We start from the raw sequence: 72,089 nt of genomic DNA, 5'->3' as shown, positions 1-72,089 counted from the left end.
AGAAGCTCGTGGACAACGCCCAGGTTATCATAAGACGATGCGACATCAACATGCTCAGGTCCGAGATTTTTCAGCCGAACATCCAGGGCTCGCTCGTGAAAGTCTTTTGCCTGCTTTAGGTCACCCAGCTCCTGGTGGACAGCGGCCAGGTTATTATAAGACGCAGCGACATCAACATGCTCAGGTCCGAGCTTTTTCAGCCGAACATTCAGGGCTCGCTCGTGAAAGTCTTTTGCCTGCTTTAGGTCACCCAAATACTCGTGGACAACGCCCAGGTTATTATAAGACGTTGCGACATCAACATGCTCAGGTCCGAGCTTTTTCAGCCGAACATTCAGCGCTCGCTCGAGACAGTCTTTTGCCTGCTTTAGGTCACCCAGCTGCTCTTGGACTAGGCCCAGGTTATTATAAGACGTTGCGACATAAACATGCTCAGGTCCGAGCTTTTTCAGCCAAACATCGAGGGCTCGCTCGTGAAAGTCTTTTGCCTTCTTTAGGTCACCCAGCTCCTGGTGGTTAGTGGCCAGGTTATAATAAGACGTTGCGACATCAACATGCTCAGGTCCGAGCTTTTTCAGCCGAACATCCAGGGCTCGCTCCTGAAAGTCTATTGCCTGCTTTAGGTCACCCAGCTGCTTGTGGACAACGCCCAGGTTATTATAAGACGATGCGACATGATAATGCTCAGGTCCGAGCCTTTTAAGGCAAACATCCAGTGCTTGCTCGTGACAATCTCTTGCCTGCTTTAGGTCACCCAGCTGCGCGTGGACACCCCCCAGGTTATTATACGACGCAGCGACATCAACATGCTCAGGTCCGACCATTTTCAGCCGAACATCCAGGGCTCGCTCGAGACAATCTTTTGCCTGCTTTAGGTCACCCAGCTCCTGGTGGACAACGCCCAGGTTATCATACGACTCAGCGACATCAACATGCTCAGGTCCGAGCTTTTTAAGGCAAACATCCAGCGCTTGCTCGTGACAATCTTTTGCCTGCTTTAGGTCGCCCAGCTGCTTGTGAACAAGGCCCAGGTTATTACAAGACGTTGCGACATGAACATGCTCAGGTCCGAGCTTTTTCAGCCGAACATCCAGGGCTCGCTCGTGAAAGTCTTTTGCCTGCTTTAGGTCACCCAGCTCCTTGTGGACAAGGCCCAGGTTATCATAACACCTTGCGACATGAACATGCTCAGGTCCGAGCTTTCTCAGCCAAACATCCAGCGCTCGCTCGAAATGGTCTTTTGCCTGCTTTAGGTCACCCAGCTGCTTGTGGACAACGCCCAGGTTATTATAAGACGATGCGACATGATAATGCTCAGGTCCGAGCCTTTTAAGGCAAACATCCAGTGCTTGCTCGTGACAATCTCTTGCCTGCTTTAGGTCACCCAGCTGCGCGTGGACACCCCCCAGGTTATTATACGACGCAGCGACATCAACATGCTCAGGTCCGACCATTTTCAGCCGAACATCCAGGGCTCGCTCGAGACAATCTTTTGCCTGCTTTAGGTCACCCAGCTCCTGGTGGACAACGCCCAGGTTATCATACGACTCAGCGACATCAACATGCTCAGGTCCGAGCTTTTTAAGGCAAACATCCAGCGCTTGCTCGTGACAATCTTTTGCCTGCTTTAGGTCGCCCAGCTGCTTGTGAACAAGGCCCAGGTTATTACAAGACGTTGCGACATCAACATGCTCAGGTCCGAGCTTTTTCAGCCGAACATCCAGGGCTCGCTCGAGACAATCTTTTGCCTGCTTTAGGTCACCCAGCTCCTTGTGGACAAGGCCCAGGTTATCATAACACCTTGCGACATGAACATGCTCAGGTCCGAGCTTTCTCAGCCAAACATCCAGCGCTCGCTCGAAATGGTCTTTTGCCTGCTTTAGGTCACCCAGCTGCTTGTGGACAAGGCCCAGGTTATTATAAGACGCTGCGACATGAACATGCTCAGGTCCGAGCTTTTTCAGCCGAACATCCAGGGCTCGCTCGTGAAAGTCTTTTGCCTGCTTTAGGTCACCCAGCTGCCCGTGGACACCGCCCAGGTTATCAGAAGACGTTGCGACATGAACATTCTCAGGTCCGAGCTTTTTCAGCCAAACATCCAGGGCTCGCTCGTGAAAGTCTTTTGCCTGCTTTAGGTCACCCAGCTGCAGGTGGACAATGCCCAGGTCATTATAAATACATGCTTTTTGTAATTCATTACTTGGGTTTCTTAACTCGGCGATTGCTAGGACTACTGTAAAGTAGCTTCTTGCAGCTGGATATTGAGAGTGGTCGCGGCACATATTTCCGAGAGTTGTAAAGACGTTAGAATAGTCCTGCAAAGTCGATCCACCAATTTGAGCGACTTGCGATATTCCTTCTTTAGAAAAGAAGGGGTTGGCGTCTGTAATCATTTTTGCCAAATGAGGGACAATTTTCGTGCCAATGACTTGAGAATCTTGATCCTCAAATCTGGAGAGGGATAAAGCAGCTCCCAGTATGGATTTGATTTTCTCATCCTTTGTACATTTCTTTGTTACTGAATTAGCAACGTAATGGACGACTCCATGCACTCGAATGTACACACCGCTCTCCTCTTCGTCAAACAATAACAATGGGCATCGCTTTATCTTTACGCCAATTGCATCTTTATCTTCATATTCCTTTTCCATTTCCATAATGTACTCGACAACAATATCTTTTAATATTGGTTGTGGCGCACAGAGAGAGAGAAAAGTGAACAAGTGCTTTATAACTCTGTCGGAACTAATTTCCTTTTCCAAGGCGAGTGTTATTGCTGTGGTCATTGTTTTTGGGTAACTTGGGTTTGTCTCGGCTAGAATGTTCTCAGTTGTGCGTCGCTGTCCTTTTTCAAGTTTTTTTAGATAGTCGGTCCAGCCGAAGTTTGGAGCTATTTTACCTTCCCGAACTTGTCTTACATAGACGGCGGCGCCGGCCAAAGCAAGTGGCAGGTAGTCCAGATACCGTGCAATTTCTTTTTCCATCTTATCATCAGTGACACCAGAAAGGAGCCTTAACAAAGAGCTGGCATCGTCAGGATGCATCCCTTCACTTACTGATATTTGCTGAATGGAAGAACTTGTCAAAGGAATAGACGCGGTGTCTTGCGTTGTTATCAATAACTGGCCCCTCATCCATTGCTGGCTTGCTAAATCTGTCAAATAAGTATATACCTGGGACAGATTAGTGACATTGTCAACTACCAGTAACCACGAAGTGTAAAGCCCAATTTTTGCGCTTATCAGGGTCTTGAGACTTGCAATTTTCTTGTCTGTGTTCAGATCTTTGGAATTATAAGTGTCTGTAACTGAGTAATCCGGACATTTACAGTTTCGAGCGAAAGAGACATACGATTCCAAAAGTGTCTCTGAATTTTCTGCATTAAGCGTCATAACAAATGAAATCCCAGAGGGAGTCTCTTTGCTTTCGTCGAAAAATTGCTTGGCTACTAGTCGAGCCAGCTGAGATTTTCCACTTCCAGGGTTTCCTGATAAGTACAAGGTGCTTAAGCTCTGATTGTTGGAGCTTTTGAGTGCTTTGAGATGTTGTATGATTTTACCAACATCAGATTCGCGAGGGGAGACGTCATGTGCAGGTTCAGGGGGGAGAATGCAAAATGGGGGGACTTTGGTTTGCAGCTGTTCTTCAAGCGTCTGCCGCTGATTCTCTGTTTTTTCAAGTTCCTTCTCTTTTTCTTCAAGTTTTGTCTCTTTTTCAACAAGTTCCTTTTTTTGTTCTTGAATTTTTGTCTCTTTATTTTGAACCTCCTGTTGAAGGTCGTTAACTTTCTTCAGAACATTTCTCAACTCTTCCGTTGGGAAACTTGTCTGTTTTTGGACTTCAAGGATTTGTAGAGTGGGAAGACCGAGCGACAGAAATGCAGTAGTCACCTTTGAAATCGCAATTTGAAAATCTTTGCTGGAAAGGTGGCCTCGTGGCATGTGCGCAAATTCTTTATTACGAAATTTTCTGAGATTATCCACATTTGACTGAACAGCTCGATGGAGACTGTAGATGGAATTGGACCAAAGAATGGCATAAAACAGCATACTACAATCCCATTCCGCTCTGTCACCATTGACCATAGTTTTCAAGAGATGGGCGTTTCCACTTCTCTTTGGTGGGGATTCACGGCTCTTAAAGTCCATTCCATTTTTCGGCTGGTCCTTCCATTCTCCCAGAGTTGCCTTGTAGCGATTATCCCATTCTTGTTTGAAGATTGTTCGAAGGCCTTCAGCTAGTACATCGGTGACAATGTAACAGATCCTGTAGTAATTTAATTGCTCCTCAGTATATTCCATTGGGGCGGCCATATTCAATCAGACCCTTTCAAAAGCAATCTCTCCATTAGTTAAGTCAGTTAATTGTAACAGTTTGTTTATCTTTTCTACTGAAGGACTAAGAACTTTTAAACTTGTCGAAACATTTACTACGATTATAAGTTGAGTGAGACACGGACAAAGTTTGGGGACGGGGATTTGACAGTAAAGTTGTGTGGGGCAAATTTCTTCGTTTGGTAACCAAATCTCAAGAGCTGTACGTCGCCAACTGTCAAACTTGGAAGAGAGTCTCAATGGGGTTAACTGTCAACCGTCAAATGGCCAAAATATTAACCGTCAACCGTCAAAAATTCAATATTTTTATCGTCAACCGTCAAATAAGCAAGCCAATGTTAGCCGTTAAATGTCTTAGACATCCTTTATTAAGAACTAAATGATTGCCTTAACTGAGCTAAATTTATGTTGTTTATAGATAAAAGTTTTGATATATCACAAAAATACATTTATGTAAGTCTTTTAACTCCTGGTCAGCGACCGAACTGACTTCCCGAGTCGTAAAACGTTAGTCATTTATAAAAAATATGTGTTACAAATTAACAGTTCTTTTCAAACACTTCATTATGAAAAATTACGGCCAATTATGCGCGTTTAGTTCGTTTTATAAACGACATTCCAAAAAATTAACCGTCAACCGTTAAAATGGTTTATTTTTAACCGTCAGCCGTTAACGTGAAGCCCCCCTCCCCCGCCCCACTGAGACTCTCTTGGAAGGTCGGCAAAAGAAGTCAAACGACCTTTCAAAAACAACAAAAAAAAGTCAAACGACATTTCAAAAACAACAAAAACAAAGACAAGATTTTAACCTCAAAACTTGCTTGCCAAACTTTCGTCACTTCTCACTCAACTGAAAATGGTAGTATGCATTTGTTAACTGGTAAGTTTGTGCTCACCCTTTATACTCTATCACCTCCAACGGAGTATAAAAGGGGGGAGGGGAGGCAAGGGGGACTGTAAAAAATTCACCGCCACGGCTTTATTGGGGGATAAAGTAAATTGTAATGTGATACGATATGGTCATTTTCACAATCCCACACAGATCAAAGGTTTCCTCCGACCCATCGTGAAAAGAAGAACGCTTTGGAAACACACAATTTTAAAGAGAATTTAAGAAGCCCTTCTGGCTCTGCATCTCGTACAACAACAACAAAGGTCGAGGCCGCGCGAAACAACATGCCCCTTAGCGACCTGATGCTGGCTCGGCCAATCCCAGCGTTCATTTAGACGCAGTATTAGCTTAGTAATTAGTGGAAACTCATTACGACTGATTCATTTAATGCATCAGCATTCTTCAATTGACGTTAATCCAATACGATTCACATTTCCTAGAATGTTCAAATTCAAATTTGAAAAAAATCCAAACAAAAGTTTAAAATATTCTAAGGTAGGAAAAAGCTTTTAAGAGAAATTGAAGTCGTCACATAAAACACAATGGTTCATCGTTCGTTTCTTCCGTTTCCGCATCAGTGATTATAGCGACACCGTTATCATTAATATCTAATTTGCGAAATTGTCTTGAAAAACAGTAAATAGTAACCGATACTGGCGAGAAACCTTTCTCTCACAAAAAGATAACGTCACATATTAAGGTCATGTTTAGACGCCAAATATATACCTAGACTTTCACTCAACAAAACGAGCACTGTGATTGGTTGATTCTTGGTCAAAGTGCCTCTGACTAAACACAAATGTTTCCCGACCGAGATACAAATGCACAGTTGTTGCTCGCGCGCCGAATACAACAGCATGTTTTTGTCATATGATTTTATAAGGGAAAGTCTAAATATGTAACAAAGCACTTCATGTATCGTCTCTTGGAAAACTAGTTAGTTTTTTTTCCCCTCGAGTCTTGATGTTTCCCGAGATGAAGTCGAGGGAAACATCAGGACTCTCGGGGAAACAAAGCTACCTGTTTCCCTCGGGACAATACATTAAGTGTTTAATGTAGACCTGTTTATACTGGCGCCGATATTAAGTAGTGTCCCAAAGCAGTTCTCTCAACGATTCCAGGAAAACTGCTTTCTAAATCCTTAAAAGAATTGCTTTTGCCTCGGCACAAAAGCCTTTCCATCAGAGTCCAAATCAGTCGTTCGAGAGTCCGTAAAAAATAGTGAAAAAGATGCCTGGGGAGAATTTTCAGTACAGCATAAGAACTATTGAAGAAGCTGTTCTTAACCGTGTAGATATCAGTTGATCCTTTCATTCCGAAAATCTCATTAGCAGGGACAATTTGTCATTGAATCAACTAATAGTCCCCTAAATGACCGTAAGGTGTCTGCCTGATAGCGTATTGATATTGTAGGGAAGAATTCTGTCTTTGTCACTCATGGGAGTTAAATGGTTAAAAAGCCCTTCACTCTAATTGACAAGCACGGAAACAAAAAAAAATTTACCTTAAATATCCACTAGAAGTGAAACCGCGAAATCCAACAAGGTGATCAGCATATAACACAGCTGAAATAAAAAGCCAGCGAGGTTGAACGCTTGAAAAGAAATTCCTAGAAAGAAATGACCCAGGGTTTTAAATTTCGAGTCACGATTTCTTACTTTAAAAATGTTATGAGTTGTAAACATTGCACACGAGTAACAGATTCTAGCGAATTGCCAGCGGTCGGGAATTGCAAGGGGTCGGGCATTAAGCATTGAGTATCGAGTCGTTCATCTGGTTTTAAACTTTTAACTGTCTCATTGACACTTGTATAAAGCACTGAACGCTGCATAACTTTAACAGTGCAAGATAGCTTTATATTTTTACCAATCAAACCACCTGAATGACCATTTGACTCAATGATGTCACAGTATTGATATCGGAGAAAAACGTCAATTTCTTACTCGGTATCGTATGGATTCGGAAAATCCGTATCGCCCCATCCTTAGCGCCGTGCATTGAAGCAAAACGACGAAGACACAAAGCAAGCTCTTGTAGTGATATTGTGGCACGACTGACAAATTAAGCAACATTTTAAAAATTATCTACAAGTAACAATTAACGCAACAGTTGAGAGGCCAAGAAAATATTTTCTTGGTGGAAGTAATTTCGAAGACCAACCTTCTTATAAAAATAGCTAGTATGCAGAGATAGGGAACATTCTTGCTTGGGTTGGTATTTAAGGACGTGATAATTTAAGAATATCTAAGATTGCTTATGGAGGAAAGACACAGAACGCAGTAAATAAATCAGCAAAATTAATCAACTTAGGGATCATTAAACCATAAAATTCGTAGATGTGTTGGCCATATGGTTCTTCCGCGTTGCGCTTTCGTTTTCAAAGAGAGGCGCAGTCGGCTGTTCAGGCTTGCGACTATCAACACACAAATTCCTTCCGACAATTCTTAAAACTTTAACTCAAACGCTGAAGTTTTCTCACGCGTCATTCGTGTCCCTGAACTTAAGGAAGGAGTGTTTCATTGCCACAAGTCTCACATGAAGACTTCATTCTTTTAAAGCATAGAAAACCTGCCGGGCTACTGAGTTTTTAAACCGTCACTTAAAAAACCACGATTCTTTTTCGGGAGCAGAGCACTTTTATCTCGTGATTAAGTAGCGTAACGTCAATTGTAACAAATAACAGATTGCACCGGTAGTAAGTACTAGTCGAGTCCCTTCGTGCGTGCAAACATCAGCTAAGGACCAATCAAAACACCCTCTACTCTAGTTGTTAAACATAGAAACAATTGACTAACCTCTCCACCAAAAGAAAAACTACAAAATCCAACCAGATGATCAGCACATACGATGGATGAAATGAAAAACCATCGAGGTTGAACACTAGACAAGAAATTCCTACAAAGAAATGACACCAGGTTTATATTTCGGGTCAAGATTTCCTATTTCTACAGTGTTATGAAGTGATAATGAGTTTTTCCGCTTTTTTTGAAAAATTAGCGGAAAAATATGCTCTCGTCGGTATGAACTATCGATACTAACGTCGAAAAACGGAATCTTCCATTGTAACCGACAGTCAGTTGAGAACAGTGAGCATAATAAGTCCAACGAAAAACAGTATGAACTTAACTTTTGTCCAATACTTTTTTTTCCCAAAAAGTTAGTATGGTCAGCTGGTAAAGAACAATATGCTTAAGAGTTTTAAGAAAGCAACAAATCTGTTGGCTTTATCATTTGCAGTACGGATCGAACAGACGAGCAGGAAGACAACCACATTATTATTAGTAAGTTGTCAAAATTGTTCGAACGATCCCTTCGATGAGTCTCTTAACACTTTATGAGAATTCATGAAACATACCGAGGCCAAGAAGTTTCAAAAACTTATGAGGCAAGCTCCTAATTTTTACTGAACAGAAGAAAATTGGTTCAGTTCTGAAATCATCGACGGAAACGCGAAGGAGAACCAAATATTTCGAAAGCAGCGAGACGTGTTCATCTCGTGAGGTCCTCTACGATGCTTCTATTTCCACAACGTCAAGTAATTAGGAGAAGATGGTTCATACAATAGATCGCTTTAACTCACATGATTACCAGCTATACAAATTTATTGAAACACAAAAGAGAAATTTGCAGCAATGTACGAGCGTAGGTGGATAGGGATGAAATAGGGACACAGCGAATGTGATGCTAAGTACAAAAAAGGAGCTGGAGCGAGACAAAAAAAGTTAAAAATCCCACTAATTCTTGTTTCAAACAAATCCAGATTAGCTTCTCATGAAATGGGTTTGCCAGTTTACGAGAGTAAGCTGTAACATTTCAGGTTTCTTTGTCATCACTAGAATGTTCGCGTTTGAATCGAAAAAAAAAAAAAAAGATTTGAACTAAACGTCATTTGCACAAGTTCACGGATAATCTTTATTTGTACTCGCATTCATACTTACTCTTAGCAAAAAAGTTATAAAATTGAAAGAAATTATTAGAAATAAAATTGGAGTACGAGCAGCCTGGAATAACGATGGGGGCTAGCGGAGCCAGGCAGCTAGTTAACATCAGCATTAAATAAAAATTAAAATACAGGTCAGCAAGAAGATTGAAGCACAAATGCACACAAACACACACACAAGAAGAAAGAAAAGAGAAACGGAGTTTATAAGACATGAAGGAAGTCTAAAATAGTTAGAGTTATTTATGAATACTAAATACTAATATATAAGAAGAGCACAATGTCTATGGCAAATAGTAACAGCTATATAATTATAAACCACAAAATAAAGAAGCATTTAAAAAGGTTACAGAAATTAACAGGAGACTAGATTACAGTAAATCGGAAAACAATACACTGCTAATAAGTACATATTAAGTAGCTAATAGTCTTTAACTAGATCGCATTTTACTGACTCCTTGAAGTTTGAGATTGATAAGGTTTTCAATTTTTTTCTGATCGAGTTCCATACTTTGGAGCTCTTAAACCTTAAATTAAATATTCCATAATTTTTACTTACTTTAGGTATAGCCGGTAGGCCAAATTCGAGGCACCTCTAGTGTTGTAGTTATGTTTTTTATTTACTTGAGTCAAAAATGTATCAAACACAGATGGTAGGCATCTATTGTAAAATTTATACATAAAGGCTGCAGTATTAACGAAGACAAGGTCAGGCAGTTTAACAATATTTAAGCGCTTAAATATTGGACTAGAATTAATGCTCATGGAAATTAGAAAAAGTTATCACTCTCATTGCTCTCTTTAGTAAGATAAACAAAGGCTGGGTAGTCGAAGAATATTAGTGTTACCCCACGAGATTAAACTATGGATTAAAAAGGGATGTATTAATTAAAGCATAACATAGTTTAATCAAAATGTCTAAATTCACATAATAACGAAGTTTAGAAAGAATCCCAATATTTCGCTTGATCTTAAAGCAATATAGCTTAGTTGACTTTTCCATGATAAATGAGAATCAATTACAATACCTATATATTTTATTGAAGACTCTTGGTTTAGGTTCATTCCATTTAAAGACGGAGGTTGACATGAAAGGGTAACTTTGTTTGTGGAGGGTGAAAGATGATAAAATTTGACTTGTCAATATTAAGTGAAAGTTTGTTAGCACTTAACTAAGTATGAATACTTACTAGTTCATTATTTACTTTGGATTCAAGGATCTTAAGATTTTTATGTTTATAAAATAGATTGGCATCATCTGCAAATACATGAAAATCTAGAATTTCAGAGCAGTTACTAAAATCATTGATAGCGATAAGAAATAATAAGGGGCGCAGAACTGAACCTTGAGGAACACCACAAGAGACATATTGCAGTTCAGACTTAGTTTGCCCCAAGGAAACATTTTGATATCTGTTGGCAAGATGAGAGATGAACCAGTCTTTGGTTACTCCACGAATGCCATATAGTAGTCTAGTTTTTCAATCAAGATATTATGATTTACAGTATCAAAACCTTTACTGAAATCCAAGAATATACCACAAGAAAATTCCTGGCAGTCAATTGCATGCCAAGTCAATGATACTTATGTAATAGCATGATCAGTTGAGTGATTTGCTCAGAGGCCAAACTGCTCGCAATAAATTAATTTATTCTTGTCCAAGAAATCTAATATTCTCTTGTGCATTTGCTTTTCTAGCAGTTTATTGAATATTGAGAGAGTAGAAATGGGATGATAATTATTTAAACTTGCTTGCTCACCCTTTTTGAAAACAGGGGTAACTTTAGCTATACTAAATAGATCTGAGACAATTCCAGTGGAAAAGGAGACATTAAATATAATTTCTAGAGGTGTAGATATAACTTGTTTGGTAATTTTTAAAATGGCAACTGGTATGCTGTAAGGTCCTGTAAACTTATTGACATTTAGCCTAGTAATTTCATTTTCAATTTTAACTGTTGGTGTGGGAAACAGAAAGAAACTGTCATTGGGTGGAACTGCAAGATACTGAAGAGGCGATTTGTTTACCGTAGGAATCTTCTTTGTCAGACCACGTCCAATATTAGCAAAAAGACTGTTAAAAGCATCTCTCAATTAGACTTTGAAGCATTAATTTCAACATCTTCAACAAGTAATTTAGTGGGAGTAGAGCCAGATCTGGATTTAAGATTAATAAGTTGTCATATCCCCTTCCAGACTTTCTTAGAATCAGTCATACTAGTATACAAATAGTAATTATAATAATATTTTTTAGATACTTTTCATAGGTGATTAATTTTATTTCTCAGTATAGAGTTTGACTTTAGTGTGATAATAAGCAAACTTATAAATGGTTGAAATGTATTTTTTAAAAAGTTTGTTTTTTATATTGATTGAGACCCTTTAAAAGCGTCTAAAGCAGGGGTTATCCATGGCTTAGATTTCATTCTCAATTCACGTTTAGAGAGTTGTATAAGAGGGATATGAACATGAACTATATCAGAGATGCTGGTGTAGAAAGAATTAAATATATTATTAGGATCAGGATTACCACTGGCCACGTAATTTGGCCACTCAGTTGAGTGGCCTTTTATTTTTAATACCAAATCGAATTACAGTGAAACCGGAAATAAAAACCTAATCCCAGGAAAGGTGAGGGTAAACACCCATCGAATGAGGACTCAACGCACCTATGAGAATGCTCGAAAACAATGGGCGGGTTAATAGGGTGGGGAATGTTTGCCCTGCACCGAAGCTTAACTAAAAGAGGCCCGAGATCAAATGTTCGGATGTTTAAGTATCTGCTATTATAAGTCCCGAATGTAACCCATCCGGGATAATGATAAGTCGCGGCGCAGGCTGCATAAATTAATTTATTCACTTTGGTAATAAATGTCATTTAAAGTAAAGAGGAAAGAAAGAAATGAAAAAATCACGAGTATAAAAACCAGCAAACAAAACTTAAAGAACAAATCGAAAAGCAAAAAGGCCAATCCACAAGATAATTCCCGCAAGATGTTTCAGCTGCACAGTAACCTGGACACGCTATAAAATCATAAACTAACCTATCTTAAAGCATCTTTCTCTATGACCTTGATTTCATAAACTTGTTCATGATCAATAACGTACCATGCCTCTCTACCAGTTAGCTTTGTTTTCCCTCGAGTCCTGATGTTTCCCGAAAAGAAGTCGAGGGAAAAATCAGGACTCTTGGGGAAACAAAATTAACTGTTTCCCTCGGGACCATACATTAAGTGTATAATCAGTAGGCCTGTTTATACAGGCGCTGATATTAAGTAGTGTTCCAAAGCAGTTCTCTCGACAGTTCCAGGAAAACTGCTTCCTAAATCCTTAAAAGAATTGCTTTTGCTTCAGCACAAAAGCCTTTCCATCAGAGTTGAAATCAGTCGTTCCAGATTCCTGAAAACTTTAGTGGAAAAGAGGCCTGGGGCGAATTTTCAATGAGCATATGAACTCTAGGAGCCGAGGTATAAGGTTCGTTGATGAAAAGTTCGGTGCTCTTAACCATGTAGAGATCACTTAATCCTTTCATTCCCAAGATCTCATTAGCAATTCTCTTTACTCTCTCCTGCACAATTCTTTCGATGTCAGTTGGGAGAATTTGATATTGGATCAAATAATAGTCCTCTAAATGACTATAACGTGTCTGCTTGATAGTGTATTGGTATGGTAGGGAGAAATTCTGTCTTGATCACTCATGGGAGTTGAATAATTAAGAAGCCCTTTACTCTAACTGACAAGGACAGAAACAGAAAAATTTTACCTTAAATATCCACGAAAAGTGAGACCGCAAAATACAACCAGGTGATCAGCATATACCACAGGTGAAATAAAAAACCAGCGAGGTTGTACGCTTGACAAGAAAATCCTAGAAAGAAATGACCCAGGGTTATAGATTTCGGGTCAAGATTTCTTACTTTTACAATGTTATGAGGAATAAACAACAGTGCATACGAGTGACGGACTGTAGGAAATTGCCAGCGACCAACCGCTGACAAGGGGTCGGGCATTGAGCATGAAGCATTGAGTCCTTAATCTGGTTTTAAACTTTTAATTGTCTTATTGACACTTCTCTAAAGCACTGAACACTGCGTAGTTTAACAGTGCAAGATAGCCCTATATTTTTACCAATGAAATTGCTGGAACTACCATTTGACTCAATGACGTCACAATATCCATATCGAAGAAAAACGTCCAATATCTTACACGGTAATGTATCGATTCGGAAAATCCGTATCGGTCTATCCTAAGTGCCGTGTATTGAGGCGAAACAACTAAGACGCAAAGCAAGCCATTGAAGTGATATGGTAGCTCGAACGATAAATTAAACATTTTACAAACTATTTGCAACTTACAAATAACGCAACACAAGTTGAGAGGTCAAAAAAATATTTTCTGGGTGGAGGTAATTTCCGAAGACCAACTGACCTGTAAAAATAACTAGTATGCTATCTTAAAGAACATTATATATTTCATTTTATTAAAAACAGGATCATTGGATAATGCAATTCAGGACTTTTTATTGGCTTAGCCATTATGGTATATCAGCCAATATACCATAATCTACAAATATGGTAAGCGTACGCGTCGGGTTAAAATTAAAAGGGAGCTAAAAAATTTAAGATTTGGTACGATTTGTCTAATATATCTTGGGGGCCTTTTTAATAAAACAATTATTCCACTCGCGCTTGTTGGATATGAGATGATTATAGCCAACTCGGCGCTACGCGCCTCGTTGGCTATCTATCATCTCATATCCAACGCGCTATCGTGGAATAATTGTTAAGTATCTCATTTATCACTTTCATGGGTTTATTACGAATCAACTTAACGGCCTGCTCCCAGTTGGCTTGTTAGCTCAATTGGTAGAGCGCTGCACTAGTATCGCAGAGGTCAGTGGTTCGAATCCCGTACAGGCCTGATTTTTTTCAGGTCTGACTTTCGCTATTGCTTAAATAGCGCTATCTACTGCGAGGATCGTACATCATATGTAGTTAAAGAACATTCTTGCTTAGGTTCGATGATATTGTCATGAAAGCGCTAAAGAATTTATTTAGGGAAATGTAAATAATTATTTTATTCTCTTAGGATCAATGTAGTGGGTGATATTTGTATCTGTTACGTAACTTGTATTCTTCACTTGTGTAATGTGGTGTGTAATTAACCTTTATTGCATATATCAAATTGTTTTCTTCATTCTTTTCTGGCATCTTGCGTCCACATGTATTTAAGGATTCGGGTGGTTACGGTGTGTGTGTTTTTTGGTTTTCTTGAGAGGGAGAAGGTCACCGGCGGCGAAGGTTGGAAAAGTTACAGAGACTCGTTCGGATCGGGGCACGTTGCAAATCACTGAGAGTCATTCAGAAAAAAATTCGTCCTTTCACACGACAAAGAATTCATTTCCCGGGGGCTTACGTGTGCCGAGAAGCTGGCCGAAAAAAAAAAAAACACACAGAAGAAGGAAAAGGAGAAGGTTATCTTCTGTCAAAGGGAAAGCCAGTGAAGACAATGGGAATAAAGGAAAAATCTGGGCGAGGACCGAGTTACGTTAAATTGGAGACTACTACGTTTAGCTGCGTTAAACGTTAGTTAAGTTTGGTTTGTTAAACGCGAGTCTGGGTTGTTAAACGCGAAGATTGGTTTGTGAATCGTGAGTTTGGTTTATGTGTCGTTTGGTGGTTAAACGTGGTTGTTAAGAACAGGTCAAGCACAGGACACGAAGGTCAACGGAACTGAACTAAAAAAAAAAACCTACCTTTTTCTATCTTAATAGTAATTACTCTTGTAAATAGTTTTAGTGTACTGTAGTTTAAATGATCATATTTTCTGTAAATTTAATTAGGATAAATAATTCAGTTCATTATGTTGTCGTGGTTGTTGGTTGCTCTATTGTTTTAATTAGGATAATAGATATTTGTAAGCCTACGTTTAGTTGTTTTATGGCGTGTCTTCTCGGGTTCGTTTGTGCTTGGTGTTTTGTCTGTGTTGGAGGGCGCCCACCTTTGTGGCGCCGATTCGTCACACATATTTAGGGCCGAGATGAATTCATATTTTTGATACTCGCCAAATCTAGCCGTGCACATGCGCAATAAGACGAATACTCCCGAAGTCTCGAACACAATAAAGTTTTTCACGCTACCTAGAGGGTCCCCTATACTTTTTACGTGTAGGGGGATTGGATAATTTTTGTCTCGTGAATCGTGATTTTATTTTTTATCTACTCGTTAATCGAACGAATTTTTTACTAACGTGGCCCGCGAATTAAGAGCTTAATAAACGCGATTCGCGAACCATTTTGTTTCGCGTGATGAATTTACGGCTATTTAATTGTTGTGGAATTGTACGTATTGTTCTCGAACGGCTGTTGTAAGGTGTTGGCAGGAGATGGACTTCATGTGGATTGATAAAGTCAGAAAACAGACCACTGAGGGACCGGTCATTATTTATTGAGGGGGGCGGGGAGGGCTACTATATTTGGGGAGATGGTGACAATTTTTTTGAGCTTACTACGATTAAGTTGAGTGAGACACGGACAAAGTTTGGGGACGGGGATTTGACAGTAAAGTTGTGTGGGGCAAATTTCTTCGTTTGGTAACCAAATCTCAAGAGCTGTGCGTCGCCAACTGTCAAACTTGGAAGAGAGTCTCAATGGGGTTAACTGTCAACCGTCAAATGGCCAAAATATTAACCGTCAACCGTCAAAATTCAGTATTTTTATCGTCAACCGTCAAATAAGCAAGCCAATGTTAGGCGTTAAATGTCTTAGATATCCTTTATTAAGAACTAAATGATTGCCTTAATTGAGCTAACTTTATGTTGTTTATAGATAAAAGTTTTGATATATCACAAAAATACATTTATGTAAGTCTTTTAACTCCTGGTCAGCGACCGAACTGACTTCCGGTGTCGTAAAACGTTAGTCATTTAAAAAAATAGGTGTTACAAATTAACAGTTCTATACAACCACTTCATTATGAAAAATTACGGCCAATTATGCGCGTTTAGTTCGTTTTATAAACGACATTCCAAAAAAATTAACCGTCAGCCGTTAAAATGGTTTATTTTTAACCGTCAGCCGTTAACGTGAAGCCCCCCCTCCCCCGCCCCCATTGAGGAAGGTCGGCAAAAGAAGTCAAACGACATTTCAAAAACAACAAAAAAAAGTCAAACGACATTTCAAAAACAACATAAAACAAAGACAAGATTTTAACCTCAAAACTTGCTTGCCAAACTTTCGTCGCTTCTCACTCAACTGAAAATGGTAGTATGCATTTGTTAACTGGTAAGTTTGTGCTCACCCTTTATACTCTATCACCTCCGACGGAGTATAAAACGGGGAAGGGGAGGGAAGGGGGACTGTAGAAAATTCACCGCCAGGGCTTTATTGGGGGATAAAGTAAATTGTAATGTGATACGATATGGTCACTTTCACAATCCCAAACAGATCAAAGGTTTTCTCCGACCCATCGTGAAAAGAAGAACGCTTTGCAAACACACGATTTTAAAGAGAGTTTAAGAAGCCCTTCTGGCTCTGCATCTCGCACAACAACAACAAAGATCGAGGCCGCGCGAAACAACATGCCCCTTAGCGACTTGATGCTGGCTCGGCCAATCCCAGCGTTCATTCAGACACAGTATTAGCTTAGTAATTACTGGAAACTCATTACGACTGATTCATTTAATGCATCAGCATTCTTCAATTGACGTCAATCCAATACGATTCATATTTCCTAGAATGTTCAAATTCAAATTTGAAAAAAATCCAAACAAAAGTTTAAAATATTCTAAGGTAAGAAATAGCTTTTAAGAGAAATTGAAGTCGTCACATAAAACACAATGGTTCATCGTTCTTTTCTTCCGTTTCCGCATCAGTGATTATAGCGACGCCGTTATTATCAATATCTAATTTGCGAAATTGTCTCGAAAAACAGCAAATAATAACCGATACTGGCGAGAAACCTTTCTCTCACAAAAAGATAACGTCACATATTAAGGTCATGTTTAGACGCCAAATATATACCTAGACTTTCACTCAACAAGACGAGCACTGTGATTGGTTGATTCTTGGTCAAAGTGCCTCTGACCAAACACAAATGTTTCCTGACCGAGATACAAATGCACAGTTGTTGCTCGCGCGCCGAATACAACAGCATGTTTTTGTCACATGATTTTATAAGGGAAAGTCTAAATATGTAACAAAGCACTTAATGTACCGTCTCTTGGAAAACTAGTTAGTTTTGTTTTCCCTCGAGTCTTGATGTTTCCCTCGACTTCATCTCGGGAAACATCAGGACTCTCGGGGAAACAAAGCTACCTGTTTCCCTCTGGACCATACATTAAGTGTATAATGTAGGCCTGTTTATACTGGCGCCGATATTAAGTAGTGTCCCAAAGCAGTTCTCTCAACGATTCCAGGAAAACTGCTTTCTAAATCCTTAAAAGAATTGCTTTTGCTTCAGCACAAAAGCCTTTCCATCAGAGTCCAAATCAGTCGCTCGAGAGTCGTGAAAAGTTTGGTGAAAAAGAGGCTTGGGGAGAATTTTCAGTACAGCATAAGAACTATTGAAGAAGCTGTTCTTAACCGTGTAGATATCAGTTAATCCTTTCATTTCGAAGATCTTATTAGCAGGGAGAATTTGTCACTGAATCAACTAATAGTCCCCTAAATGACCGTAAGGTGTCTGCCTGATAGCGTATTGATATTGTAGGGAAGAATTCTGTCTTTGTCACTCATGGGAGTTAAATGGTTAAAAAGCCCTTCACTCTAATTGACAAGCACAGAAACAGAAAAATTTTACCTTAAATATCCACTAGAAGTGAAACCGCGAAATCCAACCAGGTGATCAGCATACAACACAGCTGAAATAAAAAGCCAGCGAGGTTGAACGCTTGAGAAGAAATTCCTTGAAAGAAATGACCCAGGGTTTTAAATTTCGAGTCACGATTTCTTACTTTAAAAATGTTATGAGTTGTAAACATTGCACACGAGTAACAGATTGTAGGGAATTGCCAGCGGTCGGGAATTGCAAGGGGTCGGGCCTTAAGCATTGAGTATCGAGTTGTTTATCCGGTTTTAAACTTTTAACTGTCTCATTGACACTTGTATAAAGCACTGAACGCTGCATAACTTTAACAGTGGAAGATAGCTCTATATTTTTACCAATCAAACCACCGGAATGACCATGTGACTCAATGATGTCACAGTATTGATATCGGAGAAAAACGTCAATTTCTTACTCGGTATCGTATCCATCGGAAAATCCGTATCGGCCCATCCTTAGCGCCGTGTATTGAAGCAAAACAACGAAGACACAAAGCAAGCTGATGGAGTGATATTGTGGCACGACTGATAAATTAACAACATTTTAAAAATGATCTGCAAGTAACAATGAACGCAACAGTTGAGAGGCCAAGAAAATATTTTCTAGGTGGAAGTGACTTCGAAGACCAACCTTCTTATAAAAATAGCTAGTATGCAGAAATAGGGAACATTCTTGCTTGTGTTGGTATTTAAGGACCTGATAATTCAAGAATATTTAAGATTGCTTATGGAGGAAAGACACAGAGAACGCAACAAAGAAATCCGCAAAATTAATTAACTTAGGGATGATTAAACCATAAAATTCGTAGATGTGTTGGCCATATGGTTCTTCCGCGTTGCGCTTTCGTTTTCAAAGAGAGGCGCAGTCGGCTGTTAAGGCTTGCGACTATCAACACACAAATTCCTTCCGACAATTCTTAAAACTTTAACTCAAACGCTGAAGTTTTCTCACGCGTCATTCGTGTCCCTGAACTTAAGGAAAGAGTGTTTCATTGCCACAAGTCTCACATGAAGACTTCCATCTTTTAAAGCATAGAAAACCTGCCGGGCTACTGAGTTTTTAAACCGTCACTTAACAAACCACGATTCTTTTTATGGGGCAGTGCACTTTTATCTCGTGAGTAAGTAGCGTAACGTCAATTGTAACAAATGACCGATTGCACCGGTAGTAAGTACTAGTCGAGTCCTTTCGTGCGTGGAAACATCAGCTTAGGACCAATCAAAACACCCTCTACTCCACCTGTTAAACAAAGAAACAATTGACTAACCTCTCCACCAAAAGAAAAACTAGAAAATCCAACCAGATGATCAGCACAGACGATGGTTGAAATGAAAAACCATCGAGGTTGAACACTAGACAAGAAATTCTTGAAAGAAATGACACTGGGTTTATATTTCTGGTCAAGATTTCCTATTTCTACAGTGTTATGAAGTGATAATGAGTTTTTCCGCTTTTTTTGAAAAATTAGCGGAAAAATATGCTCTCGTCGGTATGAACTATCGATACTAACGTGGTAAAATTTATGAAAACGTAACACATTTAGCTAAATTTTCAAAACTAAAAGTTCTCACACTGAACAAAGTAAAGATGCGAAAATTTTTGGAGACTAGTGCAAGCTGTTATTTTTCGTCTGAGTTGAAAAACGGAATCTTCCTTTGTAACTGACAGTCAGTTGTGAACAGTGAGCATAATAAGTCCAACGCGAAACAGTATGAACTTAGCTTTTGTCCAATACTTTTTTTGCGAAAAAGTCAGTATGGTCAGCTGGTAAAGAACAATATGTTTAAGAGTTTTAAGAAAGCAACAAATCTGTTGGCTTTATCATTTGCAGTTCGGATCGAACAGACGAGCAGGAAGACTACCACATTATTATTGGTAAGTTGTCAAAATTGTTCGAGCGTTCCCTTCGATGCATTTCTTAACACTTTATGAGAATTCATGAATAATACCGAGGCCAAGAAGTTTCAAAAACTGATAAGGCAAGCTCCTAGTTTTTACTGAACAGAAGAAAAGTGGTTCAGTTCTGAAATCATCGACGGAAACGCGAATGATTTCAGATGCTTCTATTTCCACAACGTCAAGTAATTAGGAGAAGATGGTTCATACAATAGATCGCTTTAACTCACATGATTACCAGCAATACAAATTTATTGAAACACAAAAGAGGAATTTGCAGCAATGTACAAGCGTAGGAAGATAGGGATGAAATAGGGACCCAGCGCGTGTGATGCTAAGTACAAAAAAAGGAGCTGGAGCGAGACAAAAAAGGTTTAAAATCCTACTAATTCTTGTTTCAAACAAATCCAGATTAGCTTCTCATGAAATGGGTTTGCCAGTTTACGAGAGTAGGCTGTAGCATTTCAGGTTTCTTTGTCATCACTAGAATGTTCGAGTTTGAATCGAAAAAGAAAAAAAAGATTTGAACTAAACGTCATTTGCACAAGTTCACGGATAATCTTTATTTGTACTCGCATTCATACTTACTCTAAGCAAAAAAGTTATAAGATTGAAAGCATTTGTTAGAAATAAAATTGGAGTACTAGCATCCTGGAATAACGATGGGGGCTAGCGGAGCCAGGCAGCTAGTTAACATCAGTATTAAATAACAATTAAAACACAGGTCAGCAAGAAGATTGAAGCACAAATGCACACACACACACACAAGAAAAAAGAAAAAAGAAACGGATTTTATAACATATGAAGGAAGTCTAAAATAGTTAGAGTTATTTATGAATACTAAACACTAATATATAAGAAGAGCACAATGTCTATGGCAAATAGTAACAGCTATATAATTATTTATTACAATCCATTTTGAAATCACTGGTGGTCCCTGTAATCTGATTGGCTCTAATTGGTGCGATTTATTCCCAAATCACACCATTTTTTGCTCTAAATCGCATCATTTTACGCTTGACTGAGTTTTGGACACATGACGTCAGTCTTTCTGTTTTGCACACAAAATAAGGTGTAAAAGCATTTCAGGTTCCGCTTTTTATTTAAAAACCGGCTTAGTACTGCATCACTAAATTACTTGAATTGACCAAGTCCTGTATTTGGGGCGATTTCAAAATGGATGTAATAAAGTGGTAATTGAACCTCGTGTCGTGCAATTTTGGTCTGAAATCATACTTGTGATTTCAAATTGAACTTGCGCTGCGCGCTCGTTTAATTTTGAAATCACGCGTATGATTTCAGCCCAAATTGCACTCCACTCAGTGCAATTACCTTTATAAACCACAAAATAAAGAAATACTTAAAAAGGTTACAGAAATTAACAGGAGACTAGATTACAGTAAATCGGAAAACAATACACTACTAATAAGTACATAAGTTGCTAATAAGTACATATTAAGTAGCTAATAGTCTTTAACTAGATCGCATTTTACTGACTCCTTGAAGTTTGAGATTGATAATGTTTTCAAATTTTTACTTATCGAGTTCCATACTTTGGGGCTCTTAAACCTTAAATTAAATATTCCATAATTTTTACTTACTTTAGGTATAGCCGGTAGGACAAATTCGAGGCACTTCTAGTTTTGTAGTTATGTTTTTTATTTACTTGAGTGAAAAATGTATCAAGCACAGATGGTAGGCGTCTATTGTAAAGCTTATACATAAAGGCTGCAGTATTAACGAAGACAAGGTCAGGCAGTTTAACAATATTTAAGCGCTTAAATATTGGACTAGAATTAATGCTCATGGAAATTACAGAAAGTTATCACTCTCATTGCTCTCTTTTGTAAGATAAACAAAGTGGACAGAAGACATGTTATTTGGCATGTTTATCGATTATCCTATGATTTCCAGAACATTCTTGACTAGTCCTTTGGGAAAGTTCTAGTGGTTTCGACATGAGTAGGTGACATCTATTTATAGAAACTCGAGTTGTTTACCGTAAATTCTGGAAAATTCTATGATGTAATGTTACTAAAAATAGTCGTGTTGTAAATCTGTAGAATCTTCTAGAAAGATTGTAAGGAACTATATAAGAAGGCGCAGTAGGTTGTTGCGCTTAGAGGAAAAAGAAGAAAAAGAAGAGAAAAAGATAAAGGAGTTAGTGAAAACAATTCATTTCAAGGTTTATCACAAAACCACAAAGGCTGGGTAGTCGAAGAATATTAGTGTTACCCCACGAGATTAAACCATGGATTAAAAAGGGATATATTAATTAAAGCATAATATAGTTTAATCAAAATGTCTAAATTCACATAATAACGAAGTTTAGAAAGAATCCCAATATTTCGCTTGATCTTAAAGCAATATAGCTTAGTTGACTTTTCCATGATAAATGAGAATCAATTACAATACCTAGGTATTTTATTGAAGACTCTTGGGTTAAGTTCATTCCATTTAAAGACGGAGGTTGACATGAAAGGGTAACTTTGTTTGTGGAGGGTGAAAGATGATAAAATTTGACTTGTCAATATTAAGTGAAAGTTTGTTAGCACTTAACCAAGTATGAATATTTACTAGTTCATCATTTACTTTGGATTCAAGGATCTTAAGATAGTTATGTTTATAAAATAGATTGGCATCATCTGCAAATACAAGAAAATCTAGAATTTCAGAGCAGTTACTAAAATCATTGATATGGATAAGAAATAGTGAGGGGCGCAGAACTGAACCTTGAGGAACACCACAAGAGACAGATTGCAGTTCAGACTTGGTTTGCCCCAAGGAAACATATTGATATCTGTTGGCATTAGATGAGAGATGAACCAGTCTTTGGTTACTCCACAAATGCCATATAGTAGTCTAGTTTTTCAATCAAGATATTATGATTTACAGTATCAAAACCTTTACTGAAATCCAAGAATATACCACAAGAAAATTCCTGGCAGTCAATTGCATTGCATGACAAGTCAGTGATACTTATATAATAGCATGATCACTGTTGAGTGATTTGCACAGAAGCCAAACTGCTCGCAATAAATTAATTTATTCTTGTCCAAGAAATCTAATATTCTCTTGTGCATTTGCTTTTCTAGCAGTTTATTGAATATTGAGAGAGTAGAAATGGGATGATAATTATTTAAACTTGCTTGCTCACCCTTTTTTGAAAACAGGGGTAACTTTAGCTATTTTGAATAGATCTGAGACAATTCCAGTGGAAAAGGAGACATTAAATATAATTTCTAGAGGTGTAGATATAACTTGTTTGGTAATTTTTAAAATGGCAACTGGTATGCTGTAAGGTCCTGTAAACTTATTGACATTTAGCCTAGTAATTTCATTTTCAATTTTAACTGTTGGTGTGGGAAACAGAAAGAAACTGTCATTGGGTGGAACTGCAAGATACTGAAGAGGCGATTTGTTTACAGTAGGAATCTTCTTTGTCAGACTACGTCCAATATTAGCAAAAAGACTGTTAAAAGCATCTCTCAATTAGACTTTGAAGCATTAATTTCAACATCTTCAACAAGTAATTTAGTGGGAGTAGAGCCAGATCTGGATTTAAGATTAATAAGTTGTCATATCCCCTTCCAGACTTTCTTAGAATCAGTCATACTAGTATACAAATAGTAATTATAATAATATTTTTTAGATACTTTTCATAGGTGATTAATTTTATTTCTCAGTATAGAGTTTGAATTTAGTGTGATAATAAGCAGACTTATAAATAGTTGAAATGTATTTTTTAAAAAGTTTGTTTTTTATATTGATTGAGACCCTTTAAAAGCGTCTAAAGCAGGTGTTATCCATGGCTTAGATTTCATTCTCAATTCACGTTTAGAGAGTTGTATAAGAGGGATATGAACATGAACTATATCAGAGATGCTGGTGTAGAAAGAATTAAATATATTATTAGGATCGGGATTAGCAGTGGCATGCAGCACACCTTCTCAATCAACTGAATGGATGTCTTGAATTAAAGCAGATTTATCAAAATTAGAATAATCTCTTTTGTAGATCTTAACCTTGTTAGGCAAAGAGGTTAATTTTTTGATAATAAGGAAACTAGGTAAATGATCAGTAAGATGATAAACAATATTCCCACTTAAGGGGAGGTGTTCCCAAGAATTAAAGAAAATGTTGTCAATTAAAGTTTGGAGTGGTCAGTGATTCGAGTAGGTTGCAAAATATGTGGTTGATATTTAAAGGGCCCAAGTATTTAAGAAATTATCTGTATCGGGGGGAGAATCTAATTTAAGCAGGTCAAGATTAAAGTCTCCTAAGATGATGCAGAATTTATTTGCCCTATCAATCTTTTTAATAGCTAGTAGAGTTAAGAAAATCCATAAAGTTTTGCATGTTACCATGCGGATGCCAGTAAATCACACTACATTAACATGTTATGTTGAGATCCATTTTGCATTTCTACCCAAAGTGTCTAAAAATAATTAGTTGAAAATATAAGATGAGGTCTGGTTGTGAATAATTGATCCTCCTTAAAATAAAAGCCAACTCCTCCAGCATTTGAAAGACTGGGTAAATGAAAGCAAAATGAATATCCTGGTATTTAAATATTGGATAAAAAACTTTGGTCAACTTTAAGCTTAATCTCTGTGAGACCCACAATTGAAAAAGGCAAATATAAATCAGAAAGCATAATTATGCTGTAAATTATCGAGTTATAGAGTAATTTCATAAGATGGCAATTGAAATTTCTAAAAACGCTTAAAGAGAAGAAAAAGTTTGTAAGAGCAATTTAACTCGTCACATAATATAACACAACAACAAACATATGAAACATATGTGTGAACTGCGGTTATGAGACGTATATGAGAACGATCCTTCGTAGTAAAGCACTATTTGAGCAATAGTGAAATTCAGACCTGAAAAAAATTTCAGGCCTGTACGGGACTCGAACCACTGACCTCTGCGATACTAGTGCAGCGCTCTACCAATTGAGCTAACAAGCCAACTGGGAGCAGGCCATCAAATTAATTCGATATAAACCCGTAGATGATAAATCAAACAACAACAAACATATGAAACATATGTGTGAACTGCGGTTATGAGACGTATATGAGAACGATCCTTCGCAGTAAAGCACTATTTGAGCAATAGTGATTTGTAGAATTTGAACGCTGAAAGAGTTACTCGGTTCCAGACCTATTCGGGAAAGCACTATTCAAAATGGCCGACATGTAAACAAAAGTAAGATGCATAGTATTACCATCGGTTTGGGCGCTTTTGGGAAACTTGGTTCAACAAAATGGGCAGTCCGCAGTCTGCAGTCTGCAGTCCGCAGTCTGTGTTTTACTCTGACCGAAGTTTGAGCCAAGGAAAAGTAAAACTGATTTGTTGCGTTAACCGTCTTCAAATCTAAGGGAAGTCGGATCCTGTTCGAGTTAACTACAGTGGGGTTCTACCGTGTTGAGGATGCAACAGTTTTTCGACTGAATCGAAAAATGGAATCTTCTATATATTTGCAACGCAGTCAGTTGCAACGAGAGAACAGTTAGCATATTATTTTGATTAAGAGCAAAACAGCTCGAATTCTACTTTTCCCCAGTCTATTTAAAAAAAAAAAAATCAGCTTTTGCCCTTTAAATTGACAAAGAACGAAATATGGGATTTTTTGAAAGGATAAATCTGTCAGTTTTAATATTCGAAGTTTGAACAGACAAACATAAAGGACCACTGTTTTAAACAATGGAAAGTATTTTGCCAAAATCGTCCTGGCGTTCTTGCGGATTTTTTTGAGACATTATAAGAATTGATGGAACTTACCGCCTTAGAAGTTTAGGGCCCTGATGAGTCGAGCTTCCAAATTCTCGATAAACAGAAGAAAAGTTGTCAAATTCCACAATCTTCGGCAGAAACGCGAAGGCGAACCTAAAGTTATCCAAATCAACGACACATGATCATCTCGTGATGTCCATTACAATGCCTCTATTTTTAAACTTTAAGCAATTATCAGATAATCGATCGCTTTCACTCACGTGATTGCCAATTATTCCAAATTTATTGGAACAAAAGAGAAATTTATATCAGAAAGAGTTCATATCCCACGTGGGATTTAGTGGTAGAACATTTCAGTTCTACAAGTATCGTAGTATGCGAACCTAAAGTTATCCAAATCAACGACACATGATCATCTCGTGATGTCCATTACAATGCCTCTATTTTTAAAACTTTAAGCAATTATCAAATAATCGATCGCTTTCACTCACGTGATTGCCAATTATTCCAAATTTATTGGAACAAAAGAGAAATTTATATCAGAAAGAGTTCAAATCCCACGTGGGATTTAGTGGTAGAACATTTCAGTTCTACAAGTATCGTAGTACGTGAGTATGTTTAGCGTTGCAGTCGAGTCTTCCGTTGCAGTTATGTCCTCACAACTAATAACCAATAGAATGTGGTTTTACTTCTCCCATCAAAAGGCGTTGTAAACGTGTCTCTTGCTTGTCACTTCCCAACTAGGGGAGGGATGCAATGCAAAATTGTAAGAAGATTTCCGCACTCGAAGGTTAAGAATTTCACGGGATATCCTTGTTTCATGAGCTATTCTCGGTGTCTAAAGGCTGATAGTTTCTAAAGAAACTGTTTGGGGCTGCGTCGGTGGGGTTAACGAAATAATTTGAATATATCAACAAAGTTGAAATGGTAAATTGGCCACCGTTACGATTATAAAAGCTGCGTCAGGCCTTCGTCGGAGCGAATGATCGTTGATGTCGTTTGGGACACTTCGGATTGTTGTAAGATTAAGATTTTGGTGGCGTTTTTAAGTGCGAATTATTGGCGAAATTTTCTTCGATACGTTGGAAAGCTTAGGAAGACGAGAAATTGACGTTGCCTCGTGGCTTCGATTCCCTTATTAGGGCCTGTTTACATGAGTGAGGGTGCTCCTACATAGTAGGGTTACCCTAGCTAGTAGGGTGACCCTTCTCTATTGTAATTATACTGCGTGTTTACATGTGAGGTAGGATGACCCTAGGGGTAGGGTTACCCTACCTGAAAGGTAGGATGACCCTACTGTGTAGGGACGAGTTTTGCCGCCATTAGCCCATGTAAACGCAAAACCTAGGGCTATCCCTTGGGGTAGAGCTATGTCCAGTCATACCGCTGACACACAGCGCAGGCATCTCAGCGAAACAAAATAGCGGACAGTGGAACAGCATCCACAACTAGTGTTAGCTACAAACCAGGTGAATATTTTCGCCGTTACCAGCTTACAAAACTCGTTCCTGTGAACAGGCTACTTCCTGGGGGTATGCAATTGCTGCAACATTTCCACAAAGGTAAAAGCTACTGAAAGAAAACAACCACTTTGTGATAATTATAAAGTCCATTTATTCAAACCCTCTAGACATTTATAAACTGGAAACTAAAATTTAAATACTTATAAAGTAAAACTGTACATGCAAGTCTTGTACCCCTTTTACAGTAACTGTAACAGTATAACCCAAGTGTCTATATTGATTTTTGGTTTAACTACAATAGTTTTATTCTACTCTGGAAGAGACAACTCTTATTCGCTGTGGGCGCCTAGCCTCAACACATTTCATATTTATTTTTTGAACAACTTGGCTGGCACTAACTTTGTCGTGGGTAAATTTCGAACACACTTTGCCTAAAGAGAGAATCAAGAATTAAATGTTAATCGTTGTTTCATTTGTATTTACCAAACAATATTTAATAATGTATATGGTCTACAATACTCTAAGTAGTCACAACACTTTTATAACCTGGGTGTCTTAGTGTCCATGTAAAAGCAGGTATTCAGGTATGGGCTTTAGAATGTAAGCAATTTAAGACAATTCAAATTCAAAAATTGTCCAGGCACATAGCATTACTTTTCTTTTTCTGCAGACACAAGCATTCCACATATTTATTCTTTATTTTCTATTAATGTACACTGTAATACATGAGCTAGTTAAATTCACCCCTATTAATACATAAAAATTAAATTACCGAGGAATTACATCTTATGCCCTTTATTACCCTCAAAATTATGGCAACTTTGTAGAAATAGTTAATGGTTAGAAAAGTATAATTAAACCTACCAATGATTGCATGGACAATCAACGGGTTAAGTGGTTGGTGGCTGTCACCAGTCTTGCTTTTTTTCTGGTTGCCCATGGCACAAGAGGATGCCAGTTTTTCTTTGCTGAAGAAAATGTCGACAACAGCATTGACATAGCCGGACCAATTTTTTACTGCTGAACAGTAGGCACGTTGTTGAGTATACCAAAACACCCCAGATCCTTCGATAAGTTCTACCATCTGTTATCAAAAACAAAAATACAGTGACAAACATAAGCTTTTCTTGTTCTTTTTATTCTTTCTTCTGTTTGTACGCTGGCTTTCATGCAAAAAAGTTTTCAGACTTCATAGCCTTTACTTTGTTATTTAAATGATTAACTTATAGCAGTTAAAGGACTTTGTGTCATATAAGTCAGGGGTAATCCTTCTCATAATTTCAAATTGGCTGCACATCATCACACTCAGCTAATTTAAAATTACTTGCTTTGATTACTCCCTGGATTATACTTTACAGAGTCCTACTATGCCATAAATCATTAATGGTGAAATTATTAGAACTCCAAGGGTCAAAATATAACACATCACCTTGTATTCTAAGGCTAAGGAAGGATCAAGAACACCTGGGGAAGGCCTGTTGCTCATTATCTCCTCTGTGGTCTTTGCTTTCACTGTAAATCAAATGATTGAGAATTTTAGCGTTTATGTACAAGTAGGTTAAAAGGGAACTATGTAAAATATCTGCCACTGAATAGCCACAGTTGTACCAAGTGGAAAGCCAATGATTTCAAAATGTTAAAGAGGTAGACAATTATAAAAAACAATCTTCCACTCATGATACACATGTAAAAAACTAATGCCTTCAGCAACTGAAAGAATTGGCTGTTGTGGCGAGTGAACTTGTTTGTGAGCTGATTGCTTGGACTAAAATAACTGGACACATGTAATCAAGTACTTGATAGAACTCTGATGGTCACAGCTTGTTTTGAAATGCCTGCTAGCAAGGCTTGCAATTAATATCAGGATTGAGGGATTACACTAGAAATGTAAACAAAATTAACCACTTCACAGTGGGGCTCTTCAGACTAGGGCCAATGTAAACAAATAATAAAACAAATTGTAGATGAAGATAAAACACTTGGACTGTTTTAGTAATAACAATTATTGATTACAAAGAGAATACTCAAGATTACGTACATGCTATATTAAGCCTCCTGTGCAGTTTCTGAATTCTCTCCCTTAAAGCTTTATTTTCCAGTTGTTGTTCTTTACAGCAATTTCCATGGGCAACAGCAGGGTTGTCTTCTGTGCAATATTCGGTACCTTCCTCTTCACTGCTGCTGTCTACCACAGAGCTTTGAAAATGTAAACCCCGCCTGGGATCACAGTCACTCCTTTTTTCGTTGCTGGACCTTCTGGGAGTCTCCTCTGGAGGTTGAGTTGATTCTTTAGATGTAGAAGCAATAGACAAGGTTGGAGAATTTGTTGAGGTAGAGCATAGTTAGTAGAGGGGACTGGTTTGGAAAGCCGGCTAACTTCAAAGGGCCGGCCTATTGTTTCGCTTTTGAGGTTGAACCGTACCATCACGTGACCAGTACCGTGCACACATCAAGATAAACATGGCTGACATGATCGATTTATTTTTGTTTGGAGACGATTTCGACGCTGTCTTAGAAATTTTAGATGAAGAAGAAATCGATTAACACTTTGAAGAAGCTGCCGATGAAGTAAGAGTTTAAATCTGCTCAAAATTAAATGTTTTAGCGTAAGCAAGGAAAAGATCACCCGTCACTCGATCAATTCTGATTTGTGCTCAAGCTTGAAACCGTCTTTTTATTGCGAACTAAGTGCGAAATACTTATCTTAATCAGCAATTTTATTATTATTGACCACTTTGTTGATTGTGCTTGGATTGTATCCTTATTTTTATAAATGAAAGCTAACTCTTAACTAAACGCTATCAACGCGAACTTTTTGTTTGCACCGATGACAGGTTCAACTCGAAAGCATTGTATGTCAACATTGTCCCCTCTACTAACTATGGGTAGAGCAAGGACTGTTGAGTTGGGGTGTTCCTATCTTTTGTTTAGATGGAGGCAAGCTTGAGCAGGTTTTCTGTCCACCAGTTGGGGTTAGAGCTGAATTATCAAAGTGCTCATCTTGTTCTTTACCTGGAGGGAAGACTCTGGCTTGTGTAGTTGAATTCCTGCCACGAATTGGTAAAGGTGTGAATCCAGCGGCAGGAGTAGGGTTCACCTCACCAAGAATGGTCACCTCTTTTTCCATTTGGTGACTGCTACTTGCCCATCGTGCAGCAGCTTGTGACTTTCTTGTCTGCAGTAACAGTAGCTGCCTTTGTTTTTCTTCTTCTTTCTTCTTCTTTTTTGCTTCCTTTTCTTTGGATTTCTGCTCATTTTCCTTGTCATCATTTCGTTTGTTGGACTTCTCACACTGCTGCAACTCTGTGTTGCTATCATCTGGATGCTTGCGCTTCTTTCCTGCACTTTTTTCTGGTTGCTTTCCCTTTTTCTTTGCCTTTTCTAGACGTATTCTTTCCTTCATAAGCTCTTCCTTTTCACCTAAAATGAAAGATGAAGGTAATTGTTGTAATATCATGTGCTAAACCATTTTGACACTTATCTTTTTTAAAAATTCAGGACGGCTCTCATTTAAAATAACTAATTCAAACAAGGCAAGTCAGAGAAGGGGGTAGTTGGGTATTTTTGGGTGGATATTTACCATCCAGTACTCCAAATTTGGTCCTGTTTTGAAAAGAATTTTCCCCACAGTCCAAGGTGATACCCCATACTAGAGTTTGTACAATAAAACACACAGAATGTACCCCACTTGAAAGCTAGAGATGACAGACAGTTGTTTCACTGAGCAAGATTTCGATATTACCCCATACATCAATTATGGAGTGTTGCAAAGAAACATTTAGATTTAGTCTTAAAGAAATGGATGCAAAATTAATGCATGGGGTTATATGGAAATCTTTCCTTTCACTTTGATTGGGTTAAATGAAAGCAATCAGAAAGTTGACAAAAAAAGAAGCAACAATTAATATGAACAGCATGGTAAACTAACGATACTGAAAATCATGGTTTAAAACTTTCCAAGCAGGTTGTCCCCCAACCTGTATGTCCCATAACTAAAAACAGGTTCTAGATTTTGTACAAAATAATCCGTTCTTTTTGTGAAATATAAACTAAGGTGACTGTTACAGGTATCATCTTAAGGGAAATAATCAGGGAAAGTATAGCAATGTTCAATAAGAACTGTTGGAGGCACCCTCCTATTGATTAATGAATATATAAATTTGTAAGGAAATATTCCTATTATTATAAAAAGTGAAAATCGCTTACCTCCTATCTGAAGCACTTTAGCATCATAATATTGGTCGTTTGGAAGCCAAAGTGCACTAACAACATCCCCCACTTGTATCTCCTCTTCACTGTCTTCTGGAAAGATGTGACGGACTTCATCTTCATGAAGGACCCTCAGGTTACCGTCATCTTCATAGGTCACAAGGTACCAACACTCTGTTAAAAGAAAAAAACAAAAAAAAAAAAAAACACAGATCTATTTGAAAATAGCTTCTTGACTTGTCTTGGGTTGTAGCAATTTCAGCATTTACATGTGCTAATCGTGCAGTGACCTGCACGATTAGCACATGTAAGATTCAATAATGATCTGCACGATTAGCACATGTAAGATTCAATAATGATCTCGATCCGAACGAAGTCGGATCGAGATCATTGTGAAATCACTTTTTGAGTGGAGTATGTCCTAAGTTTGGAAAGGAGCTCTGCACTGACGAAAAAATAGGAACTTGGAGAAGACAGTGAGAGTATACAAGCTTAGGATCGAAGTTCTCAAAGGAATGACACCATAAGCTTTTGAAACTTAAGGCATTCACACGTAAGAAATTTCTTACCTTCTCTAAGACGAGCTGGGATATTTCTCTTGCGTGAGGTACGGTCAGCCATTGAAACTTTAAACGCACTCGAATCGGATGGAATCTTTCGCTGTAAGCTAAACGCGACGAAAATCTTGCTAAAACATTGATGAATCGCGATGGCAGGAAGAATTGAGTGACAAATTCGAAAAGCACGCGCTTTCTTTTTGTCACATTGTGATTGGTTCAAAGTGACCATGTGATCAGAAGTAAACGCGTGCGCACTGATCTTTCTATTCGGAGGCACGTACGATCGCAGTCACTTGAAATCAAGGAAAATGGCGGAGAAGAAGAAGAGAGGACGCTACAAAGAGTACATGCGGCATTCAAACCCGTTTAAATTTCCAGCAGCAAGAAGACAAAACGTATCCAAGCGATATCTCCGCAGTATTCGTCGGTCGCAAAACGTTTCTCTGCACGATCACGATTTTGAGTGCGAAGATGATGTCTCGATCGACTGCGATGTGACAATGACAACAAACGCCAGTTTGTCTTGTAGTAACAGCGATGAACAATTCTACCACATGGAGGACGAAGTTCTTAGCACAGATTGTGGAGTGTTTACAGCCGAGATTTTACAATGCGACAGTACAAGTGACGACGAGCCATTACAGTTCACCGAACGCGAAAGGATGTATGCACGTTTCATCAAGGAGGATGATTCTTCTTCAGACATTTTTAGTGATGTTGAGAACAGTGGGGGATCAGACTCTGAAAGTCTTTCAGAGGAGTGTGAAAAAGAGGATGATGTTTTATATTCTGGTTCGCCAATAACAACCACTTCAAGCATTGTTTTGATATTGTCGTTTGTGATGAAATATAAACTCACCAAAGAAGCATTTCGTGACTTGCTTGCAGTGATTGAAGCTCATTGCCCCAGACCCAACAACTGCAAGAAGGAAGTTAAGAAACTTTTCGAGTTTGTGAGTCAAGCAAAAGGGAATATTGTCAAACACTTCTTTTGTTCTTACTGCGAGGCGTATTTTGGCAAAGGTACTCAGGATAATCGAGGAAATACTGGAATAAGGGGAACTTGTCACATTTGTGGTAAGAATCTTGCTACCACTCATGGATTCTTCATTGAAGCTCCGATTGTTAAGCAGCTGCAAACATTTTTCGGAGGTGAGTTTAATTAAAGTTAGCTTAATATCTATTCTTTTCCATTCAGAGATGGTAAAGATTGACATCTGGGCCAAGCAGCATGCAAGAATATTCATACAGTGAGCTTCTTTGAGGCTTCTGTACATACAGTATGTCCTAATAAGGGTTCATTTGGATTACAAATTTAGTAAAGTGTCTTTCTCGTGATTGCGGAGGGACAGACCCTCTAATGATAAAGGACACTTAAAAGCTAACAATTAATATTTGTTTTCCCAGCCTTTTTTTAAGCAAATCTTAGCCGGATGGCAGCAATGTTAGCAGAACCTACAATGTGGATTTGTCACAAATAAACAACAAAAGAAATGAGCTGTAATTTTTAAGTCCTGCTGTTACAAACTGGAATGATAACATGTACCCTTATCTTTGCAAGATTAAGAGTTAACATTTTGTGCAACAATCATGCAATTAAGGAATAATATTGATGTTTTATTTTTCTTCCTTTTTTTTTTTTTTTTTTTTTTTGCAGACCCTGAATTTGTAAGTGGCTTAAAATATCGATTTCAAAGAGTGAAGAGGGATGACAGTAACATGGAAGATGTATATGATGGCGCACTCTACCAAAAGGAGTTTAAGTCAAGTGGCTTCCTCTCAGAACCGTACAACATCTCTGTCAAGCTTAACACTGATGGTGTGGCAATATTTCATTCATCGCAGTTTGGAGTTTGGCCACTGTTTCTTCTTGTCAATGAACTCCCTCCAGCAATGAGGTAAGTGTAACAAAAAGGGTCATGTCACTCAGACATAAACAGCACTTTCAATAAGACCCGGCACCTGCCAGAGCTCAGGCGGGTATTCTGTTGTGAGTAATCTGGAGATTGAAGTGACTATCACTTTGAGTTTTGCAAGCTAGTGCATTGTAAAGTGAAATGAAAAATCCTCACTATTAATGTCCTTAACATGTAAACTAAGTATGAATTAATATCTTACATTGTTTTGTAAGGTAGAACTTTGTACTTTCACACTGCAACAACACACAGATCAGAATACAGATGCTAAGTGTAGTCTTCTCTCATTTGCATTTGTCTCACAAGTGTATATACACTGTACTTTGTTTATCTAGGATAAATAACAAGTTCAGGGTGTTTGGTGGCCTGTGGTTTGGAGAAGAAAAACCATTTTTTTCTAACTTCCTCAAACCATTTGTTAACGCTTTGCAAGAAACAGAAATTAATGGTAAGTTGCACTTTTAGTCAAACAAACCAGCATTTTACATTTTGTGTGGTTCTTATTCTTCTGGCCAGCACTAATGATGAATGATTGTTATTTATATTACTAATCAACTGTTTTAACCAACAGGAATTGAAGTGGTACTTCCAAATGGATAGAGGGCAAAATCTAAGGTCAAGGCTCTCTCAAGCCATTTTGATCTTCCTGCCCGTGCTGGTGTATTAGAACAGGTGACATATGTTGGTCATGACAGCTGCTGTTACTGTGATGAGCATGGTGAAACTGTCAAGACTGGTCCCAGGGGCCATGTGATGTCATTTCCATTCAGAAACACAGCATCAGGACATGCTAAATCACGAACTGCAGAATTAGTCACATCCCACTCATTTGAGGCACTTGAAAAAAATTCAGTGGTAGGTTGCTTAACATTGCCATCTAATGATACACTGCATTTTACAAACTCACAGAGTCATCAAGTAAAACAATATTCAAATGATTTTGAAAGGTTTAGCCAATTTTTTCAAAATACATGAATTGTGACAAAGCTCCTTTAACAACTTTCAGCCTTTTGTAATTCTGCATCAACCACAATCTTGTTCAGGTGTAAAATGGAACTTTTTAAATTAATTTTAATATAAAGTCAATGTCTTTTTTTTTTTCACATTGGGATAAATGGGCTGGCTAGACAGCCCTGCTAATATTTAACTATACAATCTTAATATAAGAAATTATGTCAACACTTACAATGTCTAGTTTTACATGTAGTTTGATTCAGAATTTTTTTGTGCATACTTCTTAGGTCTCTGGCTTTAAGGCCCCCAGTCCCTTGTTACAGCTTCCAAGTTTTGACATTGTTAATGGAATTGGTATAGATTCCATGCATTGTGTGTTCCTTGGGGTGGTAAAACAACTAGTTGGTTTGTGGTTCAACTCAAAACACAGCACAGAAATGTGGTATTGTGGAAATAGTGTTCAGAAAGTTGACATGCGTCTTTTGGAGATAAGGCCCCCCAGTGTCATTACCAGAGTTCCCAGGAGTATAGAACATCATGTAAAATTCTGGAAAGGTAAGTCTCACTATCTTTAAGAAATGTTGTCTAATTGATAGTGGTACACTGGATGATTTCCTATAATATAAGTATCCAGTTTTTCAGTCCAAGTCCAAAACTGAAAAAAATTGCATAGTACAGTGGAAGGTTGATTTAACAAAGTCACTAAGGAATGGGTGGATTGCTTTTTTTAATCAAGGGTTTGTTACATTGAAAACCTTCATATAATAAACTTGAGGAGAAAATGACCAAATGCAAGTTATATTTAACAATTAATCCATGAGTACACGTTGGATATGAGATGATAGCCATCTCATATCCAAGTATGAGTGGAACAATAGTTTTATTAAAACTCCCCAATAAAATTATATTAGACAAATTTCAAATTTTTTATCTCCCTTTTAATTTTAAGCTGCTGCAAATGCTTACCATATTTGTAGATTGTGATATATTGGCTCATGTAACACAATGGCTAACCCAGTAAAAAGTCTTGAATTGCATTATCCAATGATCCAGTTTTTAATAATAAGGTATACTTCATGATTGATTTGTAAAGGTACACATGTATATCTTGCCAACTTTTTTGTCACCTAATTAGTGCAGCTTATTGCTATGTTTTGAGTTGCAAAGATTAAAGGATTTTTATTGCTGTTGGTCTGTTCCACATTCATCTTCTGTTGTGTGTTGACAGTAGATTTTGTGTTTGGGTTTGCGTATGACATTCATTATACATGTTCCATATATATCACTACCTAACTGTGGCTTGGCTCAAGAATATTGTTCGTTATATTGACGACTTTGTAAAACAGAGGTTTGTTAAATCAATGTTCCACTGACTGTAGTGTATATTTTATTTGTTAGAGTTTTTAGTTAAATTGAAGTACTGGTACCTGTATTTGATCTTTTGCAGCAACCGAGTACCGAAATTGGCTGTATTTTTATTCACTACCCTGTATGAAAGGTATCTTGGATGACGAATACTATCAGCATTATGCTTTATTGGTTGGTGGAATTGTTTTACTCTCAGGAAGATCTATATCCCCAGAACAACTTGAATTGGCTGGTAATCTCTTGATCCATTTTGTGGAGATGTTTCATGCATATTATGGTTAGTAAACCAGTGAAGGTTTGATTGTTGTTTACTTACAACAGCACCTAATTATAAGCTAAGGTGAAAATCCTCTGAATATGAGAAATAAAAGTTTATTAACTTTAATGTACATTAATTATTTGATATACATTACAAATCTGTTCATTTTGTGCAGTGGCCTCCGTTATTACATGCTACCTGTTTACTTTCTAGTTAATTGATTGCCATTTTCAACAACAAACTTTCCCAACCCAAAAAGCACAAGAGGCACAGTGGGCTCATGATAGTGCGCTCAACTCTGGATTGAGTGGTCTGGTTCAATTCCAGGCCGGAGGCATCGTGTTGTGTTCTTATGCATGACACTTCACTCTCACAGTGCCTCACTTCACCCAGATGTACAAATAGGTACTGACAAATTTAATGCCGGGGGTAACCCTGCAATGGACTAGAATCCCATCCAGGGGGGAGTAGAAATACTCCTAGTCGCTTCATTCATGCCAAAGAAACTGGAGTTAAGTGCTGGCCTGATGGGCCTCGTGGCTCTTAAACAGACTTTTTTTTTTACCCATAAAGCATAGAGTTAAGTCATGTGAAGTCTTGCTCATTGAAAACCAGCCTAAGACTAACCTTAAAATACAAATTTTGTTCCCATAGGTTCACGTTACGTTCTTATGAATCAGCACATGTTGCTGCACTTGAAGGAATCTGTCCTTAATCATGGTCCCCTGTGGTCTAGTTCTCTTTTCGTATTTGAGGACTGGAATGGAGACATTGGCCACTATTTCCATGGGACTCAGAACATAGCTGGTCAGGTTAGTGGACTTTTGTGGAAAATGATTTCATGTTGATATAGCAACAAGGTCAAATAGGATAGCTTGTTTGACAAGCATTCAAAAGGAAGGGAGAGAGAAAACAAGAAGCGTGAAGCTTAAGATTTTAAGAACAGAACTGACCTGTTTTGGTCTTTATGATTTCATCAACTGAAATATTAATATCTAAAAATGTTGCTCATGCTGTTTGATACATAATTTTGAATGTATTGTTAGATTACGACAGCTGTCACAAGTCAACAGCAACTCCCAGAGCTCATCAAGGAGATGCCTCCAGGAAGTGCAAAAGATTTAGTAATGCGCCTTCGAGGACAGCTTAATAGGTAGAGTTGCCATAGTGACTATAGTTGTATCTGTGCTCATGTGATCCACTTCAAATCTTTTTGCAATTGGTTATCTCATCATTGGCTTTTCCCTGATTATACCATTATTGTAGGTGAGAGGAAGAAAAAATATTTATTTTAAAATTTAGGGGGGCTTTCAACTCTTAAAATGATACTCATTTGACTGTGATGCTTTTGTTTTGAATGTAAGCAACATTTACATTTGTCACCCTCATTTTACCAGTATAATTATGTAGGAGAACTTAGTATCTCAAATTCTTATTGTTATTATGTTCTTTTAAAGGAGCAACAAAACTCACCTGAAAGATGATTTCTATGCTCTCGGTGCAGTAAAGAGTGGCAGCTTTATGACTGAGCCTTTTCAAGATGATCTTCAATCATCCCTAGGCCTGGATTCTTTATCATCTGTGAAGTTCTTTACAAGACTCCAAGCTGGAAGCGCTGTACTTCATTCAAAACAGTACAAGAGGGTTTCCAGAAGAAATACATTCACAGTTGCCTACAGATTGGATGAACATCCCTCTCTTGAATATGGTCAAATAGAGGTTTTCTTTAAAGCACCAGTTGGTTCGAGGATTTCCAGTGGCGCTGTGGTTAAGCCACTGTCAAGAAGCAGCCAATGTCTCTGCAAGCAACATGAAGTGCTTGGGAGACCAGTGAGTCACATCATTTCCTTGCGCCACCCACACAGGCATTTGTTTGTTATCGTTCCAGTTGAAAACATTATTGATGTCTGTGTTTATATGGCATTTTCAGACAGTGAGGTGCATTATGCAGCTCATTTTCCAAATCACTTGGAACGAGATTAATGTACAGTAAACTATTAATTAATGTAACTGCGGTTTTGAAAAGAAAAGAAGGATATTGAAATCTGTGAAGTACTTTTAACAGTATTATTTCTGTGTGGTGAAGTCTATTTATACATCCTTAGAAATTAAAAATTTTATACAAAGTAGCTGGAAGCTTTTATATAAAACAGGCGAGAACAATGCAGCGTCTGTTTAGGTAGCCCGCCTAGAATAGCTTTGCTAACTGCGGGCTACAAAAGCCTTTATTTCTTGCATTTTAAAAAAAGAATAAAATCAATGTTGTTGTCAAAGAAAAACCATGACAGTGATTGTAGCATGGCAACCTGATTCTGTAGTTTCTGTTCAATCAAGCAAACATATCAAACATTTGATAAAGTGTTTCTTCTGCTATCCAAACACCTCCAATTTTGTCAAAAGCACCCATTGTATTATGTGTTCAGAAATCGTGCTAAAGTACTGACTGACTTGTCTGTTTTTGCCCTTAAATTTGATGCTTCTTTTATACAATTGTATGGAAATGCAAGCAGTGATATTGCATACATTGCTTGCCAGCACCTAAATATTCCTAGACTTCTTCTAGATGTGAAATTATGTGGAATCTCCATAACATTTGATGTAATCCTACATCACACATTTGCTATGGAATAAGTATGGGCAACTTATTCCCATAGTTTTACCATGCAGTAAAATGATCCCATATCATTTCCATAGAGCAGGTAAAGCCAGTGTGCATGCTTTAATTACCAGCTGCTATATGGAATTCCTATGGGCACTTGATTCCCATAGTTATCCCACACAATGTGATGGTCCCATATCATTCCCATAGAGAAGGAAAGTGAAGCAGATGAGCCATTGCTATGGAATATGTATGGGCACCTTGTTCCCATAGTATTACCATACAAATCTTTTCTCAGGCTTTCAATCCCATATGCTTCCCATAGCTTGAATTTTCACAAAACTGGGCACCATATCAATCCCATATGGTGGTCTAACCATTCCATATCTTACCCATATATGGGCCACGTAAGGGCCATAATTTGCCATATCAGACCCATACTTTTACTTTGGTAAGGGCGGCAGCCGGACAGTGTTTTCAAGTTTGGAGTGCGTTGGTGATCGAAGTTGCGCTTTTCTGTCGGAACTAGTTCGTTAAGGTAAGGTTTCAGCACTTCATGCTAGTATTTTTGTTAAATTTAAATATTACAACCATTCTTCAAAGATCGCGTTCAAGTTTCGGGCTTAAAATACTGTCGATTTCGTGTGGCTGCATGTTAAAGTGTCCGAGTAACTACTAATCAGGATTCATTGAATCCTGTGTCGAGGGCTGATTTTTTTATTATTATTTTGCTTGGGACATGGAAAACTAGGTGATACATAATTAAAAAACGAGACAGGTCTCGGTGTTTCAATGACCGAAAATTTGTGATTTTCTTCCAGCCTCGTAATTATTATTGCGTTATACATGTAGCAATCTCATATTGTCTACATGGATGGTTATTATGGATACAATTGAAGACACGTATTCATTGTAATTGTATGGGACTACGCAAAAATTCAACCTCTGGTATGGTTGATGTCAAACATCACATATCCTGGAAAGTTAACTCACAAACTGGTGACACGTATGATGAAGATCTGGTATCTTTTATAAAGGATAGGGTGCTCTCTCCCATGCTCTCCAGCAAGAAACAGTTGGGTTACAATGCATTAAATCATTCTCTTTGCTCGCCCAGAAGAGGACAGATTTGCAGCAAAATTACTCTTCACTTATTAATATGTGCTTTTCCATTTAAATCAGTGGCTGAGGTATGCCACTTGCTTTCTTTTGATCTATTTAGAATAAAGCCCTTTGAACTAAATCATAAGGAATATGACAATATATATATGTTTCCACACTTTGCATACTTTTTCAACTATGTGTTTCAAATATGGAAATGAAATAAATACTAATTCGTGCACAATGGAATACTTAATTCAGTACAGGCTATTGCCTATTATTAGCAATTATTGCTCCTACATGTGTTAGCAAGAACTTGGTCTTGGTTGCTTTCATTGTGAGCCTTTGGTGATCCATATGTTAGTGGAGACACTTGCTGCAACTATCTTTGCAAAGAAAATACTAATCTTTTCACCCTTACTTAATTTCATACATACAGGCATGGATGAGAACCAGCAGCAAAGCAAAGTAAACAGAAGTGCCAATGAGGTGGTAAGCTCCATTGTAAACATTTTCTTGGCAAATTGTGCACTAGTTATAAAAAGGTAAATGTTGTGATTATTTCTTTTCCTTTGTGGAAGCATAATTATCCTTTGGTTTTGTCAATGATATGAATGAAAATGCATTTTGTGTAAAGAAAGATAAAATGTAGCTCCTAGAGTGTAAGTTATGATGAGATGATGTGTCACCATCAATTTGGCCTCCTAATTAAAAGTAAAATAATTAAACTAAGGATGAAACTGAACCACAGCATACCTATACAAAACCCTCATTTTACTTGTATCAATATTATTATTTTTCTGGTGTTCACCCAATAGATTCAATCCACTGACAGACAAAGATGGCACCTGTACATTTTACCATTACTCTTAGGCTAAGGCACAATGCATGTAGAAAGCAATATTTCACAAAACAACAACATATGCAAGGTTTAAATTTTTCAGACCTTTACTACTTGTTTTTATGAGTGGTTCCAGGATTTTCTTTCCTTCTTAGAGGTCTGGTTGAGGGTAGCAGTCGCCATATTTTTCAGTATGATGGTTTCGCAGTAACTGTTGTATGAAGTGATGTACCCTTCTCCAATATTAATTTTGCAAACTTGTCACTGACAAAGAGCTAGTTCATGATTAGACACTTGATTATTTCATTGATTGCCATGCTCTACATTTATCGTTGAAGTATCACCATATTTATCTGTGTATAAGTCGACTCTTTATGACGAAAAATTAGCCCAAAAAATCACTCTCGCGTTTTACATGGATCATAGATAAAGACCTGACCCAAGCAATCTAAGAAATTAGCATAACAATTGCCCAAAGTCCATTAGGAAAACCAGGTTCACAAAACCAGTTCTAATTGTGTTCAAGTTTTGTCAGTTTTCAGTGCATTCTAGTCAAAATTGTATCGTCAAAACCTTCATAGAGTGCCAAACTATTTGGAACCTTTTAACTTTTTTCGAACTTTGTTAAAATCCAAAGAAAAAAGTAAAGCCTGCATTTCTGCTCTTTGTTTTCTTTATCCTACTGATATTGAGCTAACATAGGCTGAGACCATTTTGGCGTGCTTCAAGTTAGTTGAAGAAGAGGAAAAATTCACCACTCTTATCTATTTTCTCAGTTTGTATTTTGACTTAGATGTTAAAATTGTCTCGGAATAACGTTATTGATGATCAAATAATTTCCCTTAATGTCATGATTGTGTTTTTTCTTTCGAGTTGAGACATTTTGTGCGCGCGCGCAATCGCAGCAGTTTCCGCGCCTTTTTTTCTTTACATGATTAGGCGCACAAAATGATTCCTAATACTCTTCATTTATCACACAGTTACCAGGCATGCATGAATTTGTTGTGATGAAAATGATTGCCTTGACTTGTTTTTCAATTTTTTTGTGAGTTGAGACATTTTGCGCGCGCTCAAAAATCAATCCAAAGAAAACAAATCGATTGGCCACCACCATTTCGATGGTGTAAATTTTCGAAGTAGATCTAACTTACCTTCAAATGATGGCTAAGAACAAATTATTTTACTGTAATTTTTTTTTCAGTTGTTGCTGGGATTTGACTTGATTTGTTATCATTTACAGGTAAAAAAACTATTCCCGAGGTGTCTTAAGCCAGCCTTCGTAAAATTTCCAAAAAAATTAAATATTGTAATGGTCCTTGAGTGAGCAACAAGCCAAAAACAAAACAGCAGTATCAACAACTAATATGTAACTTTTCTAATTTCTACAGCATTCGGTGGTTTCACACAAAATCATTGGGTGGGGCATTTAAAGCAATTTTGGCCTGAAGAGCACCAGGGAATTTAAATGAGCCAATCTTCAAAAATGTAAATGCTTAGGAATTTCCCGGGGAGGAGAGGGGGAATTTTGAAGTTAAGAATTGATCGACGCATAGTTCCTAAAAGTGTGTTATACTCTTCATATATCACACTGTTACTACACATGCATTATGAATGGTTTGAGATAAAAATGATTGCCTTTTGATTCCACTGATTTTGATTTTCCGTTTTTAAGATGAAATAAGAAGCTTTTTGAAGGAAACTGAAAGGGATATTTCAGGTAAATCAGTCCTTTGATGTGACTTGAACCCATTCTAGTCCAGTATTTTAAGTAGAGCGAAACTTGGCAAGTGGGAAAAATTCCTATCAAGGGTAATTGTGTTCCAAAAGATAAAGGAAGGGACGGTTCATTATTTTGCGCCTAAGAGGGGATTAGAAGATTTTGGTTGTGTCACGATAAAATTCCTCCCCCTCGTTCTTTTTTACTCTTATGATCCTTATTGGCAGTTGATTGGAAGTCAATTTTCTATAGCCCCCCTCTTTAAACTCTGTTGACGAAGATGGATCACTTCTCTGGTTCACCTGAAAACCATGTGATCCCCCAAAATCCTTCATTAAAGTACTTGTGATTTCAAATCGACCCACACTGCGTCTGATTTCGCATCAAATTGAACCCCACTCTCTTTCATTATTTATTCACTATTTATTCTCCTACCTACGTATGATTTTTCAGAGTCAAATGAAATTCCAATGGACGGATCTGTTTGGAAACGCGGTGAACGTAAGTTGTGCAGACTCTACCTAGCTTTAATTTGTTAGTCTTGATTTTCTACAATCGGCGATTTGTTTATAAAACTTACCTCACCGATGAGGTGAAAAGCTAAAACCAGTCATGAATTGTTTACTTCCGTTTTTCCTGCGCCTCAGGAAGTTTGCTCGTATGTTTTGAAAATTATCTTCGGCTCCTTAATCTGATGGCTGTTGTGACTGCTGTGGTTCAATCGATCAATCGATGAATCTTGTCATTAATCAATCAATATCAGTTAGTCAGCTTGTCAGTCAGCCAATCAATCATTCATTCAGTGAGTCAGCGGTCAGTCATTCAGTAAATCAATATAATTAACAAACACATTACTAAGACTTTTATCTCCATTTCAATTATTTGTTTCTGTGTTCCTATTTCAGCCAGCATTTGCCCTGACTGCAAGTCGCTAGGTCCTGGATGCTATTGTAGCTACAGGCATGACTATCGCCTTGCTTGGGGTTGTGGTACCAGCGGACGATGCAAGGATGACAACTGTATTTCCAAGTGAAATATATAAGGTAAAGAGAACTTTCACTTAAACTGAAGTTTGAACAAAGTGACATGTATCCCATGAACTCCCAAGATCTAATCAGTAATTCTCCTTACTTTCTGCCATACAATTCTTATGATGTTAGTTTGATCTAATTAGTTATTCTCCTTACTGTCTGCCATACAATTCTTATGATGTTAGTTTGGAGAATTTGTTGTTGGATCAACTCATGATCCTTAATTGATTTTTTCCTTTATTCTCATTACTTGTCTGCTTGATATAGTTCTGATGTTGTAAGGAGAAATTCTGTCTTGGTCACTGATGGGAGTGTATGGGATACAAGGCTAAATATATAGAACACCACAAACCCCAAACGGCAGGTTTCCAAACATCACACAGTATATTTCACCGTAGAACCGTTAGCCAATCAGCTGTTGTTCTCAAATTAGTCGCGCCGCAGGAACGAGTACTAAAGTTGGATTTAAAAACGTTTTTATTGGAAGAGGGGTATGTTTGAGGGATAAGTTCTTTCACCTCATATTCTGATATGAAGTTCATATATTTTGAACTGCGGTTATAGATACGTATGATGCACGTATTGGTAGAGCGCTGCACTAGTATCGCAGAGGTCAGTGGTTCGAATCCCGTACAGGCCTGATTTTTTTCAGGTCTGATTTTCGCTATTGCATAAATGGCGCTCTCTACTGCGAGGATCGTGCATCATACGTACTTCATATTCTCTTCGCTATCTATAATTGTTACCGTTGTTTGCTCTGCAATGCTCATTTCCTTTGTTTTCTCCATCAGGCGCAATTTACCTGGACAGTTTCAGCCTGATTTTTGGTTGGTTTTTAGAGGGAATCGCAGTTAGCTCCAACGTAGTTGTAATCGAATTTTGTTTTCATTCCTTGTTTTTCGTTGGATTGTTTGATGACTGTAGATTTAGAGCTTCTCAACGAAGGGGATCATTAAAAGTGTTATTTTAATTGAGATGATTGTGGCTTTTTTTTTTTTTTCAATTTTTTTTTATCGCGAGCACGTTGAAAGTTTGTGTAAGGAACACTTTTTACTGTACGCAGATAATAACCTGCCAAACTGTATCTTCGGCACTTAATCAGACAAGCAGTAAGGAAAATATCCAGCAAAGTCATAAGAATTGAGGGGGGGAGGTCACACTAACGTGTCATTTGGGGTATGAATGATATAAAAAAATAAGACGACAAGCAATAACTTTCGGATTCTCTTCGATAAGAGAAGCTCAAGCGAATCCTAAGAACTCCTCCTATTAGCGACGCCTCGTCTTTTATCCATACCATTGCCGGGGGGGGGGGAGGGGGGGAGAACTTTAGTTGACAAGCTGTATGATAATTTATCCATGCCATTGGGGAGAACTTTAGTTGACAAGCTGTTTGATAATTTATCCATACCATTGGGGAGAACTTTAGTTGACAAGCTGTTTGATAATTTATCCATACCATTGGGGAGAACTTTAGTTGACAAGCTGTATGATAATTTATCCATACCATTGGGGAGAACTTTAGTTGACAAGCTGTGTGATAATTGATTTGGTTAACCCAAAAAGTGTTAAGCTTCAGTCACCTTTTCTTGTGGTCCAGGCTTCCTTTAATCTTCAGAGCTCTATGAAAGCTCGGGTTTTCGAAACCCTAAAGTGCAGGGTGCCTCTGGAATTTGAAATGCCTGTCTATGAGGATTAGTTCTGAAAAACTTCGAAAAAGAGAACGCCATTTCGTTTCCAGGCAATACTATTTTTCGTGATGTTCTTCCGACACCTGTTTATCCTCCTCCAATAACGATATTAGAATTTGCTTTACAATTTTTCTCCTTCAGGGGATTATTTTATTATTTCATTACTATTTCACCGTAAATTGATTCATTCCGTTGATATTTGGTGAAATTAAGACATGGCTTGTCGAGGTCACTTTTCTCTTTATACTCTGTTGGCGAAGACGGATCACCCCTCTGTTCCCCCTGAAAACCATGTGATCTCCCCAAAACTCTTCATTCACATACTTGTGATCTCAAATGGACTTGCGCTGCGCGTTCGTTGATTTTGATAAAACGTGTCTGATTTCAGATCTAATAATATACATGAAACAATTTCTCAGTTCTGATTGGTTAAGATTAATGCAGTTTTCAGTTAATTCAGTGCAGAAGAGAGTTAGTTCAGTGCAAAGAAAGAAACAAACCAGACATTCTGATTGGTCAATGTCTAGGTCAATATCAAGGTCAATGTCGCAGGGTTTGAATACATTCTTTTTGCACGTGATGCGGGCGCTTTTCTTCTGCGTAGTTATGAGAAGCTACCTCGTATTTTTTCATGTACATTATTTATAGATAATCACATGATTTTCTCGTGCAATTTGGAATAAATAAGCACTTGCAATTTTGTTAGTCTTTGAAAAAATTTACTCGTGCTTATTTATTCCAAATTGCACTCGAAATCGTGATTACATGTACAAATTGCACCCCTCTCTCAGTGTATGCAGCAGTTGAACGCAACCATTCAAAATGACACTAACTATGTTGAAGCGATGAAAATCTCCATGTAAATCAATTTTTGCATTTTGATCAATTTTACTCAATTATCAATTAATGATATTTATGAGATCTTTGAAAAGGCTACCAAAACTGAAATGAATTGGCACAAAATAGTTATTAATAGCGGCCATTTATTCGTCTTCGTCAGAGTGAAGTCATAAAATAATTGTCCATTAGTTGTAGTTTGTTAAACGAGAACAAAAAAAAACATGTTCTAAAAACTGGACTTGACCATACACAGCTCCAGAGAGAGAACACAATTATAACTTTCGGGGTTGTTAACTGAGCGCGCGTTGGAATGAGAATAATTATGCAACTCTTACTTTCCCGGTCAACCATATGTTTGCAGTAGTGTTATTTTGAAAGTTTAATTTATCTGTGAACTTGATTTCATAAGCTTGTTCATGATCTAAAAGTTTTATCCGAGCTTGTCCTATCTTTCCCAAATAATTTCCGAATTTCGTGTCGCAGTTGTCTGTTTATAAAAATGGCCGCTTGGAGAGTTCTCCAAGAACTCTACAAGAATCTTGAACTAGTATTAGAGGTTTTATCATACTGAGATTAGACGAGAAAAATGCTCTGTTTACAGAAGGTCGAAGGGAAATCCTATGATCCTTCTCTACAACCAGAATACATTTTGCCAAAACCGACTGTCAGTCATCTCGGACGCAGCAAAGAACACTCGGATGTTGTTATGGACAGTGCCATATGTCCTTTAATGATTAGTCGTGTTCATACTGAAATTCATTTCAACGAAGGAAGGTTCAGAATTGATTGTGAAGGACTGAACGGGCTGTTATATATAACGGGCTCCCTATATATCTTAAATGCTCACACCATAATTATTATATCAGCCCCCACTCTGGCAACTCTAATAAACAACTCGGTTCAAAGGGGTATCTTCCCCTCCAAACTTAAGCATGCTAAGATTATTCCAATATTTAAGGATGGGGACGAAGCCGAACCTGGAAACTATCGTCCTATATCACTTACATACATACATACGTAACTTGACCACGCCCCATAGGGGCTTTTCAGGGCCAATTCCCACCCATACCAACCCAGGGGAGGACATCCACCACACAGTAATCTCGTGCGTGGGAAATTAACGTCTCCTACCCCTAACCTTGCAGGAGACGGGGCCTACGGTTTATTCGTCCTTATCCGAGAAGACTAGAATATCTATCCATTTTTTGATTATAGAAAGGTAGCGAATTCTCCTCACTTATTTTAAGACCATCTTTCGGTCTTTACTAGACTCTTTGAGAAAATTATGTTCAACCGCCTAAAGGCCTTGTTTAGCAAACATTGCTTATTTTACGAGTCTCAGTACGGTTTCCGAAAACAGCGCTCAACCGAGCATGCAATCCTGGATATTGTGAACAAAATTCAATTAAACACGGACAAGGGAATGTTCTCCTGTGGTGTATTTATTGACATTCAAAAAGCATTTGATACTGTGAATCACTCTATCCTCCTTCATAAACTATCCCACTACGGCATCCGGGGTATAGTAAACGACTGGTTCTCCTAGAATCCAGACCCCACTCAAGTAGGTCCCCACGTCATGATCTAGAAAGGAAAGTACCCTTTGTGGCGTTCTTCAGGGGAGTGTACTTGGCCCCCTACTATTTCTTATTTATGTAAATGATATCTACATGGCCTCAGACAAGTTAACCTTTTACCTTTTTGCTGATGACACTAACCTTTTATACGCTGATAAAAACCTAAAATCCCTCGAAACCATCGTCAACTGTGAACTAATTAAAGTTGTCGTCTGGTTAATCGCAAATAAACTCTCCTTAAATATTAAGAAAACGAGCTATATAATTTTTTATCCATATCAAAAATGCATTAATTTTAACATTTGCGTAAAGGCCTATGATGGCCGCACTAAAACGTTCTTTGATCTTGAACGTAAGGATAATGTTAAATACTTAGGGGTAATAATTGACCAACATTTATCCTGGAAACCACATTAAATATATTTCTCTAAAAATCAGCAGAAATATTGGAATTATTTCGAGACTAAGACACTTTGTCCCTTTAAAAACACTTCTAAGTATTAAAAATTCATTAATTTCTCCTCTATATATCTTACGGCCTCATTTCCTGGGGCCGAGCTTCCAAATCTCATTTAGAAAAAAATTCTTATACTCCAAAAGAGAGCCGTCCACCTCATCAATTTTCTGGCTTTCAGAACGCATGCAATTCCATATTTCGCCCAATCTAACATTCTGCCAATCTCAATGCTCTACTTCAAACTTTCATCAATCTTAATGTTTGATATAACAGCTAACTCTGCACCTCAAAATATCTGTAATCTATACTTCTACACAAGACATACATCAGTATAATACTCGCTCATCATCTTCTGGTAACTACTATATTAATCATCAGTTGGCTCAATCATCATAAAAACTCTTTTTCCATTGTTGGTGCTAAAATTTGGAACAGCATTCCCAAAAGCTATCGGAAACTGGCAATGCATATGTTCAAAAAGAAAATTCAAGTATTACTATTTGAAACTCTAGAAACTCTGAACAGTTATGCTGACACTAGCACTCTTATTTCTGAAATAAAAAAGGCATCTTAATTACAATCCAATCATAAATTATGTTTTTCTTCACTTTTTATCATTTCTTTTTCCACTTTTGACAAATAATGTATTCAAAATCGACTTTTTTAACGCCTTCAATTACTAATTCGTGTTTGTTTGTCCTTAACATCGCCCGCCTAGATTGGCTCGCTATTTGTAGTCGGTGTTTATTGTAAGTAACTGTTTTGGAAGACCTAATAAACTTGTAAAAACTTGTAAAAACTTGTAAAAACTTGTTAGTAAACAAAAAAAAGCCTAGCCTGCTGTGCAGGCGTCATGTTGGGGCGAGTTAAGATTACAAGCTCCTGATCGTTTATCCGACGTCGTGTTTGATTTGGAGTCAGAGTAAGATGTTCACCCACCAACCTCAGCCCATCTCCTTACTTTTGACCGTCACTCACCCCCTCGGTACAAATTGCATTCTCTCCCCAGCCTTCCCTTGCCACTAAAATCAAAGATGGCGGCCATTTCTCCCTAAGACAAAACTAAGCACTCGCTCGCCCAAATTACTCCTGCTCTGCAGGCTTAACAAAGCGTAGCTCCGCTGTCCTATGCGAGGGTGATGTAGTTGTCTTTGAAGGTGCTGGCGTTAAAGCAAAAGAAAGACAGGGTTTGTCGGCGTACGATTCAGAGCTTGTTTATACTTTTAGTGAGGTCTGCCAAAAATTATGATTCTGAAGAAGTGGGCTCCTTTGGAGAAGGATCAAGAGATGGGAGTGTGCGAAGGTGAAGTAGATGGAAAAATCCTGTATCGCCAAGTGAAGTACTTAGGTATGGGTACATGACAGAGAGGTAGGGGTACTTTTGAAAGGTGTTAGGGACTGGTCATTTATTAGAGGCTGGAGTGGAGGTGGGCTGGTGCATTTTAATTTTCCTATACATAATTTCCCATGAGCCTGTTCTTGCCACTGCATAACATAATGTGGCCCCCCTTTGAGTCTGTACATGAAATAAGATGACCTGCCCTCAACCACAGAAACTCACCAAACTAGTAAAGCAAATAGCGAAAATAAGAGAAAGGCTTTAATCTCCAAACTACTGTCTGATGGTGAGGTTTCAGTTAAGGAAGTTGGCTGCTCAAATATCCTTGAAAGGGACACAAGTTTACTGGCTAAAGCAATTGATGGAAAGAGGGCTTGTAAGTGATCAAGCTTGTACACTAATTAAAGAGTACTTGCCCTCAGCTCCTCAAACAGTGAATCAGAGGACAGTGATACTGAGTAATACAGAGTAATCCATGAAGTTTTTTTTCCAATGTGAAAGAACTGCTAATACACCATGTTATGTTGGTTTGTTATGCCATCACTTTGATAATAAATCATATTTGACTAATGTTAATGATTCCATGAGTGTTTCTTTTTTTGTGGAACGGAAATTGGAATGCATAAAAGTACATGGCCCCTCAGAAATGGTTGCACAATTTTATGCAGCCCCCCATTTTCAGGTGCACAAAATGGTATGCCCCCACCCCATTTGCACCAGCCAACCCCCCCACCCTGTAATAAATGACTGGTCCCTTAGTAGGGCTACTGGACCCAGTGGAAGGAGTGTGGGCTTTTAGAAAGAGAAGTGAAAAATTTATGAGGGGACTGTGGGGTTTTAGATCCTAGAAATATGATAGAATAATGAATTCTTATAAGACGTCTTATGAAAATAAGATAAGAAGAATTCATGTACTGTAATAGAAGGGTACCTGTTTATAAGTTGTCCACAGAGAGGCAATTGTGTTGTGTTCACAGACATGACTCAGTGTGCTCTCACAGCTCCTCTCTCCACCCAAGAGTGTATAAAAGGGTAACAGAAGAAGCTGTCAGGGGAACTTGAGGAACTTACTGAGGGGGAAGGAGAAAGGGGATGAACTGCAATGGACTGGCATACCCTCCTAGGAAAGTGGCAATACTGTATCTTCTCCATTATGTTAAGCATGACAGGTATTTAAATAGATAAAATAGATTTCCAAATCAGTTAAGCATCCCCTTGCCTGTAGAATTCTGCATTGAATTGCTTGCAAAAACTGATGCCATATATCATTTTCAAGTGCAATTAAAGGCAGAATTCATGAGTCATGAAATGGAATTTCCTTGAATCATATAATTAAATAAAAATTAGTAAAAAAAAAGTAAAACAGCATTACTTATGGTCGTTATGTAAACACAGATGCAAAACAGGTCAGGCCTAGGGTTGAGTTGTGTTTTGATAATTTCAGTTCCCCTTGTGAAAAGAAGGCTAAAGGCAGCATGGAAGGCAAGCATGTCAATTCTTGACTTCTTATAATTTAAAGGCATCATATAGTGAAACAACAATATTTAATTTGTAGCAGATATTTAATAAAATGTACAAATTAAACATAATTATTTAAAGGAGGAAGTTCAGTTTTATGCTCCAGAAAAGTGTATGATATTATCTCAATCATTAGAAAGACACATGAAATTATGATGCTACCTGTTGCTGTATTGAAATAGGAAGACTAACCTGACCTTCTGAAAATTTTCTCTCAATTTTCTTTAAATGCCATCATAAATGCCACTGGCTTAAGTGTTGTTCAGTTAAGTCTGGATACTATTTTTGTCATCTTTTGGCAATCAATGTTGAGAGTAAGAGAAGTAGTTATTTTTGTTTTGGAAGCACATTTGAAACTTTTATGGTAGAGATATATGGTTTTAGGAGTATCTAACAACAACAACAACAACAACACTTCTTAACTAAAATTATTTATTCTTTAAGGTATCTTAGCATCTTTTAGCACAGTGCTTTTGGCCACCATCATAAGCATTAATATATTTTTCAGGTTTTGGAAGGTGATCAAAAGGTTGATCCACAGGAAGAAGCTAAAATGAACAAAGGTATATTTAACTCCAAGTGCTAGGTGAATTAAACACAACTTCATGATGCATGATGCAACTCTCCCCTGAAGGCATTCTGTATATTGAAGAAATATGTGGGAAAAAAGCCCATAGTGTCATATCTGGTAAAAAAAGTTACTAGATAAGTCTGTACTAGAGCTTAAAGTGACCCACCCAGTTGGACTAATTATCCTGGTTTTCTTGGCATGAAGCAACTAGGAGTATTGCCACTTAGCCATTCTCCTCTCAGTTCTATAGAATGCTATATTCTCCATCCAAATTGCCAAGTATTTCTCTAAAAGAACACAGGGAGAATTGTTTAAATGGCATTACCAGAGCTCATGTTAAATTTTCCTTTTGACTGGTAGTTGACAGCAGATCAAAGAAGTGCCTGAAAGATTTAAATGAGGAATTACTTTGCTGTATCTGGTGTGAACTCATGGTATTAGCACACACTTTGCCTTGCTCACTGACTTTCTGTTTTGGTTGTATCAGGGACTGGCTTTGGTAAGACATGCTGCAGAGCATTATTTTTTGTTTTTAGTTCAAATTCATCTAAACTCTTTATCCCCAAGAGTGACTAACATCTACTTTCTCAATACAATATCGCCCCTGTATCACACATAAAGGTCAGGAGAATTAGGAAAATCGTCACCAACAAAAGATAAGCTCTTCATTGTTTAACAAATTCTCCTTCTTAGCACCCTAGGGAATGTATAGAGAGCAGTATGGAGAATATGCATACTGATGTTAGGGTTATTAGGTAAATCTATTTGGTCATGTCAGATTATTTTACAATTATAGTTTATACTACCACTCATTGGTAAGGGTAGAATTTTTTTATTCAGAATTAAAAAGATAACCATAATTTCAAGAGAGTCATTGATATAAAACTTTTAAATTGCATGTTCACTTGTTTTCTGTAAGAAAAAGAACAATTTATGTGTACTTTTCAGGTGCAAACTAAGGCATAATTTGTGAACTGTCCTTTTGTTGCTTAAATTGAGCTGCTAAGCTATGACATTTGAGAATTTTGTTTAGGGACAAAAAAGTATGATTGAAGTTATTTTTAATTTCCTGTTTCTTCTTAGTCATTCAAGACTGTCCAAACTGTAGAGCAAAGGCTCAACTCATGTCTGCTGTACCAGTGAAGGTGAGATAACAGTTAGAGGGTTATTAGAATAGAACCCTAAGGCTATTTGTGATGGAACACCAACTTCTCACTTTTTTGTCAGGCGATACATGACAATTTGGAAGGAGAACCTTGTAGTTTGTCGTAAGTCACTCAGGGCTTTTTTTCTCTCCCACTCTTCAATTTTGCTTGCTTAGTTAGTGAAAGTTTGAGTGAATTATATCCCTTTAGACAATTTCTAATACTTGGCCTTAATGTTTGGAAAAATTGTGACATCCCAGAATAGACATGCATGCTTTAAAACACTGTTTTAAATGTGTATGCTCTTCTGTCAAGACTAGTCTTGCCCTGGTCTTGGACAGATTCTCTATGAGTTTAACAGACATATTTTGGGCCTCTTATCTTTGAGCTGCACTGTGAACCTACTTACTCACTCAATTCTTCAGAATTCACATGATTCCCAAGATCTGATTGCTAACTCTCCTCTCTAGCCACTACACATTTCCTTGAAAATTAGTAACAGGAATTTGGTGTCAGATCAAGATAACAACTTCTACCTGATAAGTTTAAGAATTCTCATTACCTGTATGTAGGCTGAATAATGCTTCAATTGTTTAAGTGAGAGGTTACATGTTAGTATTAAAAACTGGATCATTGTGTGACTGAGGCAGGTTCTGATGTTGTTATTTGAACAACGAGACAGACTTATAGCCACAATAAAATTTATTTATACAGGAAAGTACAAAAGAAATACTACTGATAAAAAGAAAGGGTGATTGCAAGCAAATCCTCAGTAAAATAGGTCACTAACTTGAGGTTTCACGTACTGGAGTTCGTTTTTTGTGACCAAGAGGTTCTGAGCTTGTAAGTGCTGGTCTTGACACTCTGAACTACTGAGTTAAACTAACTAACTGTACTTCTTTTATAAGGAATCGAACAACAGCAAGAAATTCTCTAAAATTTTGGAAGTTAGGTGTGATCATTCTAAAGGAAATTTAGCTGCAAATCCTGTGTTTAGGTTGATTTGGTTATCATAGGAAATAGTTAGGTGTGGTGGTGTGACTTAAAGGAAATTTATGATGCAAATCCTGTGTGTATGATAATTTGATTATCATAGGAAATAGTTTCTGAAGATGTAATTCTAAAATTATAACAAAAAAATATTGCAGTGTCATGCACAGTTGTGAGCCTGGTCACAAATGGATAATGCAATTCAAGACTTTTTATTGGCTTAGCCATGATTATGGTATATGAGCCAATATACCATAGTCTACAATTATGGTAAGTGTACGCATTAGCTTAAAATTTAAAGGGAGCTAAAAAGAAGAGAAGAAGAGAAGATTGATTTTGTCTAATATCTTGGGGGCGTTTTTTATAAAACAATTATTCCACTTGTGCTTGTCGGATAGGAGATGATTATAGCCAACTTGGCGCTACACACCTCATTGGCTATCTATTATCTCATTTACAATACACGCTCATGGAACAATTGTTAATTATCACTTCTGGTATTGAAAGAGTTACTTAAGACATTCTCACAATTTGCCTTGATGTGTTGACAAATTTTGACATCCCAGAATAGGGACGCATTTTTTAAAACACTGTTTTCATTGTACATGTTTGTCTGTCAAGATTAGTCTGCTGCTGTTCTTAAGTAGGCATACTCTGTACGAGTTTAACAAGCATATTTTGGACCCCTTATCTTTGAGCTGCACTTAAAATCTACTCAATGAACCACTTCTTATTCACATGTAAACATTTTTTTTTTTTCAGTTTTGTGACATGTCCAGTATTTTGCTAATGAGAAACAAGAATTTAGTTGTTATGAGAGTGGCATGGGTAAGTGTTAAGCTTCCCGTTTGACCTTCTAGGTGCTAGGTGACAATACAATAAACAAGGTAGCAGAAGAAGTTATTTCTCCAGAGGAGCTGAAAGAGAGGCAGAGTAAAATTCAGGTAAGCAGTGATTTGAAACAAAAACCTTCAATTTTTGCTGTCCAGGTTAAGTTTTGTATTTTGTTCTTCATTAGAAATTCTGGTGAACTAAAACATATTTTTCTTAGAGTATTTTTCTTCTCTTTCTAACAGAAGTAAAACAAATTGTTCCGTGTAGCAAGTATTCACCTCAGTGGAGGTGAATAATGGTGGATATTAACCTTGCCACTTGGCTGGGTTTATATACACCACTATAATATTCACCAACACTTGAGTGAATAGCTTTTTTGATATATTATTATACAGAAATAAAAAAAGGAGTATATTTCTGTCAATTTAACAAAAAATAGTTGGAGATTGTTTTCTTTGGTTGCTTGGCGGTCAGTGGCACTTGCCAATCACTTCTGAACCAGTGAATCAGCACTATGCACCTGTGAGGCATTCTCTAACAAATTATTTTAATTTTGTGAATTTAAGATTCTTTTTCAATTGCTGTGTAATGAAGGTTAAAAAAAAATGAAATTTACTAGTATTAGTTTCTCATGTAATATCACTTTCCTTTCTAGGAGATGAGTAAAGAAGCAAAAATAAAGGCTCCAAAGAAAGTTGTGTCTGTTTCATCAACTAGGTCAGGGCTGGTTGAAGTGTTATTTTGTCAAGGCAACTTCTTGACTAAATGTAAAATCATAAATTTTTTTCATTGAAAATTTGGTTTGGATTTTTGCTTTTGTTTTGATTTAGTGACAGTAAAATATAAGATAATAAGTGACTCTAAGCAAGAAAGTAGTGACAGTGAAAATTACTTAGAAGAGGTTAACTGTTCATCCAAGGTTTAACTGTGACATATTTCTAGTATTTCGTCCGGACACATTAAATCTATCATGAAATAAATCGCAAAGATAGGGTGGTGCCTGCTTTGTTCTACTCTGATGGACCATGGTAACGGTATTTAATTGAAGTTTTTGAGGGACACTTAACCAACCAAGGGATTTGCGCGCAGCTGAGAGACATAATCAAATTTTTTGATACCTAGGATTATTCTGCAAGCAAAGTTCTGAATGAGTTGTAGGTTAGAAAATGCTTTTGCTAGAGGTATTATCCCGAACAGTAGAACAATAGAAAAGCCTGCTGAAAACAAGAGCGTTAATAATTAAAGTAAGAGTTTTGTTGTCCAAAAGATGTTTTATTCTATTGATACGACGTAAATTATCCAGGCAGCTCGAGGACAGTTAAGATCAGTGTGGTCGTCAAAGGTCACGGCAGAGTCGATCCAGACTTTTACAACACGACAAGGTGCTTGGTTTTGTTTGGGTTTGTTTGGGCCTGGTAACTAGTCAAAATATAGGCTTAACGTATGATGCACGATCCTCGCATTAGAGAGCACTATTTATACAATAGCGAAAATCAGACCTGAAAAAAATCAGGCCGTTAAGTTGATTCGTAATGAACCCGTGATGATAAATCAGATACAATGTATATATGAAGTTCATATATTTTTCAGGTCTGATTTTCGCTATTGCATAGATAGCGCTCTCTACTGCGAGGATCGTGCATCATACGTATCTAATACCGCAGTTCAAAATATATGAACGTTAGATATACATTGTATCTGATTTATCATCACGGGTTTACTACGAATCAACTTAACGGCCTGCTCCCAGTTGGCTTGTTAGCTCAATTGGTAGAGCGCTGCACTAGTATCGCAGAGGTCAGTGGTTCAATCCCGTACAGGCCTGATTTTTTTCAGGTCTGATTTTCGCTATTGCATATATAGCGCTCTCTACTGCGAGGATCGTGCATCATACGTATCTAATACCGCCGTTCAAAATATATGAACTTCCTATATACATTGTATCATATAGGCTTTACTTTTTTTGCGTATGGAGGGTTGCCAAGAGGAAAAACCTTTCTGCAGATTTGAACGGCGTTTGGTGTTAAAACCAAAGATTTACTTGACTTTTGACGGGAGAAAATATTTTTTTACATCGGAAAACATTTTTCCCACTAAAAGACTTAGTATATTGTTTGATAAACACTAAGCACGATTCAAGAACGCAGACTTTTTTTCCAGAGACAATTTTCCTGCCAAAAAACTTTTTTTTTTTCGAAATTGTAATTTTCCCTTTTTAAGAGCGCAAGATTTCTGAACATTATAAATCCGACAGACACCACGCGATCATCGCTCTTCTTAGTACTCTTTCTTTAAAGTGGACAGTGTTGCACGCTGACATGTGACTCGCAATGAAATTAGCATACATAGTTTAGTGCACGAGCACTTGCAGTCTGCAAGATTAGCATATCTGGCTTGTACTTAAGAATTTGACATTTCGTAATTAAAACGTATACTTTATCGAGAGCACCACGCTATCAACAACAGTAGTATCTAAGCGAGACTTTTCATAAACTTTAAGTTGATCAATAAATTGCTTGGATCTTGTGGCATCATCTTTCAAACCTAAAAGAAAAAGCACTAATTCAATGGCAGTAATTGAGGAAAACCTTTTGTGGGAATCGCCTCGCGTTCTATAAAAGATATTTTCTACTCGTTTATGCTTTTCACTGCGTTGACCTACGAAGATCTGAATGTCAATTCTCTCCTCCAGCTGATGCACATTTCCTTGTACATGGGTAGATACTAAACATATCCAGAAAGACATGGTTACCATGGCAATCTAATGAAAAATCACACCCCACCCTTACATGTGACTAACAACTCAATTCAATTTTGATTGACAGAAGCTTCTTTGATTTCATAAGCAGAAAATCGCCTTAATTATTTCCTAAAAGAAATTTCGGTCATATCCAACCGCAATTATTTTTCCAGAAGAAAAGAGAAAAGCTCATTTAAAGTAAAGAACAAACAAGCAAACAAACAAACAAAAGCCAGCAAACAAAACTTAAAAAACAAAATGAAAAGTGAACTTGATTTGATAAGCTTGTTCATGATCCATAACGTACCATGCCTTTCTTCTTTCTTGATCGCCTGATGGCTGATACACATGAAGAAAATCACAAGTGTAAATGTAACGTTGAAGAAAAGGACGATGCAGATTCGTTTGGGAAGGGAAGGATCAGGAGAGGAAGGGGGGAAAAGGGGCATGGGGGGATTATGGGGGATCGGGGGAATGTGGAGGATCAAAGGGAGGTGGGGAAATACACGGGGTTTGATCGCCGGATATTCGGTTCGGTTTAAATTCGCTTCGAAAATATTTCAATGTTTTTTTTTTTCGGTTGTGGTTAAAATCCGTTCCCCTCATATTCGGAACGCACCAGAGGTAAATCGGCATTTTCTCGCGTTCGAGCACGATGACTTATTAACTTTTTTCTCGGAATTAAGCAATGTCATTCTTCCGCTGAAATAGATTCGTAGCGGAGGAAAAGGAATAATTTTCGAAAACGCAAATTAGCCAGTGCTCTTAGATATAATTTTCATGATAATATAGGAATTATATAAGTACTGCATTCCCTAAACGAGCCCCGGAAACGGTGGGACCCCCTTTTTTATCTCAAAAATTCCCTTTTTTTTATTTCAAAATTTTTTGTTCTTATAATAGAAGATAAATTAACAATAAAAGGTAAATGTTGACAAAAATCTCAGTGCAGATTCTATTTCAGAGAAATGAACCCAGGGAGTGGTCAATATTTATCGCCTGGGAGAGGGAAGGGGGCGAGGATTTCAATTATCATGTCTTAGCTAATCCCCGGTAAGGCTCTGTAAAATTCTTATGACTTTTCCCCACCCCGCCCTTCTCATTGGCAGATAATTGACAGACGTCAATTATCTATAGTTCTTTCCTTTTATACTCTATCGACGACGACTGATTCTCCCTCTGTTCTCCCTAAAAACCAAATGATCCCCAAAATCCTCCACCCCCTCCCCCTCTGGGCAATAACTAACGACTGGTTCCTGAACAAGAGATCTGAAATAGTGCGGCTTGACAACTTGCTAGAGGTTAAAAAAAAATATAAGAAAATTGGCATGGCCCATTTATGGTATAAACAATGCAGACAGTCGTGTTTATTGTATTTCTGTCTTATAAATTCACATGTAAGATTTTGATGCTCTATTTGTTATTATGCCAAGAGAGTTCCCTTCCCTGGCACGGCCGCTGTACAAGGAAAGGAGAAAAGGGAGAAGGAAGGAGAAAGAGGAGGAAAATTAAGCTTAAGCTCTAAGTGCGAGAAGATGGCAAAGCGCGCTTGTTATTTTAAAACAATAACAGATCTTAATCATTGTATAGAATTTGGTCAATATCTATGGGGGGGGAGGGAGGGGGTGGAGGATTTTGGCTGTGTCACAATAAAATTCACCTGATTTCTCCCCCTTCCTTAAGAGTTTTTAGTATTTCAATGATCCCCTCTCATTGGCAATCAATTTTCTATGGTCACCCCTTTAATTGCTTTAAACTCTGAAAAACAAGCGATCGCAAAAAGCCTCCCCCTCCTTACCATCCACTTCCAGGCGATAAATGAGTGGTCCTTTAGATATATACCGACGTTTTAAAGGTTTACTCATGTCATTCGCTGAGGAATAACGTTTTAGTGTGCTGGAGATCGATATTTCGCCCAACAAAGGTGAGGGGTTCAGTTATGGAATCTCTATAGTGATTGGGTGTCGCTAAATTACCATTATTTTCAAATTGACTTAATATTGAATTTCGAACTTACGCATGCCAAGCGTAGTGAATTGGCTTTATATATCGCAGTTTACAATTTCAATCAGTGTTTATATCCACCCGTGAAAAATTTCCTTACTTTGTTTGGCTCGCCGATAAATTGGAAGAAATGAATCAAAGGCATGACAGGCTCACGACACATTATTACTTGAAATTTAACTGAGGCTTCAGAAAAGTGCACTAAATTGTTGATAACATGGTAAGTAGTGGCGTGGCTAGGATTGTTGATATCATGGTAAGTAGTGGCGTGGCTAGGATTTCACACATGTGAATTTCTGTGCTCCTTATTTAAATTGTCTTAAATAGCTGCAGTATTTTGTGTATCAGCAAGCGTGTTCGTTTCACGAAAATGACCGACAAATGGCGCATGATTAGAACCATGTGGATTCTACGTATTCGCGCGGATTTTTCGCATAACGGAAATCTAGGATTAATATTTACCCCGTTTTCTAGGGGTATTTGCTCTACCAACGAACCTTTCGAACTACCAAAACAAAAACTACCCAAGTGTTGCTACGTTATGCATTTAATAATCAGCCCGAACTAGCCTACTTAATTGACGGTTGTTCCAGATTTCATCGCCTTCAATTGTAAAATTAAAACACATAAAGCACGTAAAAAGCTACTATTGTCCATGACTCCGCTATGAACAATTTTCAAATTTTTACTTCGATATAAAAACTAGAAACTAAATTTACCTGGTCTAGAGGAAACATACTCCAAAGAGAGTCAAACATTCGTTGCAACAAAGTCACAGACGACTTTTTAAACAGTCACAATTGATATGTCCACCTTACGTATAAATCCTAAGAGCGAGTGACAGGTTTTGGTTCTATATTAAATACATATATAAAGCTGCGCATGTTACGTAGACGCCTATAAATCCATAGCAACGGTATGATATAGTGTAGTTTTTTTTAAAAAAATTGAAAGCCTTAAAATCCTTGATGCATTAAGACTACCTTTTTAGGGAGAAAGTATAATAGAAAAACTACCGCTGATGACCGCTCAGCTTACGTGTCGATATCAACGCAGCCGGGCTTACTCAAAACAAATTTTGATGATCGAAATAGAACGATTGATTTCAGGAAGGATGACACAATGATGTGCAAAACATATTTCGTGCCCCTTTAGAGAGACATCTAAGGTGAAAGTTTGAAGCTTAATTTCTCTACTAGCGTTCTACTTTTATGGTAAAACCGCACCGCGTTTCAATTTTTTAAATATTCTGCCATTTTTAGTCTAGTGTTGCTATGGTTTCAAGAGTGAGCGTGCGAAAGTTCCTGCGATTTGAATGTAGTTTTCAGCTCTGACTTTTACATATCGGTTGCCGCACGTGCCAAACGTAACTGACTGCACTCTGATTAGCTCTTTAGCCTCTAATATCAAGCTTACGATAAAATTTTTTGTTGTTTCTTAACTTTTCTAAATTACAACGCACCACAACTAGATGTATAAGTATAAGTTGTATGAAACTTAATTTCTATAAGTATGCTGTAAACTGATGCCTTTATATCTTTGCTTGAACTCTCAATTTCGATTTGATCTTCACGGATCTACGAGTAACGAGCCTAACGCCCCAACAGTTACGAATTTAGGATTATTGAACTTAATAAGTTGATAATGTTCGGCTCTGCTGTATTTAGCTGAACAACTGCATTTTGAACAAATCTCACTTCGTCATCTTCCAGACTAAAGTTTAAACTTTCAGAATGTTGTCCAGGCACGTCAAAAATTACGCGCATTTTTTCTTTTTACGAAGAGGTCAAGAATTATGTTTTTTCTCTCTTTCTTGCTGTAGCCGAGCAAGTGCATCCTGAACGAGCCTCACTTGGTCATCCTCAGGGCCAAAGTTCTTGATATAAATCGCCGATGCATGATCATAACACTCCTTTGCTTTTTGCATGGCACCGCCATTATTGTGCACAGCGCCCAGGTTTTTGTGCGTATGTGGTACCTTCACCATAATCACTAAAAATTTACAAAAATTGTGTTGAAATACTTTAAAATCAAAAACTGCATTAAAATGTCTGATAAAAATCTAAGAAAAGCTAAGGGGATATACGCTTCGCTTAGCAACGATGAAAACAATAACAATAAAAATGATGATAATACAATTACTTGTATGTGCTACCTTGACATGTTTCAGACCAGGCGTTTTTGAGTGAAAAGCGAGCACTTTCTCATAGCAGTCTTCTGCCTGCTTTGAGTCATCCAGCTGTTCGTAGACAACACTCAGTTGATGGTAAGACTGTGCGACATCAACATGCTCAGGTCCGAGCTTTTTCAGCCTAACTTCCAGCGCTTGGTGGGGGCAGTCTTTTGCCTGCTCTAGGTCACCCAGCTGCGAGTGGACAAGGCCCATGTTATTGTAAGACGCTGCGACAGAAACATGCTCAGGTCCGAGCTTTTTCAGCTTAACTTCCAGCGCTCGGTGGTGGATCTGGCAAATAAGTGCGTACACGAGAAAAATTAGTGACATTATCAACAACCAATAACCACGATGTGTAAAGCCTAATCTTTGCGCTGATTAGTGCTTTGATATTTGCAATTTTCTCGTCTGTTCTCAAATCTTTGCAATTACGAGTGTCTTTGACTGAGGAATCCGGACATTTACAATGTCGAGCGAAGGAGGCATACGATTCCAAAAGTGTTTCTGAACTTTTGGCATTAATTGTCATGACAAATGAAATCGCAGACGGAGCTTCTTTGCTCTCTTCGAAAAATCGCTTGGCTGCTAGATGGGCTAGCTGAGATTTTCAACTTCCAGGGTTTCCGGATAAATACAAAGTGCTTAAGCTGTCTTTGTTGGCATCTTTGAGTTCTATGAGGTGTTGTGTGATTTTATCAACCTCCGATCTGCGAGGGAAGACGTCATGTGTAGGTTTAGGAGGGAGAATACAAAATGGGAAGACCTCGTTTAGCAACTGGCCTTCAAGGGTCTGTACTTTTATTAGAACTTTTCTTAACTCTTTCGTCGGGAAACTTGTCTGAGTTTGAATTGCACGGATTGGTAGAGTCGGAAGACCGAGTGCGTCAAATGCAGTATTCACCTTTACAATCGCATTTTGAAAATCTTTGCTGGAAAGGTAGCTTCGTTGCTTATGTGCAAATACTTCAATGCGAAATATCCTGAGGTCATTCACATTTGATTCTACAGTTGGACTGAGATCGCTGGTGCAATCGGAATAAAGAATGGCATAAAACAGCATAGTACAATCCCATTCCGCTCTGTCACCATTGGTCATAGTTTTCAGGAGACGGGCGTTTCTACTTCTGTTTCGTGGGGATTCATGGTTCGCAAAGTCCATTCCATTTTTCGGTTCATCTTTCCATTGAAGATTGTTCGAAGGCCTTCAGTTAGCACATCGGTGACAATGTAACAGATCCTGTAGTAATTTAATTGCTCTTCAGTATATTCTATTGGAGAAGCCATTTTCAATCAGGCCCTTTACAAAAACAGTGTCTCCGTTAGTCAAGTCGGTTAGTTGTAACAGTTTTTACTACGATTATAAGTTGAGTAAGACACGGAGAAAGTTTGGAGACGGGGATTTGACAGTTGAGTAGTCACTGGCAGTTTTCTTCGTTTGGTAACTAGATATCAAGACTTCTGCGTCGTCAACCGTCAAATTTGGAAGGCCTTCAAAGGAAGGCAAGCGACACTTCGCCAATGGAAACGGAGCTGCATGGTTTTTCTACTTTAATCTCAAAACTTGGTCGCCAAGCTTTCATCGCTTCTCACTCGACTGAAAATTGTAGTACGTATTTGTTAACTGGTAAGTTTGTGCTCATCATGGAGGTAGAGAAAAAGGGATAACATATAGTTACTTTTGAAAAGGGTTCGATCTCACGGAGTTTTTCCACAACCCTTGCGAGGACAAGAAGACGCCCAAAAACATCTCACAGCGAGATGTTCAGACTGAGAGGAAGCACTGTGGTCACATCTAGTGGCATGGACCACACTTGATATGCTAAACCAGGACTGTGCGTGGTGGAGAAGGGAGATTGTTAATGGCTCATATTCCCGGAGGAGCCTGGACCAAAGTAACGGATCAATTTCAGTATCTGAGCAATTGCACACCCACCCCTCCCTTAACACAACAACAGTCAAATGACAACGAGTTACGGTTAACGTTGGTTTAAGGGAGGAGTAGCTTAGCAGTTGCTCAGATACTCACATTGATCCAAACAAACGCGAGATCTACAGATGATTTAGACTAAGTTAGAAATATCATTTACATACTTATACTTTGTGAAACATCAGAATTTGAATTTACCGTGAAGAAATTTATTTTTTGGGTAGTCTTAGGGAGCAGTCTCACTCATCGCCTGGGAAAGGGAGAGGTGAAGGTTTTTTGGGATCACGTGTTTTTTTTGGGGGGGTGTAGAGGGGGATCAATCATCTCCGAAAGAGTATAGAAGGGGGACTACAGAAAACTGACTGCTAGTTAATCGCTAAGGAAACAGGAGAGATCATAGTAATATTATAGAGCGTTATGGGGAATGAGGTAAATTGTACTTTTATAAAATACCGTGGTCATTTTCACATTGTCACACAGATCAAAGATCTCCTCGGCCATCATGGAGAGAAAAAAGGTCTCGAAACACACAACTTTAAGAATAAAGGCTGATAGTTTCCAAAGAAACTGTTTGGGGCTGCGTCGGTGGGCGGTGGGGGTATCGAAATAATTTGAATATATCAACAAAGTTGAAATGGTAAATTGGCCACCGTTACGCTTAAAAAAGCTGACGTTTCGAGCATTAGCCCTTCGTCAGAGCGAAGAGGGGAATTGTGGGATGTGTGTGCTTTTAAAGGCAGAAAAAGGAGCTATGTGATTGGTGGGAACATGGCAACGAGAAAAACACGAATAAATTAGTGGAATGAAAAGCGTTCGTTGATATCTGTGGGGTTTAGACTGCCGGTTTGAAAGATGAGCTTTTGTTCAAGAGTTTTCCGGCTTTCCGTGCTACCTAAGTGTAAGGAAAGACCGCAGATTGCCATGCATTGCTTAGAATAGTTAGGTAAGTCAAAATGTCTAGCGACTGGTTTCGATGTGTCCTTGTCATTCCTCTCCACGTCGCGAAGGTGTTCTCGGAATCGGTCACCTAGTCTTCTGCCTGTTTCGCCGATGTAAATCTTTTTGCAAGAAGTGCAAGTTCTGCAATAGATTACATTGGCAGAGGAGCACGTGAAGTGATCGGTAATCTAAATGGATCGTTTGGGTCCCGATATTTTCTCAGTGTTGTGAATGAAAGGACTCGTTTGGCATCGTGCACGAGCGCATTTAAAAGTGCCTGGTTGGTCTTTAGTCTGTGCGCGTCGTGTTAGAGTTCTGATAGTTGTGGCTTTGGTTACGATACGTTGACGACACATTCACCGCCGTTCGACACGACGAAATTGACGCATTCCACCACCGCCCTAACGAACAAAACACTGACATACAGTTTACCAGAGAAGTCGAAGAAAATGGCAAACTTCCTTCTCTAGACTTCCTGGTAAGCCACAACGACAACTCATTACGGACGACAGTTTACAGGAAACCGACACACACCGACAGATTACTAGACGAGTCATCCTACAACCCTACATCACACAAAGCCACAACTCTCAGAACTCTAACAAGACGCGCACAACTAGTATGCGACCCGACAGACAGCTTATCCGACGAGAACAAATACCTTCACCGTGTTTTTACGAAGAACAACTACAACAACGACTTCATCCGACGATACACTCACCGACCCACTACGACTACCGAAACAAACGACACCGCAACCCCTACTAGAACCATACCGTACATAAAGGGCATGTCTGAAAACGTCTCGCGCATCTTAATACCCTACAATATCCACGTCGCCCAGTAACCCATCACCACACTACGTCAGTTACTAACCAACGTTAAAAACAGAGACGAACCGAGGAACAGACAGGGAACGACTTATAAGATCAATTGTTCCGACTGCCAAGCCTCCTACATCAGTGAGACTGGCAGAAACCTCACAACAAGACTGACTGAACACAGACGGGCGACGAGGAAAGGTGATGTCAGCAATCACATTGCTGAACACCATCGACTTACCAACCACAACATTGACTGGGACTCTGCGCAATGCCTAACCTACAGCACTGACTATTTTCAACGACTGACTCTGGACAGCTGGTTTACTAACTTAGAACAGACTCCCCTAAACAGATGTCAACACTTACCCGCTCCATACAAACGACTCATTCACGATATAAGCATCACAAACGACCGAAAAAGAACGGCCTAACTTTACCGACAGATCGAAACAGACCAATCACGACCGACTTACGTCACTTGAGTCTTACAGCCTATAACATCACGGCAAAACCAACCGATCATTTCACACGAACTGGAATGAAAACATTCTACTGACAACAATCCTTCACTTGACTCTGATGATGACTTCCGCACAGGTTGTCGAAACGTCAGTCACTGCCACCGACAACAGTCCTCCTCAGGACTACACTCACCCGGACGATCAGACTACACCTTCACATGTTACCCCCGGGTTCAAGCCATTTACTGCAAAGGAACCTGATTCTATTATACTGTCTCTTTATTTTTTTAATTGTTTTTGAATGGTTGTAAAAATAACGAAAAAATTGTGCTTTTGAAAGGGCCTGGTAACCAGTCGAAACATAGGCTCTCTGTTACTCTGTTTTTGTTATGTTTGGAGGGTTGCCGAGAGGAAGGAAATTTCTGTAGATTTGAAGGCATTTAGCGCTAAAACAAAAGATATATGTGACTTTTCATGGGAGGAAATCGTTTTCATGTTGTAAATATTTTTCCCGCCAAAAGACTTTCTATAGTATACTTTTTGATGAACACTACGCACAATTCATAAGTGCAAACTTCTTTCCAAACGACAATTTTCCCACCAAAAGACTTTTAAAAGTGCAAGATTTCTAATCATTATTAACCCAACACTGGGCAGACATCGCTCTTCTTGATGCTCTTTCTTTAAAGAGGACACCGATGTGTAAGCGAGACATCTCATAAACTTTATTTTGATCAATAAATTCCTTGAATCTTGTAGCATCATCTTTCAAACCTAAAAGAAAAAAGAAATAATTCAATGGCAATGTCATCGAGGAAAACCTTATCATGGTAATTGCCTCCTGTTCTATAAAAGATATTTTCTACTCGTTTATACTTTTCACTGTGTTAACCTTCTAACTCCCAAAATCTGATCACTTTCAATTCTCCCCTCCAGCTGCTACACATTCTCTTGTAAATTAGTTACGAGAATTTGGTGTTAGATCAAGGTAAAAACTTCTACCTGATAAGTTTGAGTATTCTCATTACTTGTTTACTGAATAATGTCAGGGATATTGTATGGAGAAGTTACATGTTAATCACTACTTGGAGTTCAAGGGTAAATTTATTATCGACCATGTCAAATGAAAATCTGAAATCGGGGGAAACTTTATAATACTGCTGAACACAAGAATGAGCAAACTCAAGCTTATGACTTGTATAAATGCAAACAATAAAAGGTATATGTTGTGGTTCAAATTTTACCTTTGGTTTAATTTTTTTTGAACTGGTTTAAAAATTTTAAACTGGTTTAGAATTTTCAATCTGGTTTAAAATTTTTCAACGCACAGCTCATAGACCACTTTCTTAAATGGCTGCTGGATTAATATTCTTTTGTTTAAATTTAAATTAGCTTTTCTGGCCTCGTTCTCCAGTATAAAATTCAAAAGAATACATTATCTCAAGCGAGGCAAGAAAGCCTAATTGAAATTTAAACAAAAGAATATTAATCCGGCAACCATTTTTGAAAGTGGTCAATTCTTATTTATTTTAATATCTTTGAAGGACCACTACACCAGCCCATGTTGGTCATATAATAGAACATTCATCAGCTCGGCAGAAATAGCTGTAAAAAGCTTGCAACCTTATTCATTAGCAGAATTTGTCGTGGAGAGACATGGTCAAATTTTTTTCCTGCTTATTTCAATTATTTTTTTTAACAAAATCAGTGCATCATGATGTTCTATAAACATTTTGAGTTCCCTTATTACATCGTGACAATACAGGGTTGGTAGCTCAAATTTGCACTTTTTTAAAAATCCTAAGCTAAATATATCCTTCATGGTCTTCACGATGTAAGATTATTTATTTTGCCTGGTGGAATGGGTGAATGGTTTGGGGGAGGGGGAAGGAGTCACATAGTTTTCAGGTTAAGGACTTAGCAGCACTGGGTTCCCTGTCTACATCGTGACAGTACGGAGTTGGAAGCTCAAATTTGCTGTTTTAAATCCTAACCAATATATATGCTTCATGACCTTCACGATGTAAGGTGCGAATCATTATCATTCTATTCCCTAAGGGAAAGGGTTTGGGGGGATCCCATGGTTTTCTGGGGGAATGGAGGGGGGAGTCTAAAGGGAGCGGGGAGTATTAAGGGAGGGGGGGACTATTAATGATATACCTGCCAATCAATTGCTGATGAGAGGGAGGGGAACATAAAAATATTACAGACCCTTGAGATTTTTTCGTGACACTACCAAAACTCGTCGCCAACATAGAACAAAGGGAGGACTATCAAAAACTAGCTGCCAACTAAGTTCCAATAAGGGGGGGAGGGGTCATAAAAATACTGCAGAGCCTGATGGGAGGATCAGATAAATTTTTCGTGATACAACTAAAATCCTCTAAACCCCCCCCCCCCCCGCAATAAATAACGACCGGTTCCTGATCATAACCCGTGTTCACATCATTCTTTCATTTGTCAATAATTTGAAAAAACTAATTTCAAAGTAATTTGGTCCTGTTGAATTTCCGCAGTCAAGCTTAAAGTGATCCATGTTCCCTTAGAACTATATTTGATTATTTGCCAAAACCATTGAAAAAATTGTGATTGCATAACCCTGCATTTGCTCTCGATATGACTAAAATTAAGGCCAATTTTGCGTTTCTGAGCAGCACAGCGAAGCATAATGGTGGTTGTTTGTATAGGTAGATACCAAACCTTTCGGGAAAGACATGGCTGCCATGGCAATCTAGAGAGAGGTCACACCCTACTAATGACTAATGTTCGAAGCTTTTCAGATTACACAAGGCTTTAAAAAAATCTCATGGTGACGAGCTCTCTCAACAAAGAAAAAACATTTGGAAAATTTGATAAAGGGGTTTTGACGGACTCGGCTAATAAAATACGAAAAAGAACAGCAAAAGTAGCCGTAGAATGCATGCTTAAAAAGTGTTAAAAAGTGTTCTGTGTGATATGCTAAGATGGCGTTTGAAGGTTACTTTTAAGTAAGTGTGAAAGTCTTTGCTGAATTTATCCTGCCAAGCACATTTTCACTGAAATATATATTTTTTGCGTTTTATATCGTATTAAGTGTTAATTTTCAATCAAAAGCACATGTCCTTAAAAAAAACTTCCCCACTGCGGAATTGGGATATAAAAACTATTAGATCTTTTCAAAGGTTCTTTTAGTGAAATAGTAGCCGCAGTTTTCTCCTTACTACAAGGTTTCTCAACGTTTCCTTTGATAATAGTTATCTCTGTACCACGATGAGCATAATCAAGAAAAACTCCTGTAAACAGCACACAGTTTAAACTCAACTGATTTCTTCATTTTTGGTCCATATTTCCTCAGAATGCCAGAGATATGTATTAAATGTTTCTCTCACAAAAGAGTTATAAGTGTATGCTCAAACGCATAACAGGGTCTACAAAATTTGCTTAGCCCAATCGAAAAGCTAACTTGTATATAAAAAAAAGTTATTTTAAAACAGCTGTTTTTAAGTTACTGGACTGAATAGATAGAAAAGGGAGAGTGGAAGGACCCCTCTTCTGGTTGCCATGGCAAACAGTCGTCGCAAGTATAAACTGGGAGTATGGAGAATTTACTGACCATTAGGGAGGATCGTTTGAATACAACAGGGTAGGCTCGTAAGCTTTTAAACTTTTGTTTAACAACATCGTATAGATCAAAGAAAATTTCAGTTAGAAACGATAGACTCAGAGACAATCTAACACTCGATCGGTTTCTCTGAGTGGGGCCCCGTACCAGCTGGTGTACCTCAGGGGACAAAATTGGGACCAAAATCCGCCGACCCACATATCCAGATGATAAATCATGACCGGTCCTTCAGTCAAACTAGAAACTATGCATGTCAATCAAGTGTCCTGAGATAGTTTATTAGATAGATAGTTTATTACCAAATAAAATACATTGCAGCCATAGGCTGAATTGCGTGCTTTTCACAATCTTTGATTATATAAGACTATATGAGACAACCAATTACGAAAATGCTAAGACTTAAATAAAATTACTAATATAACAACTATAACTAATATACAGCAGTGGAATAGCTAAAAATCTAGGTTAGCACACGTGCACATAGCCGGGATAATTGAAGATTTAAAACGGTCAGTGCGAAAGCGCGGCATGTTAAAAACGCGCCGGTGTCTAGTATTGTAAGCTGAAAGATGTCTATCTGGCAGCAAATTATATAATTTGTGAGATGGATTTGAGACAGACAAAAACAGAACCATACACAATTTAATGCGTCTGTCATAGAGCGAAGCTAAACCGTGCCTTTCTAAAGAGTCATGGTATGACAGTACTGGTAAAATGATGGATAATGCGCGTCTTTGGACCCTTTCAATGTCATCACTAAGATACGCAAGTAACGCAAGATGGAATATTTGTGCGCAGTATTCCAGAACAGGACGTATAGTTATACAATAAAAATTAATTATGTCATCCGCTGGAAGGCTGGCTCTCTTCAGGAGGACTAAAAAGTATAATCGCTTGTTTGCTCTTTTTATAACATCATTGATGTGATTGTTCCACTTAAGGTTACACGAAATAGTCACGCCTAGGATCCTAGCCGACTCTACCGTCTCTAATTCTTTGCCATCTACCAAGAGGGGAATGAAATGGTGTTTCTGCCTTTTGTAGTCGATGACCATAACTTTGCATTTGTCAGCGTTAAGCTGCATCTTCTGTGCTCTGGACCAATCCTCCACCACTTTAACAGCGGTTTGGGCGTCACCTAATGCGTTACGCGGGACGATCTCTACCACCGTCGTGTCATCAATGTACTTCCAAGTTTGAACCTGGGGAATTCTTAGATCGCTTATCATTAGCAAGAAGAGCCATGGCCCCAATTTTGTCCCCTGAGGTACACCAGCTGGTACGGGGCCCCACTCAGAGAAACAGTCAGCAGATAATTTTCTGCGTTAGTAGCGATGCACTAAGAAGTCGACAACCCAACGTGCTACAACCCGAGGCATATCAAGACTGTAAATTTTATGAGTGAGCAGTTGATGGTCAATATAGTCAAAAGCTTTGCGGTAGTCAAACAGGACCACCCTGACTGCAGATCCCGTGCCATCAGTTGCGTGCGTCCAGTGATGGAGCATGGACGTCATGGCTAGGGCCGTGGAGGATTTCGGTAAGGGTCCAAACTGGTCGGGATCGATAATTTTCAACACAGCCGGACCGATGAACGCAGATACCACGAAGTCTTCGGCTAATTTGGAAATTATTGGTGTCAGGGAAATGGGTCGTAAGTGCTTGTTGATGACTTCGACAGGTTTCTGTTTAGGAATGGGTACCACATCCGCCAGCTTCCAAGATGGGGGAAGTTGTTGCTCAGCAAAGCTACAATTAAGGATGGAAGTCACTGGTTGAGCTATAAAGTCAGCATATCCCCTAAACACCCAGCTAGGTATCCCATCGGGACCCGCAGCCTTGCGGGGGTTCAACTTTCTGATTGCGGTCAAAACATCGAGCTCAGAAATGGTTACCACCGCCGAGTTCGCTTCGAACTATCTCATTAATCGAGTTTGACACATTCTAAATTCTAAATATCCCTCACTGATTAACCTTGATTGAGTTGCTCCCCTCTGCATAATTTGGTAAATTTGAAATTTTACTCATGTGGCGTTTTGTCGTTTCTCGTTTATGTTTGACTGACTAGCAGAAAATCGATTTAATAACTTCCTAACGAAAATTTCAGTTATACTCCACTGCAGATTTTTTCTATGAAGGAAAAAAACTCATTTAAAGTAAAAGAGAAACAAACAAACAAAATAATCACGAAAATAAAAACCAGCAAACAAAACTTAAAGAACAAAACGGAAAGCAAAAAGGCGAATCCACAAGATAATTCCCGCAAGATGTTTAAGCTGCCCAGAAACCTGCAAAACACGCTATAAAATCATAAAATAACCTGAATTAAGAGCATCTTTCTCAATGAACTTGATTTTATAAACTTGTTCATGATCAATAACGTACCATGCCTCTCTTCTTTCTTGATCGTCTGGTGGGTGATACACATGAAGAAAATTACAACAGTGTAAATGTAACGTTGAAAGAAAGAACGATGCAGATTAGTTCGGGGAGGGGGGATCAGGAGGGGAAGGGGGAAAGGGGGTATGGGGGGATTATGGGGGATCGGAGGGAAGTGGAGAAATATACGGGTTTCTATCACCATATCTTCGATTCGGACTAAAAAACCTTCGAAAATTATTCCAATGTTCTTTGGGTACGACTCAAATCCATTTCCTCTTTGAGAAGTAGTAATTTCCTATAGATGAGTCAGGATAGCTATAGAACAGTGAGGGTCTGGTCAAAAACGGAGGATAAAGGTACAAATCAACTGTTTTTCTCCTTTCGTTCATCTACCTTGTACCTCTGTGGGAGTCTCTCCTTCCGCGAGAAAAACTGTT

The 72,089-nt window shown here is 38.1% G+C and overlaps 3 protein-coding genes, 1 long non-coding RNA gene and 3 pseudogenes across 6 annotated transcripts; 4 read left to right on the top strand and 3 right to left on the bottom strand.

The window, feature by feature from the left end:
* The window catches only part of LOC148730314 (uncharacterized), a 15,536-nt pseudogene extending 10,510 nt beyond the window's left edge, over positions 1-5,026 (bottom strand).
* A 22,185-nt stretch (positions 5,027-27,211) lies between these two features.
* On the bottom strand, positions 27,212-32,082 carry LOC111319298 (uncharacterized). The gene is made up of 7 exons (XM_088760611.1): positions 31,863-32,082; positions 31,291-31,467; positions 29,965-30,504; positions 29,123-29,371; positions 28,514-28,596; positions 27,949-28,168; positions 27,212-27,515 (listed from the first exon to the last, which is right to left on the bottom strand). The coding sequence occupies exons 1-7, from the start codon at positions 32,080-32,082 to the stop codon at positions 27,388-27,390; spliced, it is 1,617 nt and encodes a 538-aa protein (XP_088616737.1). The 3' UTR covers positions 27,212-27,387.
* A 79-nt stretch (positions 32,083-32,161) lies between these two features.
* LOC148730313 (uncharacterized) lies at positions 32,162-33,580 on the top strand. Its single transcript, XM_088760610.1, has one exon. It carries the CDS (start codon positions 32,162-32,164, stop codon positions 33,017-33,019), a length of 858 nt encoding a protein of 285 aa, XP_088616736.1. The 3' UTR covers positions 33,020-33,580.
* A 30-nt stretch (positions 33,581-33,610) lies between these two features.
* On the top strand, positions 33,611-44,613 carry LOC148730312 (uncharacterized). 2 transcript variants are annotated; one of them, XM_088760609.1, is made up of 14 exons: positions 33,611-33,751; positions 34,105-34,217; positions 34,341-34,624; positions 35,011-35,278; positions 36,171-36,368; positions 37,005-37,162; positions 37,397-37,503; positions 37,808-39,487; positions 40,490-40,542; positions 42,093-42,608; positions 43,062-43,109; positions 43,514-43,651; positions 43,907-44,130; positions 44,431-44,613. In XM_088760609.1, the coding sequence occupies exons 3-8, from the start codon at positions 34,523-34,525 to the stop codon at positions 38,331-38,333; spliced, it is 1,359 nt and encodes a 452-aa protein (XP_088616735.1). In that variant the 5' UTR covers positions 33,611-33,751; positions 34,105-34,217; positions 34,341-34,522; the 3' UTR covers positions 38,334-39,487; positions 40,490-40,542; positions 42,093-42,608; positions 43,062-43,109; positions 43,514-43,651; positions 43,907-44,130; positions 44,431-44,613. The 2 variants fall into 2 exon arrangements, with proteins under 2 accessions (XP_088616735.1, XP_088616734.1); XM_088760608.1 differs by lacking the exon at positions 43,907-44,130.
* A 6,448-nt stretch (positions 44,614-51,061) lies between these two features.
* Positions 51,062-57,132, top strand: LOC148730311 (E3 ubiquitin-protein ligase RNF8-like; annotated as a pseudogene). The gene is made up of 5 exons (XR_016001846.1): positions 51,062-51,624; positions 51,993-52,131; positions 52,716-52,777; positions 54,628-54,711; positions 55,257-57,132. The product of XR_016001846.1 is annotated as an E3 ubiquitin-protein ligase RNF8-like (transcript).
* A 2,742-nt stretch (positions 57,133-59,874) lies between these two features.
* Positions 59,875-61,793, bottom strand: LOC148730310 (uncharacterized). The gene is made up of 2 exons (XR_016001872.1): positions 61,501-61,793; positions 59,875-61,337 (listed from the first exon to the last, which is right to left on the bottom strand). It is a non-coding gene; the product is annotated as an uncharacterized LOC148730310 (long non-coding RNA).
* Positions 61,794-63,862: 2,069 nt separating this feature from the next.
* LOC148730309 (uncharacterized) lies at positions 63,863-66,193 on the top strand (annotated as a pseudogene).
* The last annotated feature ends 5,896 nt before the right edge of the window (positions 66,194-72,089 follow it).

The sequence above is a fragment of the Stylophora pistillata genome, chromosome 5 (assembly GCF_964205215.1).
Source record: "Stylophora pistillata chromosome 5, jaStyPist1.2, whole genome shotgun sequence".
Classification (NCBI taxonomy): Eukaryota; Metazoa; Cnidaria; class Anthozoa; order Scleractinia; family Pocilloporidae; genus Stylophora; species Stylophora pistillata.
This window is presented reverse-complemented; position numbering and strand designations above follow the sequence as displayed.

Coding starts and splice junctions, on each gene's coding strand:
- LOC111319298 (XM_088760611.1), bottom strand. CDS start 32,082: ATGGTCACTTTGAACCAATCACAATGTGACAAAAAGAAAGCGCGTGCT. Junction 28,597..29,122: donor CAGGAGGCTTAATATAGCAT/GTACGTAATCTT, acceptor TTTGATTTACAG/TGAAAGCAAAGACCACAGAG. Junction 27,516..27,948: donor GATTGTCCATGCAATCATTG/GTAGGTTTAATT, acceptor TTCTCTCTTTAG/GCAAAGTGTGTTCGAAATTT.
- LOC148730312 (XM_088760608.1), top strand. CDS start 34,523: ATGTCATTTCCATTCAGAAACACAGCATCAGGACATGCTAAATCACGA. Junction 34,625..35,010: donor CACTTGAAAAAAATTCAGTG/GTAGGTTGCTTA, acceptor CATACTTCTTAG/GTCTCTGGCTTTAAGGCCCC. Junction 36,369..37,004: donor GATGTTTCATGCATATTATG/GTTAGTAAACCA, acceptor TTGTTCCCATAG/GTTCACGTTACGTTCTTATG.
- LOC148730313 (XM_088760610.1), top strand. CDS start 32,162: ATGGCGGAGAAGAAGAAGAGAGGACGCTACAAAGAGTACATGCGGCAT.